We start from the raw sequence: 72,089 nt of genomic DNA on the forward strand, positions 1-72,089 counted from the left end.
CAATGTAATATATGCCATCATATGCCAGCAATGCCCCTCTGCTATGTACATTGGCCAAACTGGACAGTCCCTACGTAAAAGGATAAATGGACACAAATCAGATATTAGGAATGGCAATATACAAAAACCTGTAGGAGAACACTTCAACCTCCCTGGACACACAATAGCAGATTTAAAGGTAGCCATCCTGCAGCAAAAAAACTTCAGGACCAGACTTCAAAGAGAAACTGCTGCGCTTCAGTTCATCTGCAAATTTGACACCATCAGCTCAGGATTAAACAGAGACTGGGAATGGCTAGCCAACTACAAAAGCAGTTTCTCCTCCCTTGGTGTTCACACCCCAGCTGCTAGAAGAGGGCCTAATCCTCCCTGATTGATCTAACCTCATTATCTCTAGCCTGACTCACTCTTGCTTGCATATTTATACCTGCCTCTGGAAATTTCCACTATATGCATCCGAAGAAGTGGGTATTCATCCACAAAAGCTCATGCTCCTATACGTCTGTTAGTCTATAAAGTGCCACTTTTACAGATCCAGACTAACACGGCTACCCCTTTGATACTTTCTACTACAGTAACTGTATGCTTCTTGGATACATTCTGCTGCTGATTCATTAGAGAATAAGGAATTAAACAACTATGGGTGTGTAAATTTAGAGGGAGAATATTCTTGCTTAAATAGGATAATCTGTCCTTGTCTCTGATACTATAGCTCTAGTATCTAGTAAGATGAAAGCAAGAAGATGATTTGACAAACCCAGTTACTGCCCCCCTAGCTGTCATACAGTATGTGCCAGTTCTACTGTTGCTTTCATGATTGCTATCTAACTGCAGTTCTGCCATTGGCTTGTTGTCCGGCCTCACACAAGTCAGCTAAATGTCTCGTTGCCTCAGTTTCCTCATCTGTATAATGAGGATGACATACGTCACTGAATGTTGTGAAGAGTACTTAATACATGTGGAATTATTTATTGGCAATTATACAGTTCTCATCACAATAGTATGTGAGATCTTTTCAAGAATAAAGGTACAACTTGAAGCTTAAATTATTCTATGCTTGCTAAAAATAACTAGCAACTTCCCAACAGAGCTAATGCACAGGTAGCTGAGGAAGTATAATGCCCTGGTCACCCTGGAAGATCGCTGTGATCAATACAAATTGAAGGTTGCATGCAGTGCAAACTTGGCTCTGTTACATTGTACATTAATCCCTTGAAAAGAGCCTAAAATGAAAATCACCGCAGAAATCCTAGGTATTAGAGTGCTAAATGTATGTACTTTTACCTTTTTAAAATCTGGAAACAGCCTGCTGCAAAGGCATAAGTGTGCATATATTTATTCCTCTTCCAAAATCCTGGAGACCAAATCTTCAGCTGATGTAAATAAGCATAATTTCATTGAACTTCATGGGGATGTAGCATTTTACACCAGCTGAGGATCTGGTTCCAGATCTGGACATCACCAAACTTTTGGAAAACTGGACCCTGAATTGAACCAACCTGAAATATGAGAAAGATTAGATTCAGCTGCAAATACAAAGCTTGGACGTTAACCCTAATTTTAAAAGTATAGCCTAATTTAAGTGTATCATAGTGTGGTTATATAGGTTGCAAGATAGCTTCCTTTGTTTTTTTCATTCTATAGTCTTGTATCATAGCAAAATTCTATGATAGTACCTGTGTAAAATTACAATGTCCTCTTTCACTTTGTGTTTCAAACACACAAAAAAGCTAGTGCCCTTGAGTTCAACAACCACAAATGCTCTTTTAATTTCAATGGAGTTGAATATGGAGTTCAATGGAGTTTTAAGTTCAATGGAGTTTTTAACTGCAATATGAGCACTACTTAATAGGGCTCAGTCCGACCCAATTATTTTTAACACCAGCTCCCCAGACTTGTTTATTACCGTCCTCTGGGAAGGCCTGGGAAGGCATGGCACCCTTAAAGGGTACAGCATGAAATGCCTCCATGATGCCTAGCTGATCATAGATTTGGAAAGGACTGCAAGGGTTATCTAGTAACCCACCCTCCAAGATGCAGGATTTGTTCTGTCTGTCTGTCTATCCATCCAAGACAGATGTATATCCAGCCTTCTTTTGAAAACCTCCAGTGAAGAAACTTCCAGAACCTTCCAAGGCAGTCTATTCCATTGTCCTACTGTTCTTACAGTTAGGAAGTTTTTTATGAAATTTAATCTAAATCTGCTGTGCTGTAGTTTGAACCCATTGCCTCTTGTCCTGCCATTTTTGGCAAAAGAGAACAACTTTTCTCCATCTTTTTTCATGACAGCCTTTCAAGTATCTGAAGTCCACTATCATATCCCTCCTTAATTTCCTCTTTTCCAAATGAAACATACCCAGTTCCTTCAGCTTTTGCTATTATGACTTGCATTCTATCCCTTCCATCATCCTTGTCCCTCACCTCTGGATCCTTTCCAGTTTCTCTACATCCTTTCTATACATTGGTGACTAAAATTGGCAACAGTACTCCAGCTGAGCCTAACCAGCGCTGAGTAGAGCAGTACTATCACCTCCCGTGACGTCCATGCTATGCCTCTGTTAATACAGCCTAAAATTGCATTTGCTTTTTTTTGCAACAGCATCGCATTGTTGACTTATGTTGAAGCTGTGATCCACCACAACTCCCAGATACTTCTCAACAGCGCTGTTGCCGAGCCATTTCCCCCCCATTCTGTATTTGTGCATTTGGTTGTTCTTCCCTAAGTGTAAAACTTTACATTTGTCTTTTTTGAATTTCACTTGGTTTTCTATAGCCCAGTTCTCCAGTTTATCAAGATCCCTCTGAATTTTAGCTCTATCCTCCTAAGGTAACATTGTTAACCCCCACTAGCTTTGTGTCATCTGCAAACTTGATCAGTATACTCTATATAGCTACATCCAAGTCATTAATAAAGATGTTAAACAACACTGGACCCAGACCTATATCCCTCAATGCTGATACTCCAATCATGGGAGTTGTCCCACCAAGTCTCTGTGATGGCAATTAAGTCATCATTTTCATCATGTACCATGACTTCCAGTTCATCATTCTTGTTCCCCATACTCCTTGCATTTGTATTCAGGCATTGCTAGCCCCCTTCCACTCAGCGTCCTTGGATCCAGAACAGAACCCCACTTGAGACCTCCCTCCAATCTGACATCATTCCATTAATAGTTACTCTTTGTTTGCTGTTGTTTAACCCATTATGTACCCACTTAATGGTAGTTCTGCCAAGCCCACATTTCTCCAGCTTACTTACCAGAATGTTATGTGGGACTGTGTCAAAAACCTTGCTGAAATTCAGGTATATTATGTCCACTGGATTCGCCCTTTCCACCAAATCAGTTATTTTGGCAAAGAAGAAAATCAAGCTTGTATGGCATTATTTGTTCTTTGTAAATCAATGCTGGCTGCTACTGATCACCCCTTCATCCCCCAGGTATCGAATTTAGACTGATTGGTCTATTGTTCCCCGGCGCCTCCTTTTCCCCCTTTTTTAAAGATTGACAGTATGTTAGCTCTTCTCCAATCTTCTGGGACTTCTCCTGTTACCCATGAGTTTGTAAATATTACTGCCAGTGGCTCCAAGATTTCTTCAGCTAATTCCTTCAGTACCCTTGGGTGAATAGCACCCAGCCCCACTGATTTGAATTCATTCAAATTCGTCAGAAGATCTCTAACATGTTCTTTATTAATCCAGATTTTCATCCCTTCTCCTTTATTGTCTATAGTAACTTTGATAGTTGTCTGGTCACATGTTATTTTTTGTGAGAAGAATGAAGCAAAGTAGGCATTGAGCAACTCTGCCTTCCTATCATCTTCTGTTACCAGCTCACCTTCTCCACTGAGCAGTGGACCCACACAACCCTTGATCTTTCTTTTTTGTCTGACATATTAGAAAAATCCCTTCCTGTTGTTGTTAACATTGCTTGCCAGCTGTAACTCATTCTTTGCCTTGGCTTTCCTGATTTTTCCCTACATGCGTGCGCTATTCCCATGTATACTTCATTGGTGACATGCCCCTCCTTCCATTTTCTATATGTATCCCTTTTGGTTTTTAGAGAGCTTAAAAGCTCCTTGTTCAGCCACATTGGCCTCATGTGGCTTTTATCATTTCTCTGTGCCAGAATAGCTTGATGTTAAGCCTCTAGTATTACATCTTTTAAGAACTGCCAGCCTCCTTCAGCTCCTTTCCTTCCAAATTGATCTTCCATTGGGACCTTGCCTACTATTTCTCTGAGTGGTTGAAATCTGCCTTTCTGAAGTCCAGTGTCCTTGTTTTTCTCTAATGAGGTCCTCCTTTCCACAAGATGTTGAATTCTGTCATATCATGATCACTTCCTCCCAAGTTCCTGACCACCTTCATGTTTACAACAAATTAATCCCTGTTGGTCAAAACCATATCCAAAATGTACCACCACCCTAGTTGTTTCCTCAATTTTTCTGAATCAGAAAGCTGTTCCCTACACACACTAAGCATTTGCAGGATGTATTACAGTGGTGGTCAACCTGCGGCCCATGGACCGCATGCGGCCCACCAGCATGTTACCCCAAAATCTTTGTTTTAGAATAATGAGATGACATAAATAACAGGTTTGACTCCTACCAGCATCTATCAACTGGGAGAGTTAGAAATCTATGTGCCTCCTGCCCGTGTTGCATTGAAATAAAAGATAGAGAGAATATAACCTTAAACAGAAAAGATTTATTAAGGGATAGTTACAACTGGGGGGTGAGGGGAAGATCCACTAAAGGGATCACTACAAATACCCAAGAATAGATTCCAGCAAGGGGCATAGAGCCCAGACCTTTAAACTATCCCTTGGTTAAACTATTAAGTGCCCCCAAAACAATTACTGTCTCTCTTTCACTGCAGATGGAGGCCACCAGCAACTGGTGGACTGTCTCAGAGTCTCAGGAACATCGGAGGATCTGGCTTTCCACCACCGAAGCAGGAGACCAACAGATCTGGGCTGATGGAAGAGTCTTCACTGGATCCTTTGATGGAATACAGGAATCAGATATCAGGTAAATATTAAAGTTCTTGGCAGGTATTAGTGGCCGAAGTCTTGATCCAATGCCCGTGCAAAGAAACTGGATGTGGCTGTCTCGATGGTGGACAGCCCCTGCGTCACCACTGACAGTTCCTTATATGCTCTCCGTGGTGCGAATTCCTGAGGCACACTCTGGCAAACACTGCCCCCAACCAGTTTCAGCCATTTCTCAGTCCCGTAAGTTCTGGCGGGAAATAGAGTTTCGGCAGGAAAATGCCATGAAGAAAGGATACCAAAATGGAGTTTAAACCTCTCCTACCATATGCGCCATCTTGAATTCTTAGACTTCGTTTTGAATTGCAGCAACATTTATTATAATACATAACAAAAGTATAACCATACACCAATAACACCTTACAAGTGGATTACCCTGAAGGGCAGCGAGACAGTTTGTTTACACTGACCGTCTGCAGGCACGGCCACCCACAGTTCCCACTGGCCACGGTTCGCGGTTCCCAGCCAATGGGAGCTACGGGAAGTGGCATGGGCCTGGCTGCCACTTCCTGCAGCTCCCATTGGCTGGGAATGGCTAACCATAGCCCCTGGGAGCTGCAGGCAGCTGTGCCTGCGGATGGTCAATGCAAACGAGCTGTCTTGCGGCCCGCCAGCGGATTACCCTGACAGGCCGTGTGCGGCCCATGGGCGCAGGTTGCCCACCACTGATGGATTATATTTTGCTGCAATAGTATTCCAACAGATATCGGGGAAGTTAAAATTCCCCATTAATACTAGCTCATGTGTGTTAGATAATCTTGTTACCTGCTTGTAGAATAACTCACCCATTTCCTCGTCTTGATTTGGTCATCTATTATAGACTCCTGCCATAATATCACTAGTGTTCTTTTCCCTTGTTATCCTCACCCAGACACTCTCAGTAAATCTGTCACTCACTTCCCCTTGGACCTTGGAGCAAGTGTATACATTCTTGACATACAGAGCAAAATATCCTCGTCTTTTTCCATACCTATCCTTTCAGAACAACTTATATCCCTCAATGCTGATACTCCAATCAAGGGAGTTATCCCACCAAGTCTCTCTGATAACAGTTAAGTCATAATTTTTTTCATGTACCATGACTTCCAGTTCATCTTTCTTGTTCCCCATACCCCTCGCATTTGTATACAAGCATTGAAGATATTTTGCAGACTGCACTGTTGCTTTTCTTTTTTGCCTTTTTAATGCAGTTGTGATTTCTAGACCCTTCTCCAGAAATTAGCCCCTTCCTCTTGTCTTCGTTACTTGAGCCTAGATACACATTGGCTGGATTTTTCTCACCATCCCCTATAGGACCTAGTTTAAAGCTCTCCTTATCAAATTAGCCAGACTATGTCTAAAGATGTTTTCCCCAGAATTTGATAGATGGAGCCCATCCCAGCACAGTAGTCCTCTTTCCTGGAACATCATCTCATTCTTGAAGAATCCAAAGCCCTCTCGCCAACACCACGTGCATAGCCATGCATTCACTTCTATGTTTCGATGGTCCTTGCCTGTACCTTTTCCTTCAATACGGGGTAATGGACAAGAACACCATTTGCACCCCAAATTCTTTTTTCCTTCTTCCCAGAGCCATGTAGTCTGCAGTGATCTGCTCAAGGTCATTCTTGGCAGTATTGTTGGTGTCCATGTGGATAAGCAGAAAGTGGTATGTGGTCTGAGGGATTGTTGAGTCTCAGCAGACTCTCAGTCACAATCTGAATTTTAACTCCAGGCAAGCAGCACACTTCTCAGGATTCCTAGTCTGGACAGCAGATGGATGACTCTGTCCTCCTTAGGATGGAGTCCCCAACCACCACCAGCCTTCTTCTGTGCTTCAGAGTAGTGGTTGTGGTACCCCCATCTCTAGGACAATGCAACCCATGCCATCAGGTCAATGGACGGGGGGGGGTGAGTTATATGGGCCCGTGGTGCCCATGCTCCAGCAAATTCAGGGCCTGGGGGCCCAGCTCCACCAATGTTTGGGGCTGGGTTTCTCCCCCGGCCCCGTGGCTGCCCCCATGCACCTCCCCAAAGTGTCCCTGCCTGCCCTGGGCAACAGGTGGCTGTCCTACCACTCCATGCTCTGCTCCCTCGCTGGCCACTGCCGCAGCCAGCTACCAGGGAGCAGCGCTGGAGGCAGACTGAAGTGGCTGCTGCACTTGTGGAGGGAGGAGGGGAGGAGGTGCATGGCAGCAACCCCTGCCCGGCAGGCGACTCTGACTCCAAGGCAGGGGGGCTTATCCTGGCTGCCCCTCCTGAGTAGCAGCCTGGGGGGGCTTGGGTGAGTGTCATGCTGGTGGGAAGAGGGCGGGGGGAGTCCTCCTCTCTGGCCCCCTGCCCCAGCCCCAGGGCAGCCTGCCTGCTGCACCCCAAACTCCTCATCCCCGGCCCAGCCCCACCGGCCCAGCCCCAGCCCTAGCTCCCCTCCCGCAAGCCAACCCTCTGGCCCAGCCCAGAGCCTGCACCCAGCACCCAAACTCCCTCCTGCACCCAGCACCCCAAAACCCCTCCCACATCTCCTCCTGTACCCAACCCCCTGTCCCAGCCCAGAGCCTGCACTTAGCACCCAAACTCCCTCTCAGAGCCTGCACCCCTCCCGCATCCAAAATCTCTCCCAGAATCTGCACCCCAAACCCCCTCCTGCACCCAAACTGCCTCCCAGAGCCTGCATCCCAACCGTCTGCCTCAGCCCAGAGTCTGCACCCACCACCCAAACTCCATCCCAGAGCATTCATCCCAGACCCCCTCCTGCACCCAAACTCCCACCCAGAGCCTTAGGCAGGTGTGTGTGTGGGGGGACTTGGACCCGTTCTGGGCACCACCAAAAATTATACAAACCTGCCGCCCCTGACAATGGGGTCTCCTTCTGATCCTTTCCCTCAGATGATTCTTCCAAGGCATTCTCAGCAGTAGTACCTGTGCAGAGAGACTGAAAGTTCTTGCTCACTTCTATCTGCTTTGGGGATATATTGGTTCTCCTCCTTCTTCTGGAGAACACACGCTGCCAACTGTATTCCTAGTTCTTCGGGCCCCCCTGCACTGCCCTCTCCAATTCTTTGGCATGCTGTGCCTGCAGTACCAAATCCTGACTTCTGTCTAGAAAGTCTTCATTTTCTCTGATGCAACGCAGGGTAGTTACTTGGGTCTCTAGTCCTTTAACCTTTTTTTCCAGTATGGAGACTACGTTGCACTTCATATAGACAAAGTCACTTTTATCTTCTGGGAGAAAGACAAACATGGTACATCCTATGCAGGTCATGACAGCAAATCGCTCACTCTCCATATTTCCTACCTTGTAATATATCAAGAGCCTCTTCAGATGATATATTTACTGCTTGCCAAAGCCTGATAGGCAAATCCCTGTGTGAGCTCTCCCAGGCAAACTTCTCCTCCGTTTGCAGCTCACAGGGTTTGCAACTGGCTTCCTTTTTATGAGGCTGCTGGCTCAAAGCAGTTGCCCCTCACCTGATTCACACTCCAATCAACCACTCAAAGACCATCCGGAACAAAGCACTCCCAAGTCACACTTTTCAAACAAACATATACACAGTCAAACAGTCCCCGTAACAAGCACCAATCAAATACTGTTCAAACAAATGGTCATAGCAGACAGACACTCAAGGCTAGTCCACACTGGCAATGCTAAATGTGTCTTGTGTGGTCGCGGCACAGGGCTGGGAGAGAGTGTTTTTTCACACCCCTGAGCGCAGCAAGTTGCATCGCTGTTAATTGCCAGTGTATATTGCCCTTAGATATTCACAGAAGTGGAGTGGAGGGGATAGGGCCACAGCCCTTCTCTCCTGCCGCAATAAGTTTTCTGTCCACACTGTGCCTGACTTGTGCAGATGGGTACTTGGGGAAGGGTCTCCTCTCCATCCCCTCAGGCACCCACATAATGCTATGCACAAATGATCACTTAAAGCGGGTTTCACACCCTTTTACATGTTTTTACTACAGACAGTATCTTTGAAGGTAATATTGGCAACTCTCAGTGGTGAGAATTACTCTGAGGGGAGACAAAACCAAGGTCCTGTACAAGGTCACAAGACAGGGTCTGGCACCAAGCAGACAAGTTGGAAGGCAAATCTAGTATAGACACTGATACACGACAAAAAAAAAGGGGGCAAGAGAGACAACAAATGCTTTTCATTTGTTTGATAACTCTTGATCCAATAAACCCAGGGCCTGATCCTCTCCTGTTGGTACATTGGATGCAATCCTGAAACAGTTAGAGCAGTTGCATCCAGAAAGGATTCAACCCACTCCAGAAGGGAGGGCAGAAGAAGCTGCACCACTGATTTATCCCAGGGCTTCCATCAGCCAGAGTAATGCTTGTATAGCAATCCTGGTGGCAGAGGCTCCCTAGTGGATATGCTGACTACCCTCCATCTGCAGCCAGCTCTGCTGACTCTTGGTACTGTGATAGCTGGTTCCAGGACCATAGGGGATGCTATAGTGTGAGTATGTATAGGAACTTAGAAAATTCTACCTTCAGCTGTGCTTGATGAGAGAGGCCAGTATAGGAGGAGGATGGGAAAAAATCTGAATGTTCCACTGTCTTGGCTCTATCTCTATTATCGTGCACAGAAAATATACTACTTTGATTTCCCCCTCTGCCTTTGGGTGGACTTTGTGCTCCTCAGAGCCCACAACCCAGATTCCACTATATCATGAAGTGACCATGTCTCCAGTGTATTTTGCATAAGAATCAGCTTCCGAAAGGGATCCAAACAGTTAACTACATTCAATCACCAATACTCCCTGAATATATGAACACTCAAGACCCTATAAATTTATGTCAAAATTTACTGGTTACATTTCCTTGTTTACCTTTATACTACAATAAATTAACATGAATATGTGTGGAGTTCTTACTGGTGACCTCTTCAAACTAATAAAGCTTGACATTTTAATAGGAAAAACAAATGTTTTATTTGTGCAGCATGGAGTATTATACCAACGATCAGATGAGTGTTTGTTAGCTGTTTGTTCTTTATATACTGTAGGTAGAGCTCATGTTTGCTAGATGACCTATTATTCTGCTGATTCATTGGATTGTGTTATAATTTAAAGGTCAGATCTATCCATTAAACTTATCAACATGGTGCAAGATACTTTAAATCAAAAATGTTCCTGCCCGTGCTTCATTAATTCTATGACGTGAATGCTAAAACAACAGTGAGAAAAGTCAATCCCCCACACTGAGGGACTGCAGTCTGCAGGACTTCAACAAACTGGAGATACAGGTAGAAAACAGAGAAAACAGATGTCCATACTCCCCACTGGAAATCATATTTCCCCTCCTTAATCATATATATTTTAACATACAATCCATTAAAGAGTGGGTTCCAGGGATGTGGGATTTTAATCCAAGTTTTATGCTGGGTGGCAGGTTGGACTACTGGATAGAATAGGGGAATAGGTTTCAGAGCTAGGCACTACTTCTGACGCTGAGATTGACTTGTTGTGTGACTTCAGTGGGATATTCAGGTTCTGATTCAGCAAAGTATGTAACCACTTGCCTAATTTAAAAACATAAATAGTGCCATGAAAGTCAATGAGATTACTCATGTATTTAAGGTTAGGCATATCCCTAAAGACTTCCTGTACTTAGACCTTAATCTTGCTAAGCAAAACTTTTCCTGTTTGTAAAAGAATACTTATCTAAGGCCTTAATATTTCAAACACTTCTGTACTTGAGTGTCTTAAGTCACATGAGCTGGCTTATTAAATTACAATGGGGTTACATACATGCTTACAGCTGCTCATGTGTAGCTGGAGCATCAGGACCCCAGTTTTGTAATATGGTTGTGGATCCTCAGATGGAAGGCAAACTACACTGTTTTTGTTGTTGTTAATGCTAAGCAATTATTGCAAAACATTTCCTGCAACTATTCATTCAAGTTTTTGCAATTGTTTGCTTTCATTGTGATTGCACCAATTGCGTGTTACCTTTTCATGAATTTAGTGGCAAAACAGCAAATTTTGAGCACAATCTTGAGAATATTCACAGAAATTAATTTTGAATTAGTAAATCACAAATATTTGCTTTGAATCTGATTGTAAGACTTACATTCACCCAAACACAAAACAGAAACATGCCCCAGGACTTATGTGTCCAAGGAAAATTAACCAACACAGCTCAAATTCTGCCTTTGGACTTCACATCTCCATTCCAGACTTTGAATTGGCTTCTGATTTCAGCCACTAATGGAGCAATCCCACCCCATAAATATTAGTGGGAGTTTTGCAATTGATTTCAACCAGGAGTAAGAAGTTAGAGAGGGAGACATCTCAAATAGGTTTTGCAAATGAGTCATTTAACAGTATAACTTATCCACAAAAAGGGTAAAGGTAAAAATGAACCATTCTCCCCAAAGGATATGTATCTTGGTTGCTGTTGATGCTTCCTTGGTGTTCTTTTAAGAACAGGTGTTCTTTTAAGAGAAAAAAGATGACTTATTCAGAGTTTCATATTATCATTAAGAAGCAGCAATATGAAAATTGTTTTCGGTACTACAGTCTAAATTCCAAGAAGGGTTAATTATTCTGTTCTCAGTGCACACACATAACAAAACTCTCATTAGTGCTAATTGGAGCTATTCATGTTCAGTCAGAGGAGAATACTGTGAAAATCTCACAAAAACTGGGGGATTTGCATTGAAGAATATAATAAACACACAGAGACACTAATCATTGCCATTTAACCAATATTTATGAAAGCAATGTTTTATGATTTTATGAAAATAAATGTAAATCCTCTTCAGATTGTGATGAATGTATCTTTTCTATGATATACCATATCTAATCTCAATATTTTCCTTACCTGTTAACTTCCTAGTGTAACCCACACCTTCTGGGTGTGGTGTTCCGTCCCATCTAGTGGCACCTAGGCCACTTAGAGAGTTAAATGAGTCTGCTCTACAGCCTTAGCTAACAGCCAGTTAGCTTTTAGTTCATGCGGTAGAGGCTCATGTTCTAAGCTCCAGAGGTCTCAGATTTGATCCTGCTCCCTGACGACCGGGGTCTGTTGGCCTTACACTCACAGGATACTTCTTGACAGATCCTTCTGGTCCTTCCCATATTCTGCATCATCCTAAGGGATATAGATTCCCCATCAATGCTTTCTAATGAGGAGAAACCCAACAAACACTGCTTCATAAAAAGAGCCCCCGAGTGACTCAGTAGGTCATTGAGCCCTATAAACTGGGGACACAGCTTTTTGATGACAACACATTGGATGAAGACCTCAGGTCTACACTCTTAAGAAGTGATCCCTGCACCGCACTGCATGATACACCAGTAAGTGCAGGGATACATTCTCAGGAACAAAGCAAACAGTTGGAGATTTCCCCCCCCCCAAAAAAAATTGTTCAAATTTGAAAACACCCTCACTCTTCTCTTCTGTAGACTAAATAAGCCCAGTTCCCTCAGCTTCTCCTCACAAGTCATGTGCTCCAGCCACCTAATCATTTCCGTTGCCCTCTGCTGGACTATCTCCAATTTGTCCACATCCTTTCTGTAGTGGGGGGCCCAAATCTGGATTCAAGAGCACACTGTTGACTCATATCCAGCTTCTCGTCCACTGTAATCCCTAGGTCCTTTTCTGCAGAACTGCTGCTTATCCAGTCGGTCCCTACCCTGTAGCAGTGCATGAGATTCTTCTGTCCTAAGTGCAGGACTTTACACTTGTCCTTGTTGAAACATTTGTAAAATGATCTTAGACTGTATATGTAATTCATGTCAACTTTGTACTAGAAGATAATTCCCAGTGAAAATTGTCTGTTTCACTGGCATATATGCAATTCACAATTTCAAAATCTGAAAAATTCTGGATCTCTTACTATTTTGAGTAGTATCTTACTCTAGGAATAGTCCGATTTATATTAACATGGAGGAAGACAGTATTCAATATGAAGAAGAATGGCAGAATTTGGCACTGAACAAATTGGCAAACTAAAATTAGAAATGCATCCAAAGAATATTACATCCACAAGCAATTTGCAACAAAAAAGAGAAAAGAAAAGAAATTATTTTTGCTCAACATATGACACACCTCATATATCACAATCTCTAACAAATATGAGTTAACTATATAGACAGAACAATTACAAGATGCCAACATGTAAATCTGATAGAGGAACAAAACACAGGAACTCCTACTCCAAAAGAACAGTCTCTATGACATGATCTAACTGAGACATTCTCTTTACTGTCAGTAGAAAGAAAAGACCAACAAGAGAGTGTGCTACCTTCCCAGAGCCAAGATATAAGATGTCACTCTAAGATTGGAGAGGCTCTTGAAGTCAACAGGAAAGGATCCATTGGTGATTGTTCATGTCATCATTAATGACATTGTGTCATAGGACATCACACATATAATAGATGACTTCAGGGAACTTAGAAGTATATTGAAGAAGTAGAATGTCCAAAGGATCTTCTCTGAGATCCTTCCTGTCCCACTAACAAACAAAGACAGGAGGCAGAAGCTTCTGGAAGTGAACCACTGGCTAGGTAAGTGGATTAGGGTGGAGGGTTTTGATTTGTGGAACATTGGTCCAGCTTCTATTAGAAGAGTCTGCTGTATAGTTTGCATGGCCTCCACCTCAGTAGAAGGGGATCAATCATCTTGGGGACAGGCTGGCTAGAGTAGTCAGGAGGGCATAAACTAATAACAAAGGGGGGTGGTAAAAAGAGGTAATAAATTAGCAGTCAGAACAAAACTGAGATGTTGACAACAAAATTCATCAAGGAACCGAAGGACATGAAGAGAAGAAATTCTTGAATTGCCTATACTCTAATACCAGGAGCCTGGGTAACAAACAAGAGGGATTGGAATTGCTTATTCATGAGCATAAATTTGATCTTGTTGGTATTACTGAAACCTGGTGGAATGATTCCCATGACTGTAATATTAAAATAAATGGTTATAACCTAGTTAGTAACAATCAAGTGGGCAAAATGGGAGAGGGAGTGGCACTTTGTCAAAAATGCCATTACCTGTTGTCAAGTCACTGATAACTCAGAAGAAAATGATCTTTAATGCTTATGGATCAATGTCCTAAAAGATAAAGCACAAGATGAGGTATTAGTTAGTGTCTGCTACGGACCACTAACTCACACTAGAAAACAGGATGACAGGCTGCTTATGCACCTAATAAAATGTGTAGGGAAAAAAAAGTTGTGTGATCATTGGGGACATATAGTGGAGGTCTTATGCTGTCGGTACTAAAACATCCATGGAATTTCTATATATTATAGAAGATAATTTCCTAAATAAAACATTGTTGCATACAACACAGGGGAATTCTGTATGAGACCTTGTTTTCTCAGATGAAGAGGAATTGAATAGAGAACAAAAATGACTGGTAACTTAGGTACAAGTGATCACGACTTGATCACATTTATAATGTACAAACAGAATACAGTTCAGACGAATGTTACATAAAGGGCTAATTTCACAAAACTCAAAACAATTATGAGCCAGATCAGTTGCGAGGAAGAATTTAATCAGAAAAAATTTGAATGATAGTTGCTAATCGTTATAAGCATGTCACTGGATGCCAAAAAAGCCGCAATCCCACAAAAAACTTAAAAGTATATTGGTTAAAAAACTGACCTAGTCTAGAGGACAAGTGAAGCCAGATATAAAATATATATACATATATAATATAACAAATGGAAAAAAAGAAGTTGATAGTAATGAATATAAAGCAGAAGCTATGAATTACAGAAAATTAGAAAATTGCAAAGGGAAGCACAGGGGTACAAGGAGAAATCCATGGCCACCAGAATTAAGGACAATAATAAGAAGGGGATTTTTTTTAAGCATATTACGAACAAAAAGAATCCTAACAATGGTATTGGTCCATTCTAGTAATGGAAATGATAGAAACATTATCAATAATAATGCAGAAAAGGTACAAGTTTTTAATAAATATTTGTTCTGTACTTGGGGATAAACAGACGATGTAGTCATGTCATATAATAACATTCTTTCCATTCCATTAGTATCTCAGGAAGATGCTAAAGAGAAGCTACTAATGTTAGACATTTTTAAATCAGCAGGTCCAGATACCTTGCATCCAAGTGTTTTAAAAGAACTGTCTGAGGAGCTAGTTGTACTCTCAATATTGATTTTTCAATAAGTCTTCGAACACCGGGTAAGTTCCAGAAGACTGGAAGAAAGCTAATGCTGTTCCAATATTTAAAAAGGGTAAATGGGATGAGCCAGGTAATCACAGGCCAGTCAGCCTGACATCAATCCTGGGCTAAGATAATGGAGACACTGATATGGGACTCAATTAATAAAGAATTAAAGGAGGGTATATAATTAATGAAAATCAACATGAGTTAATAGAAAATAGATTCTGTCAAACTAATCTGATATCCTGAAGTGGTTATAGAGTTGGTGGATAAAGGTAATAGTGTCGTTGATGTATTGCACATAAGACTTCTGTGAGGCACTCGATCTATCACCACATGACATTTTGATTAAAAAACTAGAGCAATATAAAATTAAGATGGCACACATTAAATGGATTAAAAGCTATAAATGAGGAATCACGATTGAGTGGGTGTGCATCTAGCCCCATAGGGACTGGTCATTGGCCCTATGCTCTTTAACATTTTTATTACTGATCTGAAGAAAATATCACTAATAAAATATGAAGATAACACAACAATTGACCATGGTAAATAATGAAAAGGACAGGTCACTACTACAGAGTGATCTAGATTGTTTGGTATTCTGGGAGAATCAAACAATATGGGTTTTAACATGACTAAATGATAATGTATACATCTAGGAATAAAGAATGTAGGCCAGACTTGCAGGTCGGGATTCTATCCTGGGAAACAGTGACCCTGAAAAAGATTTGAAAGAGTGGTGGATAATCAGCTGAACATCATCACCCACTGCACCTCTGTGCCCAAAAGACTTAATGCAATCTTTGATTGCAGAAACAGGTAAATCTTGAGTGGGAGGAGAGAGGCTATTTTGCCTTTGTAGTTGGCACTGGGGCAACCACTGCTGGAATACTGTGTCCAGTTCTGGTGTCCAAAATTCAAGAAGGATGTTCATAAATTGGACAGGGTTCAGAGAAGAGCCAAGAGGATTAGAAAACTTGCTGCTTAGTGAAAAACAAAAGGAGCTCAATCTACTTAGTTCACCAAAGAGAAGGTAGAGGGGTGACTTGAGTACAATTGATATGTACCTACAAGCAGAACAAATATTTAATAATAGACTCTTCAATTTAGCAGAGCAAGGTATAACAACATCCAATATCTGTAATTTGAAGCTCGACAAATTCAGGCTCAAAATAAGGTGTACATTTTTAACAGTATCAGAGGGGTAGCCGTGTTAGTCTGGATCTGTAAAAATCGACAAAGAGTCCTGTGGCACCTTACAGACTAACAGACGTTAGGCTCCAATACGTCTGTTAGTCTATAAGGTGCCACAGGACTCTGTCAATTTTTAACAGTGAGAGAAATTAAACTTTGGAACAACATGGTGAATTCTTCATCATTAACACTATTTAAATCAAGATTGGATGTTTTTCTAAGAGATATGCTTTAGAAATTCTTTTGGGGATGTTCTATGGCCTTTGTTATACGGGAGGTCAGACTAGATGATCACAATGATCCCTTCTGGCCTTGGAATCTATGAAGCTATGAGTCTTGTAAGGTTCAAAGTTGTGGTCTTTGTATGAAACAGAAGAGGACGTGGACACTCAATAGAATATGTAATATATATATACAAATATTTTAATATCATCCAGCGAATTGTACAGATAACTTCTGAACAACCAGTTACTGTACCAGTATACAGTAGCAATGGTCACAATAACTTTTATTTTTTGTAATGGATGCCAGTATTGTGTTCCACATAAAACATATCCAACAGAGGTTTAAATATTCATTCCTCACCTTACATGTCTGCATGTTTAATGCAAGTTAATAATTCAAAATCCACCATGGCAGTTGAACTATATTTTATTAGTATATTCAACTGCTTACAAACTGAACACAGTAATAGTTTGTAAGTGTCATCTCTCAAAGGATCTTAGAGGGCAGGATCATCTTTCAAGTAGGCATTTTGCTTAAAAAACAAAGATTGATTGATGGAAGAATCAAAATGTTTATACATTTGTAAGTATAGTCAAAATGTGGGAAAGTGTTTAATGTTTTATTAACTAGGGAAAACATGCTAAAATGAAATGTGTGTGTTTCCAAATGTCGCTCAGAATACAGATAAAATAAAATTACAATGGTACATAAAAATAGCAAAAAAAAAACCTTAGTGGGACATTTTCACTGAGATGATGCTTCTTCCTGATTTGCTTTTAAGTGACACTCTCGGGAAATGAGTCACTTGTTTCAGGGTCCCTTTTTCCTTCTTCTGGGAAACCATTTCAATTGGTTATAATAATAACAATAACAATAATTATTAATAATTATTACTTAATTAATAGAATTTTCATGATTTGCTACAAATGCACTATTAATATTTAAAGTTGCTTTAATTAAGATTGTTTTTCCTTGTCGCCATTTGATCAGACAAAACCAGTTTGATGTATTTTTATAGCTTTTATTCAAGAGCATAAAAAATAAGGATAACTAATTTCTTATACTTCCCTAAACTAGTAAACAATAAGAAAATTAGATCAAAATTACAATATCAAGTTAGTCAAATCAAGGAGTTAATAGTACAAATTAGAATTGGTTAACTAAAAATAAAAGAATTTAAGACCAACAATTGGTCACATCATTTCATGAGCAGAAACCATAATCACATCACAGAGTTAACATAACACCAATGACTGAATGGCTTACTTTGCCTTTCTACCTCAATGTGATTTACCTCCCAGTAAATCCTTTCCTTTGTGGAAACAATGGGTTAAGATCTGAATCTTTATTTACCCCAGATAACCTTTAGGGATCTATGGTAAGATTTGCTTTACAACTAGATTAATTAATGCCTAATGGTAACCTATACTATAGGCTTATGCACCCATGCTGTTACTGGTCATACACTCCTCCTCTAAAAATGTCTCGGACAAGTCTTTCCTGTCAGGTGTCCCTGGAGGTATTCAGATGTCCTGTTAAGTAGATAGAAAGAAAGAAGTTACTTAGAAAAAGAAAAAGGAATCTGCTGGGCAGTTACTTGGTCTGTGAGGCTCAGAGTCAATCAGGAGTTGCAGTTTGGGGAACCAGGTGATGCCTTGTGACTCAGGTGCTGTAGCACTAGCAGGTATCACCCTCCTGTCATCTGGCTGGTCTGCAATGTCATTGTCTTTGCTTTCCTTGGAAGGGAAAGTAGGACTATCAGCTGTCTGGTTGTCGTCATGGTGACCTCCCCAGTGAACTTCTAACTGAATCAGGGAATCACAGGTTTTGTACCCCAACTGCATTGTCCAATGCTAGTCGACTGATATGAGTCTGACTTTAGATCCACTCTTGGGACCCTCCTTCTTAAGGTATTGTTTCTTAGTCATATCCATGAGTCTGTGTTTTTTCACAAGTAATTATGGGGCAATAAAAAAAGACAATGAGACCACAAAAATAATCTTAACCCTGCTTATCTGGATAAATATTGGAGACTCCTAAATGGCCTCTTGACTATTATGACAAGAAAAATACCAGGGCCTAACTTATGACCCGTTGTCCTTTGGCATAGAAATGTTGTTCTCTTTATATTCACATGTCTCATGCTTACATTTTCCCAAGGCTTATAGGGCCCTGTATCATAGAATCATAGAACATAAAAACCTCCAAGGAAGGAGATTCCACTACGTTCCCTAGGTAACCCATTTCAGGGCTTCACCACCCTCCTAGTGAAAAAGTTTTTCCTAATATCCAACCTAAACCTCCCCCTTGAGACCATTGCTCCTTGTTCTGTCATCTGCTACCACTGAGAATAGTCTAGATCCATCCTCTTTGGAAACTCCTTTCAGGTAGTTGAAAACAGCTATCCCCCCTCATTCTTCTCTTCTGCAGACTAAACAATCCCAGTTCCTTCAGCCTCTCTTCATAAGTCATGTGCTCCAGCCCCCTAATCATTTTTGTTGCCCTCTGCTGGACTCTTTCCAATTTTTCCACATCCTTCTTGTAGTGTGGGGCCCAAAACTGGCACAGTACTCCAGATGAGACCTCAGCAATGTCAAATAGAGGGGAATGATCATGTCCCTCGATCTGCTGGCAATGCCCCTACTTATACAGCCCAAAATGCCATTAGCCTTCTTGGCAACAAGGGCACACTTTCGACTCATATCCAGCTTCTCGTCCACTGTAACCCCTAGGTCCTTTTCTGCAGCACTGCTGCCTAGCCATTCGGTCCCTAGACTGTAGCAGTGCATGGGATTCTTCTGTCCTAGGTGTGGACTCTGCACTTGTCCTTGTTGAACCTCATCAGATTTCTTTTGGCCCAATCCTCTAATTTGTCTAGGTCCCTCTGTATCCTATCCCTACACTCCAGCATATCTACCATTCCTCCCAGTTTAGTGTCATCTGCAAACTTGCTGAGAGTGCAGTCCACGTCATCCTCCAGATCATTAATGAAGATATTGAACAAAACTGGCCCCAGGACCGACCCTTGGGGCACTCTGCTTCATAGCGGCTGCCAACTAGACATGGAGACATTGATCACTACCCGTTGAGCCCAACGATCTAGCCAGCTTTCTATCCACCTTATAGTCCATTCATCCAGCCCATACTTCTTTAAGTTGCTGGCAAGAATACTGTGGGAGACCGTATCAAAAGCTTTGCCAAAGTCAAGGAATAACCTGTCCACTGCTTTCCCCTCAACCACAGACCCAGTTATCTCCTCATAGAAGGCAATTAGGTTAGTCAGGCATGACTTTCCCTTGGTGAATCCATACTGACTGTTCTTGATCACTGTCCTCTCCTCTAAGTGCTTCAGAATTGATTCCTTGAGGACCTGCTCCATGATTTTTCCAGGTACTGAGGTGAGGCTGACTGGCCTGTAGTTCCCCAGTTTCTCCTTCTTCCCTTTTTTAAAGATGGGCACTACATTAGCCTTTTTCCAGTCATCCGGGACCTCCCCCGATCACCATGAATTTTCAAAGATAATGGCTCTGCAATTACATCTGCCAACTCCTTTAGCACCCTCGGATGCAGCTCATCCGGCCCCATGGATTTGTGCTCATCCAGCTTTTCTAAATAGTCTCGAACCAGTTCTTTCTCCACAGAGGGCTGGTCACCTCCTCCCCATGCTGTGCTGCCCAGTGCAGCAGTCTGGGAGCTGACCTTGTTCGTGAAGTCAGAGGCAAAAAAAGCATTGAGTACATTAGCTTTTTCCACCTCCTCTGTCACTAGGTTGCCTCCCTCATTCAGTAAGGGGCCCACACTTTCCTTGACTTTCTTCTTGTTGCTTACATACCTGAAGAAACCCTTCTTGTTACTCTTAACATCTCTTGCTTGGCCTTCCCGATTTCACTCCTGCATGCCTGAGCAATATTTTTATACTCCTCCCTGGTCATTTGTCCAATCTTCCACTTCTTGTAAGCGTCTTTTTTTGTGTTTAAGATCAGCAAGGATTTCACTGTTAAGCCAAGCTGGTTGCCTGCTATATTTACCATTCTTTCTACACATCAGATTGGTTTGTTCCTGCAACCTCAATAAGGATTCTTTAAAATACAGACAGCTCTCCTGGACTCCTTTCCCCCTCGTGTTATTTTCCCAGGGGATCCTGCCCATCAGTTCCCTGAGGGAGTCAAAGTCTCCTTTTCTGAAGTCCAGGGTCCGTATTCTGCTGCTCTCCTTTCTTCCTTGTGTCTGTATATTGCTTATATGACCAGTCTAAGAACTTAGAGAACTGTCACCCTGTCTTTCTTGGACACATTGGGAAACTGAGTGAAAGGTTGTTGCTTTTTTCTCTGTCAAAGCTCAAAGACAGGCTGCTTCAAAGCTGCTTGTTAAATTAATTAATATAAACTTATTAAATTATAACAAACTAAAGTTTATACTTAATATCTACATTATTGTAGGCCTATTTGTCCTACACGAGTGTCCACTATTTTGACTCTTCCTGTTTCCATAGGGACCATTCTCTCTATCACAAATGCAATTCTCTTGCCCTTTCTGAGATCACCTCATCTGTATATTTCCTTTCCTTTTTCTTTATCTCTTGCTCTTCTTAAGTCTCATTTCAACTACCACCTTGCAGTCATCCTACAGGAAATGTCACAGAGCTTTGTTGGAATTATTCAGTTGGAAAAGAGGGTTTTGTTCTGGAATTGGTTTGGGGGTTAATTTAGAACGGCTAAGATCCATGAAGTTCTTAAGGGATCTTCCTGCAGTCAGGGCCTTCTATGTGGTGGCCTTGTGATTCTTAATTGTATGTGGAACCTCATTACTTCCTCTTGGCTCATTTAATCAACTCCCTGCCATTGCAGAAGTCTCAAGCATTGGTGCACCTTATGACATGACACCAATGAAGCCCTGCTACAGTTGAATCTCCTGCTGGCGCGTTGCCTCAAAAATCCCTCTACACAGTCAGAGTTTAGGACTAGAAGGGACAAATAGATAATCTAGTCTGATTTACTGTGCATCATAACCCATCAACACCACCCATCCAGCCACACACTAAGCACAACAACTGGAATTAGTATTGCAAAGTATTGCGCCCTTCAGGAGACTAAATTATTGGATGCCCCAAACAGAGAACAGAAGGGATTAAGGGGCACCAGTGCTTGAGGCTCCTGCAATGGCAGGGAATTGATTAAATGAGATAAACTCAGAGGATCCCAGCAAGTACTTCAAGGTCTCTGACAATCTGTCCTCTGGGAATATTCCTTCCCGACTGCACGTATGGTTATCAATTATGTGAGCAGGAACCAGACAACCAAGCATCTATGAGAGACCATTCTCAATATCTCAGAGTACCGGCCCACCTTTTCCAGTGTCCCTTCTCCATCTGTGGACATTTCTGATGTTTCAGTGGAAGGAGACAAATAAACCTCAGGGAGGGGAGAGGAAGGGGCCAATCACTTGCTAACTCCTATAGGAGACCAGCAGAAGTCCTGATGCATGAGATTTTAGGAACATAAGAAATTAATCAGAAGGGACCCCAAGCACTGCCAAGCCCTGCCTCCACCACCACCACCAGCAACTCATCATACAGTGCCACTTATAAATTGGTCAAGCTTTGTCTTAAAACTAATTAGGTTAATTGCCCCTACCACTAGTATTGGAAGGCTGTCCCAGAACTTCATTCCTGTGATGATCAGAAACCTTCTAATGTCCACTCAATAATTATTCATGGCCAGTTTATAAGCATTTGTTCTTGTGACAACATTGTTCTTTACATTAAATAGTTCTACACCCTCCCTGGGGTTTACCCTCCTGATGTATTTATAAACCGCTTCCCTCTCAGCTTTGATTTTGCTAAGCTAAACGAACCAAGATCTTTTAGTCTTCTCTCATATCCTTCTCTCCATCCTCTGATCATCATAGTAGCCTTTCTCTGTACCTGTTTCCATTTGAATTAATCTTTCTTAAATATGGGTAACCAGAATTGTACACAGTATTCCAAATGAGGTCTTACCAGTTCCTTGAACAATGGCATTACTACTTCTTTATCTCTACTGGAAATGCCTCACCTGATACCTCTTAGGATAGTGTTTACCTTTTTTCATGGCCACTTCACATTGGCGACTCATAGGCATTCTCTGATTGACCAGCACACTCAGGTCTTTTTACCCCTCTAATGTTTCAGTTGATGAACCCCCAGCTTGTACCTAAAATTCTTATTACTAGAGCCTAAGTGTATGACCTTGCACTTTGTACTACTGAATTTCATCCCATTTCTGTCACTCCAGTCTTCAAGGTCATCCAGATCTTCCTGTGTAACATTCCAATCCTCTTCTTAATGACAGCAGCTCTCAACTTTGTGCCATCAGCAAATTTCATTCTCACACTTCTACTTTTTGTGCCAACATCATTAATAAAAATATTAGATAAGATCAAGCCCAAGACTGTTTCTTGAGGAACTCCACTAGTAACCTTACTTCAGTTTGATAATTTACCTTTCAGCTCAACCAGTTGCATTCTCCCCTTCAGATAGTTTCTTCCCACTTTACAATTCTCGAACCAATGCCTATGTTCCCTAATTTAACTAATAATTTCTCATGTAATACCATATCAAATGCTTCACTGAATTCCATGTAAATTACATCTACTGGACTTCCCAGCTGGGATGTCCACCAAAGTTAATACCAACACTCTCCATATTAAATTTAATACAGAACCCCTGTGAGGCTGATCATAAAATGGTGCTTGGAGAGCACCCAGCTCCTCAGACCTATTCCTTCCCCATGCAGGGAACCCCAAATCACATAGGGATTACTGAATTATGGTGCATAATAGTGCTCTTCTTTCTGTATCCACTGGGTGAATGGGATGAAAGGAGGGAGGAAAATGTGTTATATGGGAAGATACAAGAATCACTTCATCAACTTCTGACATTGCAGGGTAGCAGTAACATGGGGAAACATGCAACAGTGGTAACACTATGGGATAAGTTAATTACTTCCTGAAATCACAGAATATCAAGGTTGGAAGGGACCTCAGGAGGTCATCTAGTCCAACCCCCTGCTCAAAGGGGGAACCAATCCCCAGACATATTTTTGCCCCAGCTCCCTAAATGGCCACCTCAAGGATTGAACTCACAATCCTGGGTTTAGCAGGCCAATGCTCAAACCACTGAGCTATCCCTCCCCCTGTGAACACCTTCCTTCTTGTTCTTTCTGTAAGCAACTAACTATACATGGACACAGACACAATGGGACACAGACATAATAATATAGTTACATGCAGAGGCTGCAACTTTATTTAAAATGTTACCTACCTTGATTACCATCCACAGTGTTGTTCCAGATGGATCTCAACTGGCACAAGTAGTCCCGATGAACTATAATCAGAGGGTGGGTGTGATGGCCATGCACTTTCCTACCCTCAGTCCTTTCAAGGGTCAATGACCCAACCGACTCCCAATCTTCACATCAGAGAGTTAAGATGAGGGGATTCTCAAGCTGTGCGAAATGCAAAGTGAACCATGAATTGCCATGCTCAGGACCAATGCCCAGGCAGCCCACCGGTTACGGGGATTTCAATCACTTGCTTTATAATTCTCCAAACCACATTAGAACCTGCCAAAATTCTGACAATTGTAATTTAATCTATCAAAGCATACCTCTTAGATGCTGGATGAAGGTGAAAAACCCACACAGCAGTTCCCTTTGCCATGTGGGAAAAATCCCTGCCAAAAAAATTCCCAAACTGGCAATCAGCCAACCCCCTGGGATCACCAGACACATGGGGCTGAAGCAGAGAGCCCACAGTGTGTACCCACTTAGGCAATCCTTAAGAATCCACTTCAGACTCCATTACTACCAAATAGAAGCGAATCGCCTGACACCAATACAATCCCTGCTTTGCAATAGCAGCTGTGGGTTGGACAGACATTGGAGTTTTGGCCCCTGATGCAGTTTGTGACTAACTCTCCCATATCTATACTGCCAGCAGCAGAAAGAAGTGGGAGAAAAGAGAAGCAGAATCTCCTATATTGTGAAAGTGAGGGTGTGGGGAGAAAGAAGAGATGTGGGAGCACATAAACCCCTGCCTCAGTTGCTCCTAGTTGAGATTTCTGTTCTGTGCCTCTGATGGCATCTCCACTGCTTCAAGCTGCATCAAAGCCACACAATGACTAGCAAGGTAAGCATTTTGAACAGCGTGTCCCAAATCTGCATAACAATATCTTAATTTAAAATAATATTTATGTTATATAGGAAAATGGCCATATCAATTAATCAGGAAATGTTATGTTGAACGTCTACTATGTTTAGCATGAACACATGGCCCTTAAACAACATTAACATTCAGTTCATATTACAATAATTTAAGTTTTTTTAAATTGGTAATATAATACAACTCAGTGCAGACATGAAACATCTGATTTATAGGCACACATTAGAATCTGCATGTGTAAAAATCATAAGTCTGAAATCACCTGGCCATATTACACATGCTTTGGAAAATCTATGTCTTTCCCTTTTATTTTATCAAGTCATTGATTAACATTTTAATTATATAAAATTGCCCAGTTTATCCTGTTTTGTTAGAAGGGATGGGGGGTTTATTTTGTAACCTCAAAATTCTTAGGGCCAGATTCTCATCAGGTGTAAATCAACATAACTTCATTCAAGTAGATGAAGTTATTCTGATTTATACTAGCTGAACATCTGGCCCTAAAAGCCCTTATGGTTTTTGGACCATATTATGTCAGTGTCATTGTGTAAGAAAATACCTTTTCTTTTCATGAGTGACTTGGTAATTGCTACCAAGAAAACTCTGCTTTATTTTCTAGAATGTACTAACTGAATTTAAACATAGCCATGTTTCTAAAGACTTGTATACTAAAATCTGTATTGTTGTTGAATACCTGGGGGCTTTGGATATGGTTGACCACTGAAGAGGTATTACATTATAAAATTGCCTAGGGTACTCATAGACATATGATCAAATATTTTATCACTTATTCACATATCAGTCAAATATGATGACCTTCTCTTTTTTTGGGCACTTGTGTGACTTGGCAGTGTTGCTTCATAAATCTATGGGATAACCTTTCTGCAAGGGAAGAAACACCATAATGTGTATTTTCTTTTCAGGAAAAAAATGATGAAAACTATTGACTGCAACAACATCAATCCATATTTTACTTCTGACATGTTCCAATTCTAAGGATATACTTGGTTGACTCAGATTGTATTTGGTTTTCAAGGCCAATTTTTGAGGCAGGCACTTGCATTTTGAGAAACAATGGAGGTACCAAGGTAAAATGTTACAATTTTTCCCACTCTTTGAAAACCTTTTGTGGTATGTGGGGACATAAACATCCAAAGGTAGAGTCGTCAAACTACTTAGGTCTCAGCTGTGCTCAGCTCTGCACAGATTTGAGAGTGGGTAAAGGGTTCAAGGAGACTTCACCTGCTTGAGCACCAACACAGAGGATGAATACAAAGACACATTGTATTCCCCTGATGGCAGGGACTGCTCCAGGCTAGTCCTGGAGATAGATGGGATGGAGAGTATTGGAATTGGATTTATATACTGGGAATGCATACTGCACCCTGTGAAGAGTGGTGTATCAGTTGCTTGCACCCTGCATAGTTTGAGGCACTGCTTCCCTTGGGTACATCAGCCCTAGACATTCTAGTGCAGGTGCTGTGCTTCCACATTGTTCCCTACCACTGGATTTACACTACATGTAAGCAGTTAATGTAGGGACTAAGGCCAATATAAATGATCCAAGGGTAGGTATTTATATTTTTTAAAAGATCCATATAAATAATAAAAATGGATAGAAGTAAAAAATTAATCAATTGCAATGGAAATTTATGAAACCTCTAATCAAAGACATAACAGACAAATGACAATGATAAAATGGCACAGCTGCAAAGTCATTTTAAAAGAGAATAAATTTAAAAAATAAATAGCAAATTAAAAATATAAAAACAGCAGATAACTGCAAGATATGGTTATAAAAGAAAGCATGAGAGGAATGAACAAATGCACCACAAAACCAATTATATACCTAAGATACATCAAGGATATTTTCATCCTCTAGATGGACGACTTTAACTCCCTCATAGATTTCCAGTGCAACTTCAACAACCACCACCCATCCATTAAACTGTCTCTGGAACACTCCTACATTAGTATCAACTTTCTGGACATCATGATCAGCTTCAACAATAAAACCCTACAGACAACTATATACAAGAAACCCATATATCACCACACCCCAAACACACCAAGAAATCTGTTATCTACAGCCAGGCACTCAGATACCACAGAATATGCTCCAAGGAGAAAGTCCAGGATCTACACTTTAACACATTCAAAACTGACTTCACCAACAAGGACACTCCACTAGAGAAGTAGATCACATCATGGAATAGGCCACCAAAATACCCAGAGATAACTTGCTTCAATAGAGAAATAAAACCCCCTCTGACTGCACACTTTAATTTTCACCAACCAGCCCACACTGGAACACATATGAGGTATCATCAAACAACTACAACCCATACTTGATGGGGAACCCAGGCTGAAAGAAATCTTTCTTTCACCCCCTTTTCTGGCTTTCAAACAATCTCCCAACCTGTCCCACAGCAAGCTCCCCACAGACCAGGACATATCAACTCAAACTGGCACTAGACCCTACCAGAACAACTGATGAAAAACCTGAAGACATATCTCCCTGCTACAATAATCAACATCCCCAAAAAGACACGTTTTGAGATCCATGGATCCTACTCATGCCTATCACAACATGTGATGCACCTCATCCAGTGCACTAAATGCCCCCAAAACAAGCATTTGGGTGAAACCAGACAATCACCATGATCTCAAATGAGCTCACACAGGAAAATGATAAAAGACAAAAACAACACATCACCTATGGGTGAATACTTTTCTCAAAGTGATTACTCTATATCTGACCTATCGGTCCTCATCCTCAAATGAAACCTGCACAATACAGTCAGAAGATGAGCCTGGGAACTTAAATTCATGACTTCGCTTGACACTAAAAATCATGGTTTATTATAGACATGGGATTATGGCTTATTACAACAATTTGTAACCCACTAATCTCCCTTTTAGTCCTGTGGGGACAGGGTGTTAACAGGCCACTTCACCTTGAATGGTCCCTTAGAATATGTGCTAACTACTTATGCTAATCCATCTGTTTGATCTTATATTTAGCTCTGTGGCACTCTGATCTTGTATTTAGCATTCCCAGACCTGAGGAAGAATTCTGTGTAGCTCCAAAACTTATCTCTCTCACCAACAGAAGTTGGTCCAATAAAAGATATTATCTAGGGTTACCATTCGTCCGGATTCTCCCGGACATGTCCGGCTTTTTGAGTTTAAAAATAGCGTCCGGGGGGAATTTGTAAATGTCCGGATTTCTCCCCCCCCTGCAGAGCATGGCACGGCTGACAAGGCAGCCAGCCGGATCGAGCCACTCGCACAGGGCTCCGGCAGCCAGAGCCCCTCCTCCACTTCCCCCCTCCTCTCCCCTGCAGCTTCAGATCATTCCCCTCCTCTCTCTCTCCCCTCCCCCTCCCTGCATTTGCAGATCTCCGGCCATTCACATCGGGCCTCCAGCAGTCTGGAGCTCCTTCCCCTGCTCCCCCTCCCCTGCTGCCCAGCGTGCCGCTCAGCAGCACTCTGCGAGGGCAAGAACCGGGCTATGCGCTCCGTGGGGGAGCACGGCAGCATGTCAGGCTCTGCATGGAGCCCGACACGCTGTTCTGAGTGGCACAGTAAGGGGGCCAGGGGGACAGAGAAGGGGCAGGGGGGTTCTGGAGGGAGCAGTCAAGAGACAGGGAGCAGGGGGAGGGTTGGATGGGTCAGGAGTTCTGGGGGGTGCTCTCAGGGGGCGGGGGTGTGGATAAGGTTTTGGGCAGTCAGGGGACAAGGAGCAGGGGGGTTGGGAGTTTTGGCGGGGGCTGTCAGGGGGCAGGGGTGGGGAGAGGGATCAGAGCAGTCAGGGGTCAGGAAGCAGGGGGGTTTAGATGGGTCAGGAGTTCTGGGGAGGGGGGTCTGTCGGGGGCGGGGAGTGGTTGGATGGGGTGTGGGAATCCCGGGGGTCTGTCAGGGGGCGGGGGTGTGGATAAGGTTTTGGGCAGTCAGGGGACAGATAGGGGGTAGGGTCCGAGGGGGGCAGTTAGGATGGGGGGGGTCTCAGGAGGGGGCAGTCAGGGGACAAGGAGCAGGGAGGCTTAGGTAGGGGGTGGGATCCTGGCGGCAGTTAGGGGCAGGGCTCCCAGGAGGGGGTAGTCAGGGGACAAGGAGCGGGGGCGGGTTGGGGATTCTGAGGGGGGGCAGTCAGGGGGAGGGAAGTGGGAGGGACAGGGGCAGGGCTAGGGAGGGGCTCCCACCGTCCTCTTTTTTGATTGTTGAAATATGGTAACCCTACATTATCTCACCCATCTTGTCTATCCAGTAAGAGGAAGACAGTCTTCTCTCTGGTTCTGACAAATGCAATAGTTTCCCACTCATATTCATTCAGGATGAAGCAGCAAAGAATCATTTTCCTAGGCCCTCTCTTTGACCATGTCACCCTTTTCTTTGCATACTTCCACTGGCTTCCCCTGCTTTATTGTAGCAAACATATGCTGCTATTCTTGACGTTCAAAGCTCTTTTTGGCTTAAGCCTGCCCTACCTATCATCTCTCATTTGCTATTGAAATGTCAACTCCTGCCTCTGATTGACCAATGATTACCCACTTGGAATGGAAATCTCCATTACCCACTTGTTATACTTTCAAGCAAATACCTTTGTGCTTCCTCCCACACTGCCTCTCATGCTTGAAAGGAGATCCCTGTAAGCATCCACAATGCTATTTCATTATCCTTCTTTGGAACCCTCATTAAATCTTTCCTTTACTGTCATGCCTACAAAAAAAAAAAAAAAAAACCTGGAAAACAATTAGGCTGCTGGTGTGATATCATTGCCCATCATGATGACCAATATTGTCTCCTTATTTTCTTGTACTCCTCTCTCTGCCTGTATTCATCTGTTCTCATATTTAGATGGTAAGCTTTTTGAGGCAAAGACTAGCCTTTTGTTCTGTATTTGTACAGTGCTTAGCACAATGGAGAACTGGACCCTGACTAAAGATTCTCAGTGCTACAGCAATAGAAATATTTAATATATTTTAAAATGCTCCTTCTCCTGATTCACTAATAGAATGCAGTATATTTTTATGACATTATAGTTTTCACTTACCTTTAGTAACTACTTTCATGCAATAATCTCAAAGGTCTATAAAAACACTACTTAATTTAACCTGATTAGCCTGTCTGAGGTAGGTATTATTATTTCCATTTTACCAGTTCATGAAATGGTGCAAGGTGAGGTAAAGTCCTGTCCAATGAGTCAGTGGCAGAGGTAAGGGTGGATCCCAGGAATTCAGATGCCAAGGGCCCCGCATTAACCACTAAACCACACTCTTGATCCTAATTGGGTTTATAACTGATAATATGTCTTTGGAGATCACAGAGAGTTTTGCGTGAGACAAACACATCTTGTATCACCCTTAATTGAGACCCTGATACTGTAACTCTTATTTGAATAAACAGTCCCATAGGATTCAGTGGGGATTGCTTGCATGATTAAGAACTACCTGTTTGAGCAAAGTTTGCAGAATCAGGCCCTAAACCATTTCTGAATTTACTATTAATTAAATTAGATCTTTGTGTAACCCACACACCTTCTGGGTGTGGTGTTCTGTTCCATCTAGTGTCACCGAGACCACTTAGAAATTAATGAGTCTGCTCTACAGCGTTAGCTAGGTGTGTGGGTTACATTTGAAATGAGCTAATTTGCATCAGAGCACTTCTCTGCATATATTTTTTTCCCATTCATGTTCAAGAAGATCAAAACATACTTGTCGTATCAGTGCAATTGTCAATTTATGTGTTTGAGTTATTGATCAAAAGAAAACCCAGTGAAGCCTTAAACTTGCTCTCCTGATTTCAGACAATTTAGAAATGCCAGGTCTACTCTCAACCTTCATTAAAAAGAATAAGTAAATTAGCCTTTTACAGTGAGCTTATAGAGGTGTAAACAACTACACAAAGCATAAGGCAATGTTGAAACTCATCCATGGAGTTTAAGAGACTTTCACATTTTTCTTTAAGAATACCAATGTTTTCCAAAAAAACACAAATTTCAGGGGAACTTCCTACTGCAGACATAAAAATAAGGGAAGAAAGCCAATGCCCAGGAGGAAGAATTGTCCAGTAAACATTAATCACTTGAGTGTCCAGGAGTGAATTGCTAGTTTTGAGAGAGAAAGGCAGTAAAGACTGAGAGACATGCTTCCATAGAAAGAGGGACATGGCACTGATCACATTTTTGAAGACTTGATGTAACAATCTCTATTCCCATCCAGATGACCAATTAAATTTGTGATATATGCTTGTAAGAAAAGCAAGGTGTTTGTTCCATTGTACTGCACTTTGTACAAACAGACCTCATAAAGGCTGTGGTGGCATTGAAACCCAACATATATACTAAGGATCGGCAACCTTTGCCACATGGATCACTAGGATAAGCACCCTCGCATGCCGGGCTGGTTTGTTTACCTACCACGTCCACAGGTTCAGCTGATCGTGGCTCCCACTGGCGCGGTTTGCCACTCCAGGCCAATGGGGTCTGCGAGAAGCTGCGGCCAGCACATCCTTCGGCCCGTGCCGCTTCCTGCAGCCCCCATTGGCCTGGAGCGGCGAACCGCAGCCAGTGGGAGCCACTATCGGCCGAACCTGCAGACACTGCAGGTAAACAAACCGGCCCGATCTGCAGGGTGCTTACCCTGGCAAGCCGCGTGCCAAAGGTTGCCGATCCGTGATATATACAATGCTGAAAATCTATGTAAAATAACGATTAATCCTGAACATCCAGATGAAAACAATTTATTATTATTGTTTATCATGAATAACACAATGGAGCTTCTGATTATTTCATGTGTTTAAAGATCTGGTCTTTTCCAAATGTCATGCATATATGTGTACAAGTTGCTAAGCCCAACTGCATGTAAATTAAACTCAAAGGGTTACCCACATAGCTTGATTAGTGCCTGCTATAAATCATTTGACTGATATCAATTTGTTAAATCTTCTGGAATGGAATCCTAATTTATTCTGAGTTCATTAGAAACATGGATAACATGCATTGTTCTGCACAAAAACAACAAAGTCTTGTCAGTGTACAAGATACCCTCAAAGTTCTTGAAATTATTTATGGATAATATTAGTCTATTTTTTCTCTATGCAAATTACCTATGTTAGTAAAGGGGGTAACATTAGATGATGAATCACTTGTCTCTAAAATCAAAACTATAACAGTTCACAAAAAAGAACAGTTTACTCTAATTAATCCACTAGAGGTAACCCCTTGATTTCTGCATTTAAATAATACATAACCTCATAATAACACTGAAAAACGTTGTCTTGATTATTTTCAATGTTTAACAATTCATTTATTGAACCTCAATGCCTAGTTTTTAATAGGTTAATTTTCCAGACATTTTTCTTGCTGTTTCCTCCACACACAGAATCCAAAATACAAAATTCAGCCTACAGTCTATAATTGCTGGCTTTGTTATAGCATACTTCATGAACATAGAGGATGAGATGTGCCCTGTCACTAGTTGTTGTTGCCACTAGCTACCCTCACTAAAGTTTCACAGGCGACTCAAGGCAAGGTCTTAGGGTGCAGCACTGGAGAGCACACAGCTACTTGAAGCCACTCCTCATATTTTAGTTAGTCACAGGGCCCAACTGCAAGCAAATCACCTCTTGGAGATGCATTTATCTACTATGCAGAAGTACTACTTCTTGAACTCCCCCCACACATTGGTGGAAACAGTGCTGGAGCAAGCTAGTGGAGAGTTCAGAGCAGTGTTGCTGATGGATTACAATATACTGATTATCCACAAAGCCAAGTAATCATGCTCAAACACTGGGCAAATATTGGGACATAGAAACCAAATGTAAAATGGAAAGAGAAACTAAATCATGCTGGCTTGGTCATCACCCAGATGCATTCACCACTGAGAAAACAAGGTGGGGTAAAATGTATGAAATCAGAAAAAAACACAATTATTATAATATGCAGAATAGGGAATTACATTATGAATTCTAAGGCTAAGACAGTTATTGGAACATGGAACATAAGACCATTATATCAGGCTGGAGTACTTGCAGTAATGATGCATGAGGTGAAAAGATTTCAGAGGGGAAACATCGGTTTATGTGAAATGAGATGGGAAGGCACAGGAGAATTCTACTATGAGAATATAGGTTAATGGCATCAGGAAGAGATGGTAGGTATGAGAACAGAGTTGCCTTGGTGGTAAAGCTGAAGGTATGTCAGGTTCTTATGGCATTTAAACCAATATCTCCTTGTATGTTGAAGGTGAGATTCGGAATCAAATCTGGCGCAGTCACAATACTACAAGCATATGTGCCAATCTCAGCAGTGCCCAGGAAAGAAACTGGACATTTGTATAATGATCTACAGAAAGAAATACAGGAAGTTTCAAAACAAGGTGTTTTATTGGTGATGAGAGTTTTTAATGCAAAAGTAGGATCAGACTGGAATTCCTGGGCTTGAACAATGGGCAGGTTCAGACTGAGTGAAGAAAACAAGCTGAGAAAGGCTACTAAAGTTCTCCCTAAGTAACAACCTGGTGATAACAAATACATTATTTCAGCAAAGAAAGCTGCCAGTGGAAGTGCACCTGGATTATATCATCTGATCAGGAAATAAAGAACATGATAGCCTTTGTACTTGTAAATCACAGATGGAAATCAAGTATGTTGTCATTCAGATCATCAGTAGCCAATATTGGATCAGATCACAAAATAGTGTTGGCATCAATGAGGTTGAGGTTGAGAGCTTCTGAAAAAGTGCTGAGTGGACAAATTGAAAGAGCCAGATATCAGGAAAGAATACAAAGAAGCTATGCAGAAAATCATCACATCTCTCGTGATAGAAGATCTGAACATTGAACAGACATGGAACAGTGTAAAAATGGGATCATGAGAGCAGCTGAAAAAAGTATTGGATACAAGGCCAAAACAAAGAAACCAAAGTGGATAATGGATGAAGTGCTGCAGTTGAGTGACAAGCATAGGAAGCTGAAGGAGAAAAAAAAGGAAGACAAATCTAAGAGCTGAATACAATAGGCTGACAAGAGAAATAAAACAGAAAGTGAAGAGAGACAGGAACAACTGGATAAATAAACTATGTAAAGAAACAGAAGAATATGTGAAGACAAATGAGACACCGGGATTCTATTGCAAGATAGGATAACTGGGTGAGACATATGAGTTGAAGATGTCAACAGTGAAAAACGGGCACACACATATAATTGAGGATGAACAAACAATGAATAAGCAATGTAAATAATATTTTGAAGAGCGGTATGACGGGCAGAAAACAGTAGATGAAATGGTCCTGGTGAAGCTTCCAAGTACAAATAAGGGAGAGTAGATGCTGGAGTTTTTAGAAGTAAAAATCTTGATAGAAAGGTTGAAAAAGAAAAGGGTGCCGAGATGTGACAACATAACAGCAGATTTACTGAAAGCTGGTGAGGAACATGTGGTAAAGGCAACAAGATTTACACACAAGAGCAAGTGCTGAGTGAATAAGGGAAAGTGATAATAGTACCAATCAATAGAATGGAAATAAAAGTGAGTGCAAGAACTACAGAGGAATCAGCTTATTGAACGTGCTGGGGAAAGAGGAAAATGAAGAGGTACATGGATACGGCATTTGCAGGGGAACAGGCTAGATTTAGACCAGGTTGAAGTATAATAGATCAGAGTAGTACACAGAACACAATTGAATCTGTTACAACAGCTTTAGACATTTATAAATTTCAAACAGGCTTCTGATAGCATTTCATAGAAAGAATTATTGTCAATGTATGGCATCCCTGAGAAATTGATCAATCTGATAGAAAATATCTACAGCAAGTCAATGAGTGTGGTGAGAGTAGACAAGACGCTGACGGATTGGTTCAGGATGCCTATAGAATTGAGACAAAGATGCACATTATCATGAGATTTGTTCAGCTTGATATTGGAAGCTGTAATGGATGTAGCACTGAAACAGGAAATGAGAGGAGTCATGTTATATAGGAAGACAATTAATAACCTTGGATTCACCGACAATATTAACCTCATAGTATTTACCAAGGAGAATTTACAGAGCGTAAGTGACAAGGTAGACTGATAAACAAGATGTGCATGGAGTACTAGTAGAAGAATGGAAGTTATGAAGATGACGTAAGAAGAAGAATCAGACTAGCCACTATTGCAGTCTTAAAATCCTGTAAGATCTGGAAGGCTAAAGATATTTTGAATAAAACAAAATTGAGTCTCTATGAGACAATTGTTGTGCCAATAGTGCTGTGTGGGTTGAAATGTTGGTTTATGATGAAAGCCAATGAACAAAAGATATTGACTGGCTGAGGGATCTATTGAGAGCAAGACTGCACAATTTTTTTTTTTTTAATGTCAGAAGAAGGGCAAGAAATCATGCTGCTACTGAAGATACAAGAAAAGACAATTGCAATGGTTTGGAAATATGTGAAGAATGGACCTAGAAAGAATGCCATATATGGTACTATTCACCAGAGTGCAAGGGATTAGAAATACAGGATGAGCTGCATAGATACAGAGAAGAATGACATAAAACAAAAAGGTTTAAAGATGAACAAAACAGTGAAGCTCTTCAACTGACAGATGGGAAACAAAGAGAAGAAAAATAATCTATAATTGCCTTTGAAATCAAACAGAACTGAAAGGCTTCATTTTATATCATCTATCCAATTAGAAAGCACACAAAAGGGGGGGGGGAATGGAAATAGTGGTGTGTGTGTGTGGTGGCATAAATGCCATTCTGGCCTGACACATGACCACACAATTCCAAATGCAATCCTACTGACATTAGTGGAATGCATCATCACATAATTTGGTCCATAGCTCATTTAGATCTCAGGGGTAAAATCCCAGGTATATTGAAGACAATGAGAATTTGCACCTTAGGTGATTTATCACAGAACATTATTGTTACAAAGATGTTAATTGACTAGACAAACAGAAAATGAGATTATAGTCTTTTTGGTTTGGGCTCCGCCCACCCCCTTCAATTGGCATGGTATTTGGCATTTTTTGAGCAGCTCAAATTTTGCTCTCCATTTCAGTGTAGTTCTGGTAACTTCAGTGGAGTTATTCCTGATTTACACCACTGAGACAAGAAAAGCATTATCAGGTTCAGTATTATGCAAATCACAAAAGTCACAAATGTGCAGATTACTGTGGCCAAACTGGCTTTGTCAAGATGAGGAACAACTTTTTGGCCAGTCATAAATGGGAGAAGACATTTCTAGTGGTTGTTACCTAAAAGTTTATTATTAGTGGAGACCCAAAAGAGTTCATGCAGTAATTGAGGATAATAGGGAGCAAGTTTGTGTTACCCTTTAAATACCTATTTTACTTTGGGGCCCAAGAAGCCACTAGACTTTAAAGGCAGTAAGCTATGGTGAGCTGATCTCTTTAATGTTGAATATGTAGGAAGGGAAATGGGACAGCTCTGTTCTCCCTACCCACAGAAGAATTATGCACTGTTTTCTGTCCTTAGGCTCATCGGGCTAAGTGCCATTCTCTCTTCCTTTCGTTGAAATCCAGAGTCTGACTCAGATCTTTTTAGCTAGGCATGTTGAAACTGGAGAGGCTGAACCAAAGAGATATTTTTTCTAAAAAAATGCCTTTTATCTAAAATATTTGGGCTTTTGGTCACCAGAAATCAACAACAACAACAAAAATAATCAAAAGTGGAAAACATATTGCTGAAGAAGGGAGTGTGTGTAGGGTGGTATGCATGTGTGGTGGTATGCGTGTATGTGTGTAGGGGGGCAATCTCCTATTTTTTTATAGTCTTGTCCTAATTTTCCTAACATGCTGCAAAGTTCATCCACTTGCACAGACAATTTGAGCAGGCTGGAAACAGTGCAGTGATAGATGACAAAGGTTGGGGGTAAAGGTCACTCTTGTTGGGGAAAGTGGAGTGTTCCTTTTGTTTTCCTCTTTCAATGCTGTTTTTTTCATGTTGCTTGGCTGATCCCATTTCACTTTGTGCAGGGTAGGGCAGGCTACTGGATTTATTATACATATAGCTCATATTTTAATGGTTACTTAAGGTGCCTAGAGCACACTGCAGGCATTTTTATTTCATATATTTTTAAAAATGTAGAAATCAAAATAAATTGTAGAATAATCTGTGCTGCTTGCACTAAATCCATGTATTGAAACAAGCTCTAAAATATCATTTAAAAGTGAGAAATCAACGTTCTAGTAAAAGTATCTGTACTAGGAAGGTATTTATTGGAGAGAACCCAGAGGTTATGCTGACTTTGTAAAGGCTATTTATACACCTGTCAATTTCTCTTAGCAATGTAGCTCACTGATTTATCACAGCTATGTTAGCATTCATCCACTATTTGTTTTTTCTAGCAGAGTCAGGAAAGACATACCAGGCTGAGTGGGTCTTTTATGAACAAAGTCAGAGTATTCTATAGCATCAATAATTAATGCTCCAAGATTCAGAGGCCTGGTCTATGCTACACAGAGTTAGGTCAACATAAAGCAGCTTACATCAACCTAATTATGTCAGTCTACACCCTGCAACCTTGCTCCTGCTGATGTAAGTACCATACTACACCAACATAACTCCACCCCAACAAGAGGCTTATGTCAGTGTAGTTAGGGCAACGTAGTGTCTGTGTAGACACTGAGGGTTATGCACATTGGCTGTTGGCTATCATTCTTGTCAATTTCACGGCTTCATGCTGGAGCTGTGAGATTGACAAGAAAGACAAGCTACCCCCTGGGCTCCTGCTCCCGGTTGGGCTGCGCCTGGTTTCCTGCTCTCCATTCGGAGCTGGGCTGCCCCCTGGATCCTGGCTTCCTGCTCCCATCCCAGCTTCTGCTTGGGCTTCACACACCAATCTGGACTTCACCCATCCGGCTCCCCACTCCCAGCCAGGCTTCTTCCTGGACTCCCAGCTCACAGGGAACCTGTCTGCAGTCCAGAGGCTCCTGGCTCCACACTCCCTGCAGGGAGCCTAGTTGCACCAATGCTCCCAGCTCCCTGCTGGAAATCCAGGAGTCCCAAGGGGGTAGATGGTCTCCCAGTGGTCGGGAGTAGAGAGCCGAGAGTCCAGGGGGAGGGGCAGCTGGTTTACAGGCGGCGGGGAGTGGGGAGCCAACGACCCGGGAGGGCATCCAGGCTCCTGGTGGCAGGGAATGGGGAGGCAAGAGCACCGGGGGGGCAGCCCTGGGGAACAGCTGGGCTTCCAGAGAGGAGTTGTGTGCAGACCTGAGAGGCTGAGCTTTCAGCCCACCACACTGTCACTCTTAAGTCAGTGGAAGCATTCCTGTTGAAGACATGCTCTACCAACAGATGGAGGGTAGTGTGGACATGAGCCACCACAGTAATAATTGCGGTGGTTGTAAGTTGACCTAAAATAGATTGACTTAAGTTTCTAGAGTAGACATGCCCACATTCACAGCATCATCCTAATTTCCAAATGCATTTAAATTGATATGGTTATATACAAAAGGTCCCTAGCAAATTGCAAAAGGCCAATAGTCCTGGTCTCCTATTCCACTCATCCTAAAAGAATTGTGTATGTTTTTAATGTACAGTTTCATGAATTAAATTTTCCCAGCTGTGTAGGAGATTTCAGTTATATAATACTGGTGATTCCAGATTGCATCAAGTCCAATAATTTGTTACATGACTGATTTCTGATGTGCTCAAAGAGCCATTCTTGTTCCCTATTCAGCAATGTTATACAATCACAGCTAAGAAGAGGAGATATTTAGCAGAAGGTGTAGGCCTTGCTGGAGTCCTGAAAATATGGACCAAAGTAAGATGTGAACCAAAGTAAGCCTTCTTAGAATAGTAGCACTAGTTACTAGTCCAGCTAACCACATGAATACATTCCTAAGAGGATGGTACAGGAATACACAGGCCCCTGGTAAGATAAGGATGGAATGACAGGGTAATGGATGAGCTAACTAATTACATCGGGAATGTAATATATAACTTGTTTGTATCAATGTATAAAAGGAGAGCAATAGGAAGTTTAACTTTCTATTAGCCTAGGGGACAACACTATGTTAATTTAACTGATACCTTGTCATAGGCATACATGTGTTATTGTACTCATAGCCAGCTGCACGGGGCACTAAAACCAGGGCTGTCAATTAATCACAGTTAACACTTGGGGTTAACTGAAAACAAAATTAACTCATTATTTTTTTTTAATGGTGTTAATTGCATACCTCTGGGTGGGGAGGGAGGCACTGGCTGTGGTGGGACCTGACAGTGTCCAGTCAGGCGCAGTAATCCAAACCACCTCTGAAGGGTGGGAAGAGAAGAGGAGAAGAGAAAAGAGAGGTAGGGCTCCGGCAGAGAGGTAGGGATCCTGACCCTGCCACACCTCATTGCCATCAGCCGGCCCCTCACTCTGTGGACCGACCCTCCCCTCTGCTATCCCTCAATGCCCTCACTCCAAGGAGGTTCAAATTGACATTATCATCAATTGTATATGATTTAATGAATAAAAGTGATTATTTTGCTGGTTTACTTTATTCTCAGGTTTAATGTTATCAGCTAATAAAGTGTCTTCTTTTTAGTTATCCAGTGTTGAAGAACTGGCATGCATATCCCTTCCAAATGAATTAGTAGTTAATTCCTGTACACTTTCTAATATTATAAATCATTTTCTTTAATTTTATGAGCTGTGAATCATGGCCAGGTCTTCCTTTTTTTAAAGAAATTAAAACTGTGTTAACAGTTAGCATCAGTGATTAAACTCTGTTCCAGCAAAGCACTTTAGCATGCAGTTAATTTTGAGCACATGGAATGACTTCAGTGAGTCTATTCCCCTCTTTTAATTTAAGCATGTGTGTAAGTGTGTGCAGACTCGGAGTCTTAGGGGCACATTTTTTTTAACGTATTAGGTACCAAAGGATGCAGAAAAGCATAGAGGAGGATTTTCAAAAGCGCCTAACTCCCACTGATTTCTTTAAGTGCCTAAGTACCTTTAAAAATCTGGACCTTAATGACTATGCAAAATACAAGTTTAATCTCTTTGCTTCTTCCTCAGCCAAGATTTAGGCTCACTGAATCACTGGATTAGAAAATACACTGTGACGCAGACCTGGGTTCACTTCCTAGTTCTGTTATTAAACCTTGCAGGGTTAATTGGACAAGTCATTTCATCACTGTGTCTCCTCCTACTATTTGTTTGTCTCCTCTGCTTACATTGGTAAGCTCTGTTGGGTAGGAACTGTCTTCCACTTTGTGTTTGTACAGTGCCTTGCACAGTGAGCCTGCAATGGTGGTGGAGGTGCCTATGCACTACAACATAAATAATTAATTATAATGACTCTAAACAACTCTAAAGTTGTTCCTTTTTTCATAATAAAGTCAAAAATAAAACCATAGTATTTCATAATTATTATACCATAGTATACATTTCTTATCAGTATATTACCAGATCAAATAGACATCAAAAGGATGCATTAATTGTGTACAAGTGCACCATAATCTTTCTCTTTCTGCACATTTTGACTATGAAATGAGGTTTTTTCCATGAAGATAGAAATAAATTACTGACATATACCAGTTTAAACCTAATCCTTAGAAACCCAATAATTTTAAGATACAGTCAATTACTTGAAATTATAGCTTTCCATACTATTTTTGAGTCTGAATTGGATACCATAAGCTATGATAAAATGCAGTGATTAGCCTAGGTCTTTTTTCAAATTTAATTTAACAGGTACCGTACAGTTTTTCTTAGTTCCTATCAAGCACATTATATAACTGCCAATTAAAATCATGCGGAACCATCTGATGTGAGAAAAATCTAAATCAGAAACTTAAGTTTGGAATCCATTTGAATCTGGTAATTTCTTAAGTGACACAAGATAACAGGGATTGCAAAATGGAGATACAGCCATCATCTCTCCCCCAGTGGGAGTAGGTCAAGAAACTGGAGAGTTTAAAACTCGTATGGGGAGCGGGGGGCAGGGCGAGAAAGACTGGACCAGGGAGACAGGCATCAAAAAGAAGTGGGGACAAGACATTATTTTCAAATGTGGTGCCTGAAGACAGGTCCTTAAAAAAATTAGGCATAGAAAGGAAAGATGGTACAGTGGTTGGAGTACTAACCTGGGCCTGAGAGAGCTGGATTCAGTTCCCTGCTCCAAAACTATCTTCTGTATGACGTCAGTCAAGTCATTTAGTTTCTTGAAGCTTCAGATTCCCATCTCAAAATGGGGATAATAATCCTTCCCCAGTTTACAGAGGTGTTGGGTTGAAAAACACAATACAATGTCATGAGATACTCAGATATTATATTAATGGCGACAATGTAAGGAACTAAGGAAAGAAAAGAAAAACATTCAGTTTTCCAATATTGAGCTACCTTGGACTGTTAATTGGCAACACAATGTTGCATTTGTCAGGTTGGTTTGTTAAATGAGCCTGACAGCTGGGATATCACATCTTTTTCCCAGGGGGAAATCCAAGTATGAATTCCACTTCAAGGTTGACTCTTTTATGATTTTAAAGCTCTAATAGCATGGAAGCAAATCTACCCTCTATCTTTTGAAGACTCTAGAGAGTTCTCTGAAACTAGCTCCACTCCTCCCATCCCAGCCCACTCTACATTTCTCCCTATCATTTTATGACTGACTTTCACTAGAAGTTACATGTACCCTAGTGGCTTTATTATTACTTTTTAATTTAAAAGAAACTATAGATATGTGTGTTATAGGCACAATGGGATATATATCAGCAGGAACGTGATGTTATACCCCAAAGCATAAAGGCCCAGTCAGACTGTTTAAAAATGGGACAGTCACCTTCCTTCACTTATTAATTGTGAACACAGACCATTTAAGATTGGAAAACATAATCCCAACTACATATAAAATGATGGGGTCTAAATTAGCTGTTACCACTCAAGAAAGAGATCTTGGAGTCATTGTGTATTATTCTCTGAAAACATCCACTCAATGTGCAGCGGCAGTCAAAGAAAGTGACCGGAATGTTGGGAATCATTAAGACAGGGATAGATAATAAGACAGAAAATATCATATTGCCTCTATATAAATCCATGGTACACCCACATCGTGAATACTGCGTGCAGATGTGGTTGCCCAATCTCAAAAAAGATATATTGGAATTGGAAAAGGTTCAGAAAAGGGCAACAAAAATGATTAGGGGTATGGAACGGTTTCCATATGAGGAGAGATTAATAAGATTGGGACTTTTCAGCTTGGAAAAGAAACAACTAAGGGGGGATATGATAGAGATCTATAAAATCATGACTGGTTTGGAGAAAGTAAATAAGGAAGTGTTATTTACTTCTTCTCATAACATAAGAGCTAGGGCTCACCAAATAAAATTAATAGGAAGCAGGTTTAAAACAAACAAAAGGAAGAATTTTTTCACACAACGCACAGTCAGTCTGTGGAATTCCTTTCCAGAGGATGTTGTGAAGGCCAAGACTATAACAGGGTTCAAAAAGGAACTAGATAAATTCATGGAAGATAGATCAATCAATGGCTATTAGCCAGGATGGGCAGGGATAGTGTCCCTAGCCTCTGTTTGCCAGAAGCTGGGACTAGGTGACAGGGGATGGATCACTTGATGATTACCTATTGTGTTCATTACCTCTGGAACATCTGGCATTGACCACTGTTGGAAGACAGTATACTGGGCTAGATGGACCTTTGGTTTGACCCAGTATGGCCGTTCTTATGTTCTTATTATTAACGATTTCATATGGGCAAAGTTATCAGTTCTTTAAGAAATAGAAAAAGATGATGCAACCATGAGAAATTTGAAAATCACAGGAAGGTGATTTTTGGACTACCTTAATCCTTCCAGTCCAAGTAATAGTAAAGTTCATAGAATCATAGAAGATTAGGGTTGGAAGGGATCTCAGGAGGTCATCTAGTCCAACCCCCTGCTCAAAGCAGGACCAACCCCAACTAAATCATCTCAGCCAGGGCTTTGTCAAGCTGGGCCTTAAAAAGCCTCTAAGGATGGAGATTTCACCACCTCCCTAGGTAGCCCATTCCAGTGCTTCACCACCCTCCTAGTGAAATAGTTTTTCCTAATATCCAACCTAGACATCCCCCACTGCAACTTGAGACCATTACTCCTTGTTCTGTCATCTGCCACCACTGAGAACACCCTAGCTCTGTCCTCTTTGGAACCCCCTTCAGGAAGTTGAAGGCTGCTATCAAATCCCTCCCGCCAACTCTTATTTCTGCAGACTAAATAAGCCTAATTCTGTCAGCCTCTTCTTATAAGTCATGTGCCCCAGCCCCCTAATAATTTTCGATGCCCTTCACTGGACTCTGTCCAATTTGTCCACATCCTTTCTGTAGTTGGGGGGGGGGGGCAAAACTGGATACAATACTCCAGATGTGGCCTCACCAGTGCTGAATAGAGCAGAATAATCACTTCCCTCGATCTGCTGGCAGTGCTTCTACTAATGCAGCCTAATATGCCGTTAGCCTTCTTGGCAACAAGAGCACACTGTTAACTCATATCCAGCATCTCATCCACTGTAATACCCAGGTCCTTTTCTGCAGAACTGCCATTTAGTCAGTCGGTCCCCAGCCCGTAGCAGTGCATGGTATTTTTCTGTCCTAAGTGCGGGACTCTGTACTTGTTGTTGTTGAACATCATCAGATTTCTTTTGGACCCTATCCCTACCCTCCAATGTATCTACCTCTCCCCCCAGCTTAGTGTCATCTGTGAACTTGCTGAGGGCGCAATCCATCCCATCATCTAGATCATTAATGAAGATATTGAACTGGCTCCAGGACTGACCCCTGGGTTACTCCGCTTGATACTGCTGCCAACTAGACATCAAGCCGTTGATCACTCCCTGTTGAGCCTAACGATCTAGCCAGCTTTCTATCCACCTTATAGTCCATTAATCCAATCCATACTTTTTTAACTTGCTGGCAAGAATACTGTGGGAGACCGTATCAAAAGCTTTGCTAAAGTCAAGGTATATCATGTCCACCACTTTCCCCATATCCACAGAGCCAGTTATCTCATCATAGAAGGCAATCAGGTTGGTCAGGCATGTCTTGCCCTTGGTGAATCCATGTTGACTGTTCCTGATCACCTCGTCCTATTCTCATGTGTTTTTCAATATATCTATATATCTATATCTATATCTATATCTGGGCCAGGCATCATAAAAGTCATTGGGTCTTTATTTTGTTACTTCATATCATAAGCTAAAAGTGCACACTTCTAAAATTTTACATTGTACTTTATTGTTGGCATGGATATGCATTTGTCTATAATGATCTTCAGGACAATCAGGCTTTCCACTGAATTTCTCCTTCTGACTAGTTCAGTAACTGACTTTGCCATCCATGACAGCAGCTATTGTCTGTATATAACATGTGATACCACTCACTGCTTCCATCCTATTTATTTTAGAGTAACCTTCATCGTTTTTCACATGGAAAAATATATATCAATATCTTATATCCTATATCAATCAAGAGAGATGACAGTAAAAGCCCTGCATCATACTGTGCTGTAAAATAAGACTTTCTAACTTTCTTTATTGACTATTACTGAAGCCCTAGGCTATATATATACACTGTAGTTTGCACCCAGTTTTTAAAATGGTTCCTTGTTTAAAATATACAATACTTGTTCAACTAAACCATGTGAGCATAGGATAAGTATTGATGTATTCACTACTAGGATTTTACCTCAGATATCAGTTTCTGTTATTTGCCCAAATACAATGATTACACATGCAGACCAACTCTACTGGATACTAGTGGACTTCACTGCTCACCAACATCTGTGACGTGATATGTTCATACCACCTGTGCATAGATAGATCTGGATAAAGTTCATTCTATCTAGCCAATTTTCTTCCTTTCTCCTTCCAACAATAAACTCTAAAAATATTAATTAAGTTCCCAGAATGATTCTAGAAATGTAACAGAACTTTATGATCACATGTCCTTCTGTGAGCCTCAGATGTCAGTTTATTACTATTGAAATAAAATGAAGGTAGAGACAGTCTGTCATAACTATAAAGGGAAGGGTGACAGCCCTCCTGTGTACAGTGCTGAGATCCCTCCTAGCCAGAGACTCCAAATCCTTTTACCTGTAAAGGGTTAAGAAGCTCGGGTAACCTGGCTGACACCTGACCCCAGGGACCAATAAGGGGACAGGATACTTTCAAATCTTGGGGGGGGAAAGGCTTTTGTGTGTGTCCTTTGTTTGAGGGGTTGTTCGCTCTTGGGACTGAGAGGGACCAGACATCAATCCAGGTTCTCCCCATCTTTCTAAACAAGTCTCTCTTATTTCAAAATTGTAAGTAAAAGCCAGGCAAGGCGTCTTAGATTTACTTTGTTTTCTCAACTTGTAAATGTACCTTTTACCAGAGTGTTTATTTTTGTTTGCTGTACTTTGAACCTAAGACAGAAGAGGGGGGTCCTCTGAGCTCTTTAAGTTTGATTACCCTGTAAAGTTATTTTCCATACTGATTTTGCAGAGATGATTTTTACCTTTTGCTTTAATTAAAAGCCTTCTTTTTAAGAACCTGATTGATTTCTCCTTGTTTTAAGATCCAAAGGGGGTTTGGATCTGTATTCACCAGGAGTTGGTGAAAGGAAGGAGGGGGGAAGGGTCAATCTCTCCTTGTTAAGATCCAAGCAGTTTGGATCTGTATTCACCAGGGAATTGGTGAAAGGTTTCTCAAGGCTTCCCAGGGAGGGAATCCATCGAGAATGGTGGCAGCGGGACCAGAGCTAAGCTGGTAGATAAGCTTAGCAGTTTTCATGCAGGCCCCTACATTTGTACCCTAAAGTTCAAAGTAGGGATACAGCCTTGACATGGTGGCACAGCGGTGGGATCGTTTTAAACCCAAAAGCCAGTAAGATTTTTTTTTCCTTCTAGCTGCTTGGAAAGCAGAGCTGAAGGTAGATGCATATCTTATCTCTCCTTGCCTGAAGGCAGAGGTGTTAAGTTTTTTTTAACAAGGTCCTTTGTTAAGAGAAGGGTTCAATTAATGAGCAAACGACTGGTAAAAGGAATTTACAAGGTGAATTGTTTTTTTTTTTTTTTCTTTTTACATCCTCGGGAGTAGCTTGTTAGAAAGTCTCTGTTAACTCAGCAGCACTCAGCAGGAGCCTGAGCTAAGTACATCCCAGTTTCAGTCAACTGCAGAGGGGTGTGACCCAGCACAAGAAAACCAGGAAAATGACTACCAAAGAAGAAAAAGCTAAAGAGGAGGCCCACAAGAGAGCTATGGAGCTGAAAGAAAAAGAGATAGAGCTGAGAGACAGAGAAGAGAAAGCCAAAGAGGGGGCCCACAAGAGAGAGATGGAGCTGAGAGACAGAGAAGAGAAAGCCAAAGAGGAGGCCCACAAGAGAGAAATGGAGCTGGAAAAAGCCAAGCAGGAGGCCCATAAAAGAGAGATGGAGCTGAGAGAAAGAGAAGAAAAAGCCAAACAGGAGGCCCATAAAAGAGAGATGGAGCTGAAAGAAAAAGAGATGGAACTGGAAGCAGCAAGGACTAGGCAGGGTGCATCAGACCATCCTAACAACTCCTCTCCAGGTACCACTTCCCATCCCAGGAAATTCCCCACCTACAAGGCAGGCGATGATACTGAGGCCTTCTTAGAAAATTTTGAAAGGGCCTGCCTTGGATACGACATCCCTCCAACCCAGTACATGGTAGAGCTGAGGCCGCAGCTCAGTGGACCCTTAGCAGAGGTGGCGGCTGAAATGCCTAAGGAACACATGAACAGTTATGAACTTTTTAAAAACAAGGCCAGAATCAGAATGGGGCTAACACCTGAGCATGCCCATCGGCGGTTCAGAGCCCTAAGGTGGAAACCTGATGTGTCATTTACCCGACATGCCTACCACATTGGAAAGAATTGTGATGCCTGGGTATCAGGAGCAAATGTTAAATCTCTGGAAGATCTGCTTTCCCTAGTAAAAATGGAGCAGTTTTTAGAGGGTGTTCCTGAGGAAATAGAAAGGTACATCCTAGATGGGAAGCCCAAAACTGTAACCGAGGCGGGGGAGATTGGAGCCAAATGGGTGGAGGTGACAGAAAAGAAAAAAGCTAGTAGCAGTTGGAGCAAATATCAGAAGGGGCAAACCGAAACAAAACCTTATCACCGGGGACAACCCAAGGCCCCACCCACATCCCAAGGGAAACCCCAGACGCCTTCTCACCCCACCACACCAGTCTCCATCAACCAACATCGCCCCGGTGATACCTTAGCAGGGCGATGTTTTAAATGTAATGAACTGGGGCATATAAAGGCTCACTGCCCCAAGAACCCCAACCGATTACAGTTCATTACACCCCAATCACACCAAAGAACCCCAGACCCAGATGCCTCTCTCATACCCTCGGAGCGAAGGGAAACCTTGAGAGTGGGCGGAAAGAAGGTTATCGCTTGGAGGGACACTGGGGCACAAGTGTCAACTATTCACCAATCCCTAGTGGACCCCAAACTCATCAACCCGGAGGCTACAGTGACAATTCAACCCTTCGTGTCACAGTCTGTAACCTTGCCTACAGCCAAGTTGCATGTCCAGTACAAGGGCTGGTCAGGAATGTGGACTTTTGCAGTCTATGACAATTATCCCATTCCCATGCTACTGGGGGAAGACTTGGCTAACCATGTGAAGCTAGCCAAGAGGGTGGGAATAGTCACCCGCAGCCAGGCTAAGCAAGCTTTCACCCCCATCCCTGTTCCTGAGCCGTCCACCAGGACCCCGTCTGTGTTACCGGAGACCCAACCACAGGTGGTGGAACCGGATCCCCTGCCAACGACTGCAACAGCCGTAGTGGATCCAATCCCAGAGACCCAGCCAAAGCCAGTCCCAGAACCGGAACTGGCAACGCAACCAGCACCAGAACCATTGCCAGCACTGAGTCCAGCGCTTGCAGCCCCGTCTACAACTCCAATGCCAGAGGACACCAGCGAGCCTAAACTGGCGGAAGCAGCAGATAACCCTACCCAAGAGGCTCAGCCAGAGCCTGAAATACCACATAGTGCACCAGCGGACAGCGGTTCACAGTCAATGGAAAAAGCCCCAGCACCTGCATCGCTTCCAGAGGGACCAAGCCCCAGTCCACAGTCCAAGGAGGAACTGATGTCTCCAGCATCAAGGAAACAGTTCCAGGCCGAGCAGGAAGCAGATGACAGCCTTCAAAAAGCTTGGGAGGCGGCGCGGAGCACCCCACCGCCTCTCAGCTCTTCTAACCGATCCCGGTTTGTTGTAGAAAAAGGACTTTTATACAAGGAGACTCTTTCTGGTGGGCACCAGGAAGACTGGCATCCTCAAAGACAGTTGGTAGTTCCCACTAAGTATCGGGTAAAGCTCTTGAGCTTAGCCCATGATCATCCCAGTGGCCATTCTGGGGTGAACAGAACCAAAGACCGGTTGGGGAAGTCCTTCCACTGGGAGGGAATGGGCAAGGACGTTGCTAATTATGTCCGGTCTTGTGAGGTGTGCCAACGAGTGGGAAAGCCCCAAGATCAGGTTAAAGCCCCTCTCCAGCCACTACCCATAATTGAGGTCCCATTTCAGCGAGTAGCTGTGGATATTCTGGGTCCTTTCCCAAAGAAGACACCCAGAGGAAAGCAGTACGTACTGACTTTCATGGATTTTGCTACCCGATGGCCGGAAGCTGTACCCTTAAGCAACACCAAGGCTAAAAGTGTGTGCCAGGCATTAGCAGACATTTTTGCCAGGGTAGGGTGGCCCTCCGACATACTTACAGATTCGGGAACTAATTTCCTGGCAGGGAACATGAAAAACCTGTGGAAAGCTCATGGGGTGAATCACTTGGTTGCCACCCCTCATCACCATCAAACCAATGGTCTGGTGGAGAGGTTTAATGGAACTTTGGGGGCCATGATACGTAAATTCGTAAATGAACACTCCAATGATTGGGACCTAGTGTTGCAGCAGTTGCTTTTTGCCTACAGGGCTGTACCACATCCCAGCTTAGGGTTTTCACCATTTGAACTTGTGTATGGCCGCGAGGTTAAGGGGCCATTACAGTTGGTGAAGCAGCAATGGGAGGGGTTTACGCCTTCTCCAGGAACTAACATTCTAGACTTTGTAAGCAACCTACAAAACACCCTCCGACACTCTTTAGCCCTTGCTAAAGAAAACCTAAAGGATGCTCAGGAAGAGCAAAAGGCCTGGTATGATAAACATTCCAGAGAACGGTCCTTCAAAGTAGGAGACCAAGTCATGGTCTTAAAGGCGCTCCAGGCCCATAAAATGGAAGCATCGTGGGAAGGACCATTCACGGTCCAGGAGCGCCTAGGAGCTGTTAACTATCTCATAGCCTCCCCCACCTCCAACATAAAGCCTAAGGTATACCATGTTAATTCTCTTAAGCCCTTTTATTCTAGAGAATTAAACGTTTGCCAGTTTACAGCCCAGGAAACTGATGACGCGGAGTGGCCTGCAGGTGTCTACTATGAAGGAAAAAGGAATGGTGGCGTGGAAGAGGTGAACCTCTCCACGACCCTGGGACGTCTGCAGCGACAGCAGATAAAGGAGCTGTGCACAAGCTTTGCACCGATTTTCTCAGCCACTCCAGGACGGACCGAACGGGCATACCACTCCATTGACACAGGTAATGCTCACCCAATTAGAACCCCACCCTACCGGGAGTCACCTCATGCCCAAGCGGCTATACAAAGGGAGATCCAGGACATGCTACAGATGGGTATAATCCGCCCCTCTACCAATGCATGGGCATCTCCAGTGGTTCTAGTTCCCAAACCAGATGGGGAAATACGCTTTTGCGTGGACTACCGTAAGCTAAATGCTGTAACTCGTCCTGACAACTATCCAATGCCACGCACAGATGAGCTATTGGAAAAATTGGGACATGCCCAATTCATCTCTACTTTAGACTTAACCAAAGGGTACTGGCAAGTACCACTAGATGAACCCGCTAAGGAAAGGTCAGCCTTTGTCACCCAGGCAGGGGTGTATGAATTCAATGTACTCCCTTTTGGGTTGCGAAATGCACCCGCCACCTTCCAAAGACTTGTAGATGGTCTCCTAGCAGGATTGGGAGAATCTGCAGTTGCCTACCTCGATGATGTGGCCATTTTTTCTGATTCATGGACAGAACACCTGGAGCACCTGAAAAAAGTCTTCGAGCGCATCCGGCAGGCAGGACTAACTGTTAAGGCTAAAAAGTGTCAAATAGGCCAAAACAGAGTGACGTACCTGGGGCACCAGGTGGGTCAAGGAACTATAAATCCCCTACAGGCCAAAGTGGATGCTATCCAAAAGTGGCCGGTTCCAAAGTCAAAGAAACAGGTCCAATCCTTCTTAGGCTTGGCCGGATATTATAGGCGATTTGTACCACACTACAGCCAAATCGCCGCCCCGCTGACAGACCTAACCAGAAAGAAACAGCCAAATGCAGTTCAGTGGACTGATAAGTGTCAAAAGGCCTTTAACCAGCTTAAGGCAACACTCATGTCTGACCCTGTGCTAAGGGCCCCAGACTTTGACGAACCGTTCCTAGTAACCACAGATGCGTCCGAGCGAGGCGTGGGAGCAGTTTTAATGCAGGAAGGACCGGATCAAGAATTCCATCCTGTCGTGTTTCTCAGCAAGAAACTGTCTGAGAGGGAAAGCCACTGGTCAATCAGCGAAAAGGAATGCTACGCCATTGTGTACGCGCTGGAAAAGCTACGCCCATATGTTTGGGGACGGCGGTTCCAACTACAAACAGACCATGCTGCGCTACAGTGGCTTCATACCGCCAAGGGAAATAACAAAAAACTTCTTCGGTGGAGTTTAGCTCTCCAAGATTTTGATTTTGAAATACAACACATTTCGGGAGCTTCTAACAAAGTGGCTGATGCACTCTCCCGGGAAAGTTTCCCAGAGTTAACTGGTTAACAATTGTTCTTGTAATGAAACATATTGTTAGTTTTTATATAATCAGTAGTATGTCTAAAGGTACATGTGTCTTATTAACTCTGTTTTCTCCTAGAGCTCCAGGAAAGAAATCACAGCCAGTGTGGAACCAAACGTCCAACACTATCTGTGATTTGGGGGGCGTGTCATAACTATAAAGGGAAGGGTGACAGCCCTCCTGTGTACAGTGCTGAGATCCCTCCTAGCCAGAGACTCCAAATCCTTTTACCTGTAAAGGGTTAAGAAGCTCGGGTAACCTGGCTGACACCTGACCCCAGGGACCAATAAGGGGACAGGATACTTTCAAATCTTGGGGGGGGAAAGGCTTTTGTGTGTGTCCTTTGTTTGAGGGGTTGTTCACTCTTGGGACTGAGAGGGACCAGACATCAATCCAGGTTCTCCCCATCTTTCTAAACAAGTCTCTCTTATTTCAAAATTGTAAGTAAAAGCCAGGCAAGGCGTCTTAGATTTACTTTGTTTTCTCAACTTGTAAATGTACCTTTTACCAGAGTGTTTATTTTTGTTTGCTGTACTTTGAACCTAAGACAGAAGAGGGGGGTCCTCTGAGCTCTTTAAGTTTGATTACCCTGTAAAGTTATTTTCCATACTGATTTTGCAGAGATGATTTTTACCTTTTGCTTTAATTAAAAGCCTTCTTTTTAAGAACCTGATTGATTTCTCCTTGTTTTAAGATCCAAAGGGGGTTTGGATCTGTATTCACCAGGAGTTGGTGAAAGGAAGGAGGGGGGAAGGGTCAATCTCTCCTTGTTAAGATCCAAGCAGTTTGGATCTGTATTCACCAGGGAATTGGTGAAAGGTTTCTCAAGGCTTCCCAGGGAGGGAATCCATCGAGAATGGTGGCAGCGGGACCAGAGCTAAGCTGGTAGATAAGCTTAGCAGTTTTCATGCAGGCCCCTACATTTGTACCCTAAAGTTCAAAGTAGGGATACAGCCTTGACACAGTCCCAAGCCACAATCTCAGCCCCCGAGTTTTATGGGTATCCATAATCTGAAACCAGATCAGAATCTGAATTTTGCAAATAGACTCCAAATTTATGATGGTCCAAATCAAACAATTATGAACCTAGAAGTGTATGAAGTCAGGATCCAAATTTTGCAACCCATCTCTTGACTTAACACATAGCAACACAAAGGTGTAGTTCACAAGGTCATCTTTTTGTTTAAATTATGCTCCCTTGTGGAACCAAATGCTTTCTTGTAGATCACAACAAGAATTTTGCATCTGAAATTTATCAGCTACAGCTAGTGCTAATGGTGTTAGGCTACCTCCCAGTAAGTCACAATATGCACAGTTCTTCTTTCTAATAAGGCACCCTGCTCCATTTGTTGTACCAGTGTTTGCAAATATTGTTACCCTCAAGGGTATCTGCTGGATAAGCTATAGAATACAGCAGAGGCAGTATGAAGAGAAGAGAAATGAGAATTTTTTTCTCCAATGCTTAGTGCTTGAGGGAATATGTAGATGCCTTTTGATGTTTAAATCTTAAAGGGTTATGTTTATCAAAGATGGGAAATCTATTCATTTGAGAATTTGAGGCAACTGATTATTTATTTGAAGCTGTTCATCATGAACATGCAATGTTAATGACCAATAAGAAGGTTCACTTTTAAAAGTATATACCTGCAGCAGCTTTTGGGATGCCTGAAAACAATATTATACCATAAATGCTGTAATTCTCTTCCAGTTCATGTAGGAGGTGACATTTCAAAATCGAAGCACTTGTTTAAAGTTGAATATTGTTCTTAGTCTTAGATCAAATACAAACTGCAGTGCATTGACATATGTCTTCATTTAAAGAACCAAATTTGAAAACTGAACACTGCACAAAATTAGAATTATGAAACAAATATTATTTCAGACAAGATCATTTTATGTCAATCCAAAATCCAAGCAGAAGGATGTTTCTGGGTATATTTGTAACCTATTCTAATGCTGTGGCATTAAAACATTAGAGATGGAGCCACACTGTTTGAAAAATTGGCTGTTTTAAGGTTCATTTTATAACCAAGTCCTGTAAGTCATTGGGGAGTGCTGATATTGTGTTTTTGTTTTGTTTTGTTTTTTAATCACCAAAGCACTGGATTAACACTGAAACCAAATGGTTCCCTTCCTAAGCAAATCAAGCAAGGTCTGGACTGCAAATGGAAAACGTGAGAGCCAAAAGTGGGGTGTGGATGGAAAAGGAATCAAAGAAAGGGAGACCTGGAGACAGAAAGTGAAGGAGAGGACAGGAGAATAGATGCAAGAAAATGGAAAAGTGGGGAAGAGCCTTAGAAAAGAGAATGACAGGTGGGACTCTGTCTAGTGGGAGAGTCCTGTTGCAGTTGAGGTAGGGTCTCTTGTGCAGAGGGGTGCTTAATTTAGGTTTGACTAGGTCTTAATTTTTAATCAAACTGAATTGTTGTTTCATATATTCACACCACTTGTTGAGGTAGAAAGAGGACATTGGTTACTTGGCTGATTGATGGCACTTTGGCTCATGTGATGCTGAGTAACTTGAGAATTTTAGTCTACTCGCTCAAAATAAGATCTCAGAGGCATGGAAATGGTAAGGGAAATGCCACTTAATGATTTTCTAGTCTACAGTGACAAGGTTTGTGGGGGTTGTGATGGGTTCAGTCACAGAGAGCCCCTTGGGACTGTCACCTCCTGTGATGAAATTACCTCTGAGCCCATTTTCCCTGCCAGCTCGGAACTTCCTGAACCCTGGCTTGTTGAGCCAGACACGCTAGCCTGCTGCAACATAGACCCAGGGTCCGGGCCACGCCCCCAAAGCTACAGGATTTAAGTGAAAACAGCTCTTCAGGTTACCTGATTCCAGCACACAGACATCCAGCTCCCGGTGGGATCCAAACCCCAAATAAATCTGTTTTACTCTGTATAAAGCTTATGCAGGGTAAACACATAAATTGTCCACCCTCTATAACACTAATAGAGAGATATGCACAGCTGTTTGCTCCCCCAGGTATTAAGTACTTACTCTGGGTTTACTAATAAACAAAAGCGATGTTATTAACTATAAAAAGTAGGATTTAAGTGGTTCCAAGTAATAACAGACAGAACAAAGTAAGTCACCAAGCAAAATAAAGCAAAAACATGTCTAAGCCTAATACATTAAGAAACTGATTACAGATAATATCTCATCCTCAGAGATGTTCCAATAAGCTTCTTTCACAGACTAGACTCCTTCCTAGTCTGGGCCCAATCCTTTCCCCTGGTACAGTCCTTATTAGTTCCAGCAGACATCTTAGGTGTTAAGCAGTGGCTTTCTCATGACTGTCCCTTTTATAGCTTTGGCACAAGGTGGGAATCCTTTGTCTCTCTGGGTCCCCACCCCTCTTTCTAAATGGAAAAGTACCAGATTTAAGATGGATTTCATTATCAGGTGACATGGTCACATGTCACTGTAAGACCCCAGCCTCCATTCTTCCTGGGCTTGCAAGTAAACAGAGCCATTTACAGTTCATTGACTCTGAAGCACCCTTAATGGCTTCCACTTAATATGTTTACATCCATAATGCAAGTTTATATCTTATTCTCCTAACTCCAGACATAGAAATAATACATGCAAACAAATAGGATTAACACACTCAATAGATTATAAGCTTTGTAATGATACCTTACAAGAGACCTTTTGCATAAAGCATATTCCAGTTACATCATATTCACATTCATAAGCATATTTTCATAAAACATATGGAGTGCAATGTCACAGGAGTGCTATATTAATATTGCAGATTTTAACTGTTTTTTAGCTTCCTTTTAGTGAAAGAACATTTCTGATTGTAAATGACAGCATGCTTTTTTGAACTACAAAGGCAGAATATCTAATAGTGACTTGGTTGTATGCTGCTGTGAGGTTAGAACTCTGTGGCAGCCTGTTTAAAATACAATTTGTCTCCTCTAGTTCAGAAACTGCAATTTGACTTCTAGCAGTGTAGTGTGTTACTGCCTCTATCTGAACTTTCCACTGTATAAATACAGAGCCAGACCCTCAGCTGCTATAAATCAGCACATTCAGTGGAGGTACACTAATTTGCACTTCCTGTGGATCTGGTCCAGGAAAAGTAACAACATCTCTGGTAGAATGCAGTCACTGAGAGGTTACAGTCCTTCAAAGGAACTATTCAACATCAGGAAACACTGTTATCACTATCAATTTTCTGTTCAGCACAGCAAACTCCTGTTCAACATCAGCTACATCTCATTCTGAAATATGTGATTTGTGAACATTATTGAAGGCTTCACTGATTCTTCATTGTGCAGTGCTTTTCAACATGAACAATATCCCACCTTTACAGAAGTTTTTCTCCATCATTTTAATGAAACACTAGTAGCCTGCATTAGTTGGCGGTGAGAGTGCTGTCTTCACAAAACACTACATATGTCCTTTTCCTACTAGAAAATAGAGAACAAATTAGAGAATTGCCTGCTTTTTTTGGTAGTGGTGATGGTAATGATGTGACCCCTCTGACTGATGCCTACTCTCAACACTGGTGGAATATCAGACTTGGCTACTCTCAGCATGTTTCCAGAAAAGAATGTATTGCACTAATGAAAAACAAAATAAATAAAAGTCAGATAAATCCACTTTATGTACTGGTACAGAGTCCTCATATGGTTGTGCCCATGTGGCAGAGTCATGGATGCATTGATTGACGGGAGTGAAGAGTCTACTCCCCCATCTTGTAGATCCCTGAAGTAATGAAGCTGTTTGGAGCACTGAATACTTACCAACAAGCTGTGTGGTTCCATTGTCAAGTGCATGACTGAAGCAACTAGAATCTATTCTGTAATGGACCAAACAACCACAGTATTTATGCATTCCAATGCCTCAGTGATGAAAAATTACATGGAGTAAGTATGGAAGATGAGAAGGGAATTGGGATGGCCAGCATGCACCATTTGACTGTAAGTCTCATATCTTTGATGGTTCTCCACAGCATGCAGGAGTGCCCGGATTTTGGGTAAAGCACAGCAACTTCTCAAAATGACTGCTGCACAGCTGTTTTGCCCAGTAGAGAATAGGGAGTAACTGCTCTGGAGCTTTTCATGTCCCCATTGTGTGCCTGACCATCATTTTTTCCCCAATAGGCAGCAGCCCTGTGGAGTGGATTTTGTTCCACTGAATAAGCCCTATGTGTGCTGGAAATGCAGTATTGTACATGTGGCCTGCTTCCAAAGATATGGAGTGATTATTCCTGTTGAAACATGTACTAAATTTGTACCATTTTGGGCAATGCAATGTTATGTAGCACAGTGTCATTTTGAAAGTGTAAAATTATATAAACATCAAAATTGACCTCCACCTGCGCCAATCAGTTATTATTTCCCCATTGATTATAAAGGGAAATGTATATTTCCATTCACACAGACCATTCTGTTAGAGCACACAAACCTAGTGTGTGTGTAAATTGTCTAAAAGAAAAAAAAGCTATTTTTGAAATAGCATTTGTATATTCAAGTGGAGCAATTGATTATATGATGTATGGTTGCATTTAACAAGGAGCTATAATGGAGCTTTTAAGAATTCAGAGGGAGCGTTCATATTTAACTCTTTGTGTGGTAATAAGTCGGAGGGAAAATAAAGACACTGTGCGGTCATGGAAAAATATACTACTGTACCTTCCACTAAGAAAGACATTGGAATTTAGTGCTGGAAATGTGCAGTAAAACAAATACCTCCCAAAGTAGATAACCTGATTATGAGGAAAGATGAAATGGTTTTCTCTCTCCCTTTCATTTTATGTATTATGTACTTTGTGGAGACAACAGTAGCAACTCCATAGTAAGGCTGTATTTTGATTTCTACTTAATGGAGAATTATCCTCCTCCCTCAGTTTATGTTATACTGATTGACCACTGTCTGACAATATTCAAATATTATAGACAACAAATATACTAAAAATATATCCTTGGTATAACCCATTTCCAGTTGGAAAGTCAACAGGTTTTCACTCATAGAACAGACAGGAGAATTAGGCCCTTTATCTCCTGTTCTAGGGCTAGTTGTCTGTCAGGTACCTTATTTTTTTTTTACTTTCATTAGCAGCTATATGGTGCCCAGTCCTGGTGCTTCATCTTCTTTAAGTGCAACTACCTGTTTATATAGCCAGTTTTGTTATCTGAAGATTAACATAGCACTTCCTGTCAGCCAAGTGTTTTAAAATGCTCTGAAAATTAAAACAAAAAGTTTGTCAATCCTCCTCTCAGTTCCTTCTCTGTACAAGGAGATTTTGACGGACCAGTAAAAGGCCAGGGACCACTACTGATACTGTAATATTGATTATCATACTTGTCGCTGACAGCTGCCAAACTAGTAGTAAAGGCCTGTGAAGTAGCTTTAGCCTTAGCATGATTAAACCAGGAAAGGATGGAGTTTGGCCAACCACGGGAAGGGAGCTTCTTGCTCAACCTTTGCCTGACCTGGTGCCCCTCCTTGATGAAGTCTCTGTTGGTGCTGGGGTCTGTTTTTATAGGAGAAAAACAAGAAGCTTATCTATATTTAGCTTTTGGGATGTGTCTGTCAGGGCCTCAAGGCATGCAGACTCTGCAAGAACACATCTGGCTAATTAGAAATCTGAGGAAACCTCTTGCTTAGCTTTTGAAACTGCTTGCCTGACAATTTTTTTTTTTTGGATTGACATGTCATTGTCTACTAACAGGGATAAATAAGGCAGGGGGTGGGGGAGAAGTTTGGGCTAGTTGGATCTCTTCATGGATGCATTTTAGGGTCCCCACCAGTAGACAGAAGACTGGCTATTGGAAGGCTGCTACTGTCCCACTCGAGAGCCACACCAAACTTTGGTAATTATTGAGGATTGGGGGTATTTTACTAACCTGTTGTGGACATGTGTAAGTGCTTGAGACTAAATAAAGTATACTTTTAAGGGAGAGCACTCTTGTATGGTACTGTTTGTGCCAGCCATCTATTGGTAGGATGGCCATGTCTCCACTGATTTATTTCCTGACACCACCTCACACAGAGTGAAATTATCCCAGGTAACTTCCCCACCACCCCAATTCCTGGCACGTGTATTATAAACAAAGACAACATTTTGGCCCTGAAGACTGGGGGTGGGGTGGTAACAAACAAAACCAAAATAAAACATCTTTCTGGCTGCACATTAAACTGTCTCGATGTTAAAATAATAAGCTCATGCTTAAGCCCTTATTTATTATAATAGATACTGACATGACATATGATTCTCAGTGTCAATGCATTTTACTTATAAATATTTTAATAAATACCATCTCCCTTCTTAATCATCTTGCTGTAATTCATTTTAGTTTGACAACAGAAGTGACTAGTTCTCCTCAGTATTTCACAGTATGTAAATGATGCAATTATCACCTCAACCAGACATCACTCCTTTTTGCATTACAGTTTGCTGTTGTAAAAGGAGAATATAGTAGACACTTCAGTGACTTTAATGGTTAACCATTTATGTGATGTGACTTCTATTAAATGAACAGGAGACCAAAAAGATTTTTTTACATGCAGCAAGTCATCATGAGATAGCCACTGTATATTTGAAGCTGCGCTCCTCTAGCAAGGTGCTGAAGGCACTTGGCATGTTCTTTGTTAGTTCAGTGATTATAGGGGAAATCATTACAGAAGGGTGCATCCAGCTGCTTGCCTGTTTTATCAGTTTGTTTGTGAGAACAAGGACAAAGGCTAGTGTTCAATCTCCTAGTCAGCTTGGCTTATTGTTTATCAGCTTCTGTCAGATTGTAGAGTTTCAGTAGGGTAACTCAGCCTGACTTGAGAAATGGCCTGGTCTTGCAGCAGGATGAATATTTTAACCAGAGGTTTAAAATGCTTCCAAAAGAGCCCCTTTGCAAATATGGCAAGGTGCAAATATAAAGGATTAGTCTTTGGTGGTGGGTGAGAGGAGCAAATCTTCAGCTGGTGTAAGTCAACATAGTTCTGTTGACTTCAGTGGGGTTTCATCCATTTATAGCACCTGAGTTTCTGTCTCAAATTATTTGTAATTGTATCTGTTTATTGTGTAAAAGGAACCTACACTTTTTTAGCCATGCAGGTTTCTTTATCAATATTGTGACCAGTCTGTCACATAAATTTTAGGATTGTACTTTATATGATGTAATTAGTATTACTCATAGGAACCAATGTGCAGTATGGCATAATATCAAGCCATATTACGTTATCTACCAGCAATATACAGCCACTTCTAGGCTGGAATGTGGCAGAAACTCATAAGTTTTAAGGAGGGGAAGTGAAGAATAGTTTAGTCAAATTAATCTACATATGTAATATAAAATATTTGTGCCTGGTGTATATAGTGATGAATGAATAAATTGGGCTTGAATAGCTGGTAACCTGTTCCTATTACACTACCAGCACTTTACCCACAAGCATCCTAGTGCACCATGAAGCAGTCCAAGCATTTATTTAATTGTCTTTGGTGCTATTTTGTATTTTGGTTAAATATTTGATTAATCTGTACTATTATTAAAGACATCATGGCAGCTGGTGTAAGTTTTTTTTTTCTGAATCACTAAAAATACAACTCTAACCGCTATTAAATACTTCTACATATTTAATTCTACTTCCCATTTTTCCCCATAAAGCTCACTTAAAATATTAATTCTTTCAAAGAAATATTCACGACCTTCCATATCTGTCAGTCGATATAATAGCAACTGTAATAAATTGATAAGTTATAACTTAGTGAAAATACATTGTTTAAATACAACTATTATGCACCAGCTGTTATAATTCCATGGTGATACAGACATCATGGCCATACCATATTTTGCAGACAAAGGCAGTACTTCCAGTAGTGGGGCCTGAAGCCACACTGGGGGAAAAGGGAGTTATGAAGGATAAGTCAGGAGTGTAGAAAGTTTGGACAGACCACTCAATTGTTCTCCCCTCTCAGCTTTCATTTTTTTAAGAAGTAAGGGCCAGATCCACAAAGGCACTTAGGCACCTAACTGCCACTTTAGGAACATAAGTAAAAAAATCATACTTTCAAAACACCCACTCAGCTGCCCCCTAGCCCTGTAAGCACTGACATTTCTTCTGGTGGTCATGCACAAAGCTGCTAAAGTCCTGAAGTTACTTTCTTCTCGCTATGCACCATTGGTTTATATGCTATTTGAAATGCATATAAACCATCTAAGCCACTGCAGGACCCTCCGATTAGACAATCTCCAATTTATCTTGCCTGCAGGGCAGCAGCACCAGTGTTTAGAGCACTGAGGTAGAATGGGAGAAACCTAGGTTCAAATACCCACTCGGTCTCATCAGAAACAGAGACTTGAACCCAGTTCTCTCACCACCCAGGGGAGATTCCAAACCACAGCTCTTAGGGCAGTCTGGGGTGGGTCTCTCTCAACCTCTCCTGTTGAAACTTTTCAACTTTTTATAAATACTTTAAATATTCTTTGCAGTAGGGACTGGAAACTGGGTTTCCCAGGTGAGTGCTCTAGCTACTGGGCTATTGGGCATAAGGGGGCGGGGCATTCCCACCACTACTACTCATTGTGAGAAATGTGCCTAACTCATATCACCCCTAACTATTGGGGAGAATTTTTAGTTGTCAATCCCAAGTGAACGAAAAAGCCTCCCTCTGGCTCTGAGTTAAGTGCTTAACTCCCTGAGAGGCATGGGGCAAGGTCACACCATTCTCCTGGCCATTTCCTATTAGCTTATTTAGGCAGCTCTCCATTCAGCTTCCTGGCTTCTGTGAATCCCGTTCTCAGGTGCCATGCATTGTATAGGGAGTCTGGGTGTCAAACTCAGGGCTGTGCATTCCACTAGGCAGCCAGGCACCTAAATATTAATGTTGCAATTATGAGTTTAAGTCTCCTTTGTGGATGTAACCCTAAGGCTATGTCTATACTACGAGCTAGTGGTGTGATTCCCCTGCTCATGTACACATACTTGTGCCACTTGTTATTGAGCTAGCACAGATATAAAAAGGAGTGTAGTTACAATAGCATGGGTAGTGGCAGTGGAGGTGCGGCTGAGCCATGCAGAGTACAAACCTGCCTGGAACCTGCCTAAAAAGAGAACTGTGTTAACTAAGAAAGATGTTTAGCATAAGATGTCAAAATAGATACCCGTCCCTACAACTGAACACTAAGCTATAATTCAGCCCAAAGGCTTGGCTTATATCACAAAGATCAACAGTACAGTTCAAATGGTTTATGAAAGGCAAAACAAACAAACAAACAAACAAACAAACAAAAAACTTGACTTACAATGCAGACATTAAATAGTGCATTTTCATGGATTTTGTGCAGTCAATGATAAAATGAATTATCTTGTATACAAGTATCTAAAAATGGGAAGCATCAAAAAAGTTTATATAAGCTTAGAGAAATAGCAAAAAAAATATTTATCTAGAGTTGTTTTGAAAACTTTACATGATCTGAGAACTAAGTGAAATCTAAAAAAGAAAGCCCATAACTATATTACAAAAATAGGAAGTTTATAACGTTATTGATATGAAAAAGCTTCTAGTTACTTACTATGAAAGGCATCCCTTTAAAGTAGTTAGAAATTATGATTGATAAATTAATGTGAGAAAACAATCATTTTTCTGACTTCACAAGAACTTGTATAACATTTGATGAGAAAAATTCAATTAAATGAAATAACATTTAAATACTGTTTTAATCATACTGATCTTTAACAAGCAAGTACTATTAAATTCTTTTATTTATGTTTCATCCGACAACTGATTCACACAGTATGAAATAACTGACTGCCAGCAATGGAATGTGAGATTTCTCACCTTGGTTCAAAGCCAAGCCACCATGCTATTGCCACCAAAGGAGTAACTCTGGCAAATAGTGACTCATGGAAAATAAGCTGTAGGTGGCAGTCCAGTTCCAGACTTTACAACACATAATAAAAAAAGACACCAACATAGTTACACTTATCTGGCACTTATGAAGGCTGTCTCTGCTGAAGTTATTAACGGTGTTATTGTGGAGACTGGCCTACTATTTTACCCTATAGGAGCTGCCCCTATATGTTTTCAGAACCCAAAGCAGGGGTAACTTAACTGTTTCACACCAGGTGGGGGGTGTCAGGAATAAATCAATGGGAACATAGTAATTCTGTCTGATGAAATATTAATACAAATAAGTGTGCTCTTATCTAAAACTATAATTTATTAGATTTAAGCACGCACAGAGATAAGCAATAGGTTTAGAACATCCCAAATCATTACCTAGAATCTGGGACGATATTGAGTAATTTACAGCTGTTAGGAAAAAGGTTTCTCAGGACAGCTTCAGAGGACTGCTCCAAAGTACACTCTATTATCTAGTCTTTTAAAACTAACTTTTACAAAACACACAGCTCATAGTGACCCCTACTTGGTCATCACCTCTCCTAATTTCAATAAACTACTCATCAACAAATGTTCCTAACAATCTTAGTCATAATAACCTTCTATATCAAAGGCACTCAAAACTCAAAGTTTCCATCCACTTATTTTTATTTCAGTCTCAAATTGTTGACTCTTTCTCTCCCCTCCTCCCACTCTGATTAGCAGGAACAACAAGTCTGCAAATGTGTTTGACCTTGCCTCCAGAAGCTTTGCTTCTTCAAATAAACCCTTAACTAGGTGGCATTCTATTTTATTAATTCATGGTGGTTGAATGCACATAATATGGTTGCAATTAGCTTGATCAAAATATAGGGTACACCCCCTCAAATCTGGGGCAACACCTTCAGGCTGCAGGTTGAAGAATATTATTGTTAGTATGGTAGGGACAAGTGTCAAGGCTGATTCCCCACTCTGGCACTTCGAGTGCAGAAGGTGGGGGCCCGCAAGGATTTTAAAAATTAATACTTGCCACTTCAGGCTTGTATTAAACCCCCAAGGTTACACGTTTTCTCTGACCTTGGCTTGGTAAATGCTGCCACCACCTAAGTGAAAAACTGCCTCTTGCAAATCCTGGAAAAACTCACTTGGGAAGTTTTCCCTGAGGCCCCTCGGCTTTTCCAGCCCACCCTCAGGGAAGCTGAGAAGAAAACAAACAAAAGGGAAACCCAGCTGTTGCCACCACCTAATTGAAAAACATATGCATAGACCTTTTAAGACACAAAAATCAATCAGGTTCTTAAAAAAGGTAAATTTTATTAAAAACAAAAAGAAAGAAAATACATCTGGAACTTAGGCTTTTGCTAGATTTTAAAAGAGTAATTCCAAAACTTAAGCACCCAAAATAGCTTTCTTGGGGGTTCAGCTTAAATGTTACAAGCAAATAAAAGTATCTGGGGTTAGCACAGAAGAATCCACAAGCCTTACAAAAAATAAAAGAAATAACCCTAATTGTGGCTATCTAAATGTTCCCTGTCCCAATGAATTGGGTATGGACGATTAATTTTCATACCTGGTCCAAACTTTACACAGCATTCCAGCTGCCCCCATCTCTTCAGCCCAGAGAGAACAACAAAGAAACAAAGGGAAAGCTTTAAAAAGTTCTAGCCTTCCCATTGGCTCTTTTGTTCAGGTGCCCAATCCCTTTTCTTTACCTGGGGATTTTTTAATCCTTTACAGGTAAAGCAATCAGTCACCAAGAGGGACTTTATAGCTAACTGCCTGGCTGGTGTCCATAAAAGGGAGCTCCCCCCTTCATTTATCACAACAAGCTAGTACAGCCTCATATTATTAAGCTTCAGTCACTAAAGCTGTAGCAAGCTCTAAATCCTTTAAACATTTTAAGAGAACAAAGATGCAACAAAAGTACTGAACTCTCCATTGAAAGAGCACTTATATTCTGAGGTACATACAAATGTGGCTTTCAAAAAGTCATAGAAGTTAGAGATTTAAAATACCTGTGATGTCATCTTGACCTTCCCCAGTCCATTAGGTTTGTTCTCTACACAGTCCACAGCTAGTGCTTCGTGCTGTTTGAGTAGCTGTGGGTTATTTTAAACTAGTGCTCAAATATCATGGTGATTATTACTGTGTAAGAATCTGCCTAGAATAGAAGAGTACGACTGAGAATAGCTTTACCATGTCGTGCCAGATGTTCATTTTTGATAAGTTTCATTCACCATTTTTGCTGTATTTTTGATTCATATATATTTTTGTGAAAACTAGAAAAGTTTGTGAAACAAAATGTGGGTATGTTTTAGCCAGAAAATTGCCACCGTTACTGATCAGTGCAACCACAGTTCTGTTTTCTCTTCCAATAGTGGTTTTCCATCACTTAAACCTAAATTAAAGTGTAATGAGGTGCCTAAACCCCAGACTTAGTTGCCTAAGTCTCAGTTTTAGGCTCCACTATGATACACAAAACTCCTGCTGAACCATGCAGGTGTCTAAACTCTTGGTACCTAAGTATTTTGTAATTAAATGTTCCCTCAGAACAGATGTTTCTGCCTCTGGGTATTCTTCACACTGCTGACTCACTCTAGGTGTCTGGATGTCTATATCCTGCCTAAGCCCAAGAGCAATTCATGAACTGGGGAAGACAGGTATTCAGACACCTAACTCACGTGCAGGGCCCAGTCTGGTAGATATGTTTGGGAGAGAAGTGGGGGTTATTGTGGGAGATCTGCCTCCTCTCACATGAGTTCTCTAAACATTGGGTTATAGGACATTCTGATATGGAGCTCCTTCAGCAGATCTTTTTGAAGTAATTGCACTGTAGAGTCATTGGGCCAAACACAGAACAGGAATGAACAAGCACAAGCATGAGAAGGACTCTGGAGCCTGGTGGTTAGAGCACTCACCCAGCATGTGGGAAAGCCAGTGTCTAGTCCATCTACCCCAATGACTCTGAAATTATTTATCCCCAGTGCAATAGCTTTAACAGGAGAGACAGAAACACCCACATCAGAATATTCCACAGATCAGTGGTTAGAGTAATCATTTAGAAGTGGCAGATCCCTGCTCAAGTCCCTTCTCCTCACCTGGCAGAAGGGCAACTTGAACCAGTGGTCTCCCACATCTCAGGTGAGTATTTTAATCACTGGGCTAAAAGTTCCTATTGGGAATCAGGAAGTTGGCGGGCGGAACCCGCCCACTGCTAAAGGACCTCCCCCCAGCCTAAGGGGAGGATCCACAGGGCCTGGAAACCAAATAATTCCGGGGAACAACTAATGAGATAACAGGGACGGGAGTGAGATCAAAGGGTCAAACGAAGGGAACCTGATGGGGACACCGAGCAGAGAACCCCGGACAGCGCCCACTGCTCCTCGAAGGCGTCAAGGAAGCCAGCGGATGCCGCCCAGAGGAACTCTGCCCAGATGCGTGAATGGACAGAGGATCGGAAATAGGCTCCACAGTCACAGGAGACCCCATCGGCCAACCTCCTCTCCCTGGTTTTATAGATGGCCATTTTAGCCAGGTCCAGGAGGAGGTTGACCAGGAAGTCCTGTGGCTTTGTGGTGCCACCGATGGGGAGTGCATAGATAAGGAGGTGAGGGGAAAAGTGCAGCTGGAAGCACAACAATATATTTGTGAGGAGCTGGAATAGGGGCTGCTTCTTGTTTACAGTGTCACCTGAAATTGAAAACAAGCGTTTACATGGCACGGTTGTAGCCAGCGTCACAAGATATTTATGTGCTAGATGCGCTAAAGATTTATATGCTTTATGCTTCAACCAACATTCCAGAAAACATATATCCATTCTGATGACAGGTTTTGCTCAATAGCAATCCAAAGCAGTTGGGAACAATGCATGTTCATTTTTGTCATCTGAGTCAGATGCCACCAGCAGAAGGTTGATTTTCTTTTTTGGTGGTTCAGATTCTGTAGTTTCCACATCAGAGTGTTGCTCTTTTAAGACTTCTGACAGCATGCTCCACACCTCATCCCTCTCAGATTTTGGAAGGCACTTCAGATTCTTCGATCTTGGGTCTAGTGCTGTAGCTATTTTAGAAATCTCAGATTGGTACCCTCTGCGTTTTGTAAAATCCATTGTGAAAATGTTCCTAAATCGAACGACATATGCTGGGTCTTCATCAGAGACTGCCATAACATGGAATATATGGCAGAATGTGGGTAAAACCATGAAGCAGGCAACATGCAATTCCCCCCGAAGGAGTTCAGTCACAAACCTGCAGGGCTCAAGTAGTGTTTCTAGCTTTTGCAGTTTTTCAAAATCCTTATTTGTCGGCACTGATACATGGCACTTTTGAAGAATTAATGTAGATGTGATAGTGGTTTTATTGCAAAGCAGGCACTGAATCATAGCCAATGTGGTATTCCATCTGATTGAAATATCTTGTACAAGAGGTACTTGTTTCTGTCCACGTGCAGCTTGTTGTATTCCTAGTTCTGTACTGTTAGCTGGACTGTGTTTGAAATGGCCCACAAGTTTTCTACATTTTGCCAGCACGTTTTCAAAATCACCATCACTGAGCATTACTGTAATGGATCACTGTAGACTGTGAGCAATGTACGTCATGTGTTCAAAAGACAAGCAACTGGCTGCTGCTACCATATTACGTGCACTGTCAGTACTAATTGTTGTTACCTCTTCTTGAATATTCCATTCTTTCGCAACATCCATGAAATGCTCTGCACATGCTTCAGCATAATGTCCCTCTTCAGTAAGAGTTATTGTTACAGCAGATGACCGCAGTATCCATGCAGCATCAATAAGGTGTGCCGTGACACCAAGATAGCTATGATTGCTCAAGGATGTCCAGTGATCACCAGTCAAAGCAACAACCTGTGCATTTTTCAGAAGTAGTCTTTCAGACTTTGTAGTCTTCTTATTGTCATATAGATAATTTATTCATGATGAAATGGTTCCTCGGGAGGACAAGATGTATAACTGATTGGAAGATGCAATTTGAATAATATCTCTTAGCCCTCTGTCATTAACAACGTTGAGTGGTCTGCAGTCCATAGCTATCCACTTTGCAATAGCATTGGTTAAGATGTTGTACTTTGTTTGATCCATGGGCTTGTAACGATCCTGAAACTCTGTAATTGTACTCTGTTGCGGCTGGCTGGATTCATTTGGTGGTGGTGGTTATCTGTAGCACAAGATCCGGAGGCAAAAGCATGCTTAGAATGTAGGTGATACTGCAGACTTGATGTGCTTCTATGGTATTGGAACTCAGCCTTGCAACAGATAACAGTCTTTTTAGCCAAAGAACCATCTGGAAGTATTTTAAACATAAACTTCCCATTCAAAATATCTGACTGTTGCTGCTTTGCTCCATTAACTTTTTCTGGTATTTAATCACTCCAGATCATGAAAACACAATACAAATGTGACAATGTCTGGAATAATTCAATACATTATTCTATATAATCAATATATGTGTGTCCTGATCAAAAGAGTTCTTGCCATGGATATGGAAAGATTTTACCTCAGGATTCATATTCAGTAGGGGAGTGAATTGTGCAGGAGGCTTTTTTTTTCTCCTGCTGCTGCTGGGTTAGCCTTTTATATACTATTTTGTACCTGTCCTGTAGAGTTTTGGCTTATTAAAGGGGTAAGATTTTTTTATCTCAGAAAGTCAGTACTCGTCAGATGAGGGGGTGTGAGTTGTGCAGGAGAAAGGTGAATTCTTGATGCTGCTCCTGTTGGGTTGCGTTTCTGAGCTCACCAGGTTCACCTCCTTTCTGAAGAGAGTTTCATCTTAGAAATCTGCATTCAGTGTTGGGGGAGGATAGGGGAGGGGGGAAGTAAGCAATGACTTGTGCAGAAGGAGGGTCTGGGAGGACAGGGGGTGACAACAGGGAGGAGCAAGCAATAACTTGTGCAGAAGGAGGGTGAGGGAGTGTCTTGCTGCTGCTTCTGGAAGGGTGGTTTCTGGTAGTGGTCTCATTAGGCTCACCTCCTTTTACTGAGCTAGGTGGGCTCCCTTCAGCTAAGTGAGTCCTTGTTTGCAAGGGAGGGTGGATTTTACCTCAGGCACTCATCATACTGCAGGGGAGGAGAGGCTGGTGCAGGGAGGCTGAGCTCGCCAGGCCCATGTTCTCTATGGGGTTCCCCCAGACCAAGTGGCTGGCTTGGGGCAATGGGGCATGATGCACGGGGGTTGGTCCCGGGAGTGAGGGCTGGCCATGCACAATAGGGCACAGGCTGGATAGGGTGACTATATGTCCCGTTTTGGCCAGGACAGTCCCCTTTTTCAGCTCTGTCCCGGCTGTCCCTACTTTTTCACAAAAACTGAGCATTTGTCTCGGCTGCGGGAGGCACAGTGGGGTGGGAGGATGATCAGGACTTGGGGGTGAGTCAGCCCCAACTGCAGGTGGTACGGTGCTCAGCAGGCATGGGGCTCGGGGGTCAGCCCCAGAAGTCGGAGAGGGGGTCAGCCCCAGGCAGCATGAGTCTCGAGGGGCAGGGGTCAGCTCCCAATCTCGGGGGGGGGTAGCCCCAGGTGGCATGGGGCTTGGGGGGGGGGTCAGCCCCAGCTGCAGGCGGCATGGGGCTTGGAAGCGGGGGGACAGCCCCAGCTGTGGATGGCACAGGGCTGGGGTTGGGAGACCGCACTGGGGGCAGTGCAGAGCTTGAGGGGGGGGGAGGGGGGCTCAGCCCAGGGAGGCACAGAGCCCCAGCTGCAGGTGTCCTGGGACTCAGGGGTGGGAGTCAGCCCCTGAGCTCGGGGGGGGGGGGGTAGGGGATGGTGGTCAGCCCCAGCCCCCGTTGCAGGCAGCACAGGGCTCGGGGGTGGGGGTAAGCACCCAAACTCGGGGTGGGGTCAGCCCCAGCCCCAGGCAGCATGGGACTCGGGAAGGGGGGGCAGCGCCACCTGGGGGTGGCACGGGGCTCGGGGTCAGCCCCAACCCCAGCTGTGGGAGGCACCGGGCTGGGGGGAGAGACCTGGCCATGGGCAGTCCGGAGCTCGGGGAGGGGGGCTCAGCCCCAGATGCAGGTGGCAGGGGGTGGGGGGTGGGTCAGTGCTTCATAGAATAATCCCCTCTATCCTTCCAGGTTAAAGCTTGTTTGTCCACTGGGTCACTGGGCTAGGTTGCAAGTTACTTTTCCTCATTGCTGCCATCCGCTTGTTATTTTCCCAGCCAAACCCAGACCTCTCTAGGATTCTACAGCTGAAGAGCCTCCCAGAACTTCCTGTTCCTTTCATATCTCTCTCACTGGTTCCTGAACTATGTCACATTTCTCCAACTTGACTCTACCACAACCAGCGTTCCCGTTCCTGGCAAGTATCTCTCACTGACTGAACAGAACCACAGGTTTCTCTTTATGTACTGCGGCTCTCTCACATGATTCTCACCCATCCCCTGGACTCCAAGTTCTATAACCAGGCTACCAGATTAAGCCATCCACAAGTGAAGAAGGGAGAAGTGTGAAGCCAAGATCAGGGTAGTAATAATGAAAACATGTGGATAACAATGTGTAAAAAGTAAAAGTTCTGTGTTTTTTAAAAGATTTTGCTTGTTTTTCATTTTTTAATACAAAAGTATGTCTAAGAAGGTAAATTAATGATCAGCAATCCCCACTAGCCTGCAAACTAAGCTTTAATCTGTTTTTCTCTGTCACTCTTAACAAAGACTCTCATTGACTTTAATCCTTGAGTAGAGACTGATTCAAAAGAGAGTAAATATCTCAGGATATAGCCTATTATTAGCATTGCTAACAGCAGTAATGGGCAATATTAATAATATTGCATTGCTTTTTTGGAGTTCCCGTGTCACATTTTCAACACTAATATTTCTAATACTTCTAAGCTGTGTCCCATAAACATTTTTCATTTTTGACTTAAATGATTAGATAATGTTACCGCTATATTTTCAGAATTCCTCTTTTGGGAAAAAATACAGAATGTGGACATTATTTAGTCATTAGCATCCGTTGGCACGTTTCTAAGTCTATATCTACATCTGAGCCCGGAAGTGTGGTGCCCAGATCTTCTAGGCATACCTGCACTAACTCTGCTTGAGCTAGTTTGCTAAAAATAGCAATGTAGCTTGGGTAGCATGGGAGGCAGCTTGGGCTAGCCACTCAAGTTTGCACCCAGGGGGCTTTAGTGGATGTGTATGCGGATGGCTATCCTAAGCCACACCTTGTGCTGCCATAGGTACCCTCCTAGTTTTAGCATGCTAGCTCAAGCAGAGCTACAATGGGTGCATCTACATGAGCTGGGAATCAAACTTCTATATGTAGACCCACCTTAACTATATTCCTCTTTTACATAATCCATCCCATTTATCAATAATGATCACCACGAGATGAGACTTGTTTATCCTACAGTATTTGCTGGAGTTTGTCCCTGTCCCAGCTGGAGTTTGCTCATCAAGTAGTTTAAAGGTTTGCTCAGCTCTGTATAAACTTTATCTATTCAAAGATTTTTTTAACTAAAATTTCATTTTATATACAATAACCAGGAAGGATGATGAGCCAGCTTGACATGATGGATGAGCTTATATGATGCTGTCACTTAAATCTCAAGGAAAAAATGAAAGATTGATACTATAATTAAATTTCATAATTAGCAAGTCTATCTGGTGTGCCTACCAGCATAATTTTAGGAAATTTGTGTCTTCCTTAAGTCTAACTTGTATAATATTTTATTTAATCATAGGCAGCTGAACAATTATGAGCTATAGGAGTGAATACTGAAGAAAAACAGTCTTGTTCCAGTGTCATTAATGATGCTGTCCTTTCTAAAGGAAACTACAAAGAGTTTCATTTCTGAATTGTCAGTCAAAGAAATCATTTCATGAGTCCAGAAGGATGTCAGTATCTTTCTGTTTCCCTTACTTCAAAATGCCCTACATATACTGATGAACAATTAGATAATAAATAAGCAAGCTTTCTGTAAAGATGAGCCAGGTAAGCTCAAAGGAATGTAGGTACCTGTATAGGCTATCATCAGAATGGATATTTTGTATAACCAGTTGAAAATTTTCATCAAAACTGTTTTTGACAGAAAATTGGGATTTCAACTAAACACAATTTTTTGTGATAAATTTTCCATTGAAAATGTAGATTTTGTATTGATAAATTGAATGCCTGAAAACCAAAAGTTTTCAGCCAAAAACACAACTATTTAGGCAAAATAAATAAATATTTTGAACTGGAAATACTGCTAATATGCTTTATGGGAATTGTAGTTCAGTTGCCTCATGTTCCCATTCTCCCCAATGGGCCAGGCTCCCCAGCCATACTTCATTTCACATTCACAGTGGCCATGGAACACCAAACATGTACTGCTTCCCTCACCAAAGATCACTGTGCATCATGGGAGAACCATAAAACATGGCACTCCCAGTCACTACTACTCTGGATGAATTCAGTCAGGATTGTTGTATATTTATTTTCTTGCTCAAGTCTGCATTTCTGTTACTTACAGGTTATATTTCATTTCACAATTGCAAGGGAGCCCGTCCGAATGTACTGAGTGTCCACATGCAGTTGGAACTGCTTGCTTTCTGCAATGTTCCCCATGATCCTATGGAAGATTTTCTTTATAACAGATGAATCAGTGGCTATTGGCCCCTGTCATGTGACGATTGTATAATTATTTGCAACCCTACCTCATGTCATGTGACAAAGGCCAGGCAACAAAGCAGTGTCTCACTAGTACTCCTGTGTCTCACCTTTATTATGCTCCATACTGAGACTGTGTTTAGATTCAGAAGATGGGCTGGGAATAGGGGTGGGTGGAGTCAGTGAGCAACTGTTCTCCATAGCATGCTCCCCTGTGCACCCCACATATATCTAATCAGGCATATATTTGAGAAGTAATGTTACTCCAAACTGCATTAACTCCTCCTGGGCTGTCTCCATGGATGCTGCTGCATAGCTGAAATGGGAAGCTGAATGTTATACATCATCCCTGGATCCAGGTTGCTGTGGAGCCGGGATCCAAAACGATAGTAGAGAGGGTCTGTAATGTGCTGATTGTAAAGCTGCATCCCATCTAGATCCTGGGATCCACAGATTTAGTGACTCAAGTCCTATACGCTTCCCATATTTCATAAAGTTTGTCACAATAACTCATTCTGTTGTGCCTTAAATTAGGGCCTGAGCCAAAGCCTACAGAAGTCAATGGACTTCAGGTCCTAATTTTGCAAACACTCGAGGGAAGGAGCCAGTACATCCTATGTGTTTACAACATGCCTTGCACAATGACATCCCAATCCTGTTGGTCAGCTAACTAATGCCAGAATGTAAATAAATACTAAACAATAATAATAATACTTGGTACTTATGTAGGGTGAAATCCTGAGCCAACTGAAGTCACTGAAAATGTTGCCATTGACTTCAATGAGGGTTAACATTTCACCAGTAACAACTTTAATCATAGACATATGGGGCTGGAAGGGAACTCAAGGATCATCTAGGCACTGAGGCAGGATTACTTATACAGGAACCCTCCCCAAAAGGTGTTTGTCTAACCTGTTCTGAAAAGACAAGAACAAATCCAATCACAGGGATTGCA

Source organism: Emys orbicularis, chromosome 1 (genome assembly GCF_028017835.1).
Source record: "Emys orbicularis isolate rEmyOrb1 chromosome 1, rEmyOrb1.hap1, whole genome shotgun sequence".
NCBI classification, from domain to species: Eukaryota; Metazoa; Chordata; order Testudines; family Emydidae; genus Emys; species Emys orbicularis.